We start from the raw sequence: 67,522 nt of genomic DNA, 5'->3' as shown, positions 1-67,522 counted from the left end.
ATAAAAATAAGTAAGAAATAAATAAAAATAAAAAATAATAAAAGTAAGTAAAAAATAATAAAAATAAAAATAAAACATAAATAAAACATAAATTTAAAAAGCCCTCTACAAACAATCTCATTTCATTCCTACAAGATCTATGATGTACATGCTATTACTATCATCCCCGCTTTTCAGATGAGGAAAACTGAGGTTCAGAGAGGTCTAGCAATTTGTCCGGTCTCACACAGCCCATTAAAGGTAGAGCTGGAATTTGAATCCAGGTCCCTGGCCCTGGAGTCTGAACGTCCAGCTGTCATTACCTCCTTTGTTTTTGTCCCTTGCAGGACGGGAAGATTGTGGACGACGTCTGGGTGGTGAGACCCCTGCTTGGCCGGATGATGTACCTCTAGGCCCAGGGGCAGCCCTGGTCAGGAGCCCTGGGCCTTGCTGCCTTGGCTAGTGTGACCGGACGCTGCCCAGGCCCGGGTGGAGAGTCAGGGCGGGCCTTGTCTCCCAGCCCTTCTGAGGCCCCATGTGGGGTGGACAGAGCCCTCGGGGAGCTGGGGCCGCTCTCCCCTCCTGGAGAGGTGGGGGTGCCCTCTGGCTGTAAGGAGAGGGCAGGTGTACAGGAACCGAGTGAGGCGGGCGCTGGGCAGCCCTGCTCTCCTGCATAGCACTGACGGGGCGGGGCGCCCACGGGGCCTCTGGAATAAAGAGGCTCATCGCTGCGACTCTGCACTTCCGCTGGGGGTGCCCCCTGGCCGGTCTCCTCTGCCTCCCGCGCATCACCCGCCCGGAGTCCGCAGGGTGGGCACGGCCGTCATGACACCACTCTCCGGCAGGTGGCGCTGGTGACTCTCTCCTGGGCGGGCCTTCCGGCCCAAGGCGTGCCAACCGGTGTTGCTTTGTGCCTCAGTTTCCCAGCCCAGCACTGGTTTATCCTGGAGGGGAGAAGTGTTAACACTCCTAGTGTTAGTCCTAGTCCGTGTAAGCCTCCAAGCTAGTGGTGCTTACACGGACCTGCCTGTTTTTTTCCCCTTTCCCCTTCCTCTTCTCCGTCCCCTCTGTCTTTCCCCCCCGACCATTATTTACTGGGCGTCTACCCCCAAAGCAGGGAAGGGCCATGAGGGGGGACACTTGCAATTTTCACCAGGACAATCAGGGAGACCTCACTGAGAGGGTGACATTTGATCTGAAGGAGTCAGAGGGAGTAGCCACAGGACCAGAGTGTTCTGGGCAGAGGAACGGCCAGTGCAAAGGCCCTGAGACAGAAATGTGGCTGGCCCTGCCGGGGTGTCGAAGTGGAAGTGGAGGCCGGGGCAGCTGGGGCAGAGTGAGTGAGGGGGAGAGAGGGGCAGAGAGGGGTGACAGGGAAAGATCAGAGGACTTTGTCCTCTATCCTATGTGCAGTGGAGCCACAGGAGGGCTCTGAGCTGGTGACAGACCTCCGACTCCAGGAATCCGAGGCCAGGCTGGGCTCCAGCCCCAGGGCTCAGGGCTTCCCTGAGGTAGCCCGTGGGTCCCCAGCTCTGCAGGCTCACCTCGTCTTAATCGCTCTATGAGATGCACGGGCTCAGCTTTCTAAAACCAGCCCATCCCCGGGGTGACACTTTCTGGGGGGGTGGGTCTGTCTCCCCCACTGGACTGTCCATCCCGGGAGGGCGGTGCCCAGGGCTCTCCCCGGCATAGGCCAGCACAAGGTAGGTGCTTAATAAATATTTATCGTCTTACTGATGGCCACCATATGCCAGGCTCCGGCGGGGCGATGCCAGGGACACGCCGGGGACAGCAGTGAATCCGCCCCCGTCAGGCCCTGTAGGAGTTCACGGGTGAGCAGAGAAACACAGTTACCCAACGCCGGTGACAAACAATGAGTCACCCGCTGGGCAGTCGTTGCCCTGAGCTGGTGCCCGTGTGGGCCTGGCCTGTTCCATCCCAGGCCTGGGGGAGGCTGTGAACGTGCCTGAGCGGTGGGGTCCTCAGAGAGCAAAGGCCCAGCACTGGGTTTGAATCTCAGCTCTGCCCCTTCCTGTGGGGTGTGAGGTCACCAGCCCACTCTGAACCTCTGTTTGATCATCTGTCACAAAAGGAGGATCACACATTATGGGGTTGCCTTGGGATTAAATGAGTCTGAAAGCCTTGGGGTCGTGTTGTCCTTGACTCTTCTTTTTCTCACGGCCTTCATTTTTTAAGTGAGAGCAAGAGAGAGAGAGAGAGAGAGAGAGAGTGCACAAGCAGGGGAAGGGCAGAGAGAAGGAGAGAGTCTCAAGCAGGCTCTGCACCATCCCGATGCGGGGCTCAAACTCACGAACCGTGAGCTCATGACCTGAGCCGAGACCAAGAGTCAGATGTTTAACAGACTGAGCCACCCAGGCGCCTCTGTCATGTCCCGCATTTAATTAGCTAGCGGGGCTCCTGGGTGGCTCAGTCGGTTGAGCCTCCCACTTCGGCTCCGGTCATGATCTCGCGGTTTGTGAGTTCGAGCCCCGCATCCGGCCCAGCGCTGACGGTGTGGAGCCTGCGTGGGATGTTGTCTCTCCTTCTCTCCGCCCCTTTTCTGCTTGTTCTCTCTCTCTCTCTCTCTCTCAAAATAAGTAAATAAATTAAAAACTTAAAAAAAAAACAAACCCACACGGCATCCCACCCCCTACCTCGCATCACCTTTCCCTGCTTTATTTGCCTTCAGATCACGTTTGCTTTGGGACCCGCTATGGAGATACATCTTTCATGATTTATTCTTCATCTCCTCCATCGGAAACTGAGCTCCTGGGGCACGGGGGTTTCTGCCAGCTCTGTTTACCCCTGGAGTGCCAGTACCCGAAACAAAGCAGTTCCTCAATAAACACTGCTTGAGTGAATGAGGGAAGGCAGGGGACGTGCAGACAAAATGCTTAATGCGGCACCTGGCGCTGAAGGAGCAGGTAATAAATAGGAGGAACGATGGTAATTTAGGTGAATCAGATGAAGGCCTGGCCCTCGGGGTTCCCACTGCCGGGTGCGCAGGAGACAGGCACGTCTGGCCGATTGCAACACCCGTCGTGTGTGACGTGCCCAGCAAGTGACAGGTTGCAGGACGGAAGCCCCTACAGCTTCTGGGAGGGCGAAGCGGAGCGAGGCTTTTGGAGGCTCCACAGATGTGTGTCCAGCAAGCTGGGGTGAGTGTTCCCAGGAAGGGCGGCGGTTTTGGCCCTTGTGAGGCTTAAATTCTACTGGGAGAGATAGAGAAGAAACCATGAACAAAAATACTATCATGTGAGCCTTCCGGATGGCGATCAGCACTGCGGAGAAAATACCCTGGAATTAAAGCATTGGGATAGACTCAGTCGGTTGAGCTCCGACTTCAGCTCAGGTCATGATCTCGTGGTTCGTGGGTTCGAGCCCCGCGTCGGGCTCTGTGCTGATGGCTCAGAGCCTGGAGCCTCCTTTGGATTCTGTGTCTCCCTCTCTCTCTCTCTCTCTGCCCCTCCCTTCTCTCTCTGTCTCAAAAATAAACTTTAAACATACATAAATAAATACATACATTTGAAAAATAAAGTGTACAATTAGAGGAGTTTTGGCCCATGTGTATTCCCATGAAACCGCCACTGTAATCAAGACCCGGAACATTTCCACCACCCCAAAGTTTCCCTCCTGTCCCTTTGCCGCGAATCCTTCCTGTTGTCCCCCAGCTTCTGCCCTCTGTCACCAAAGATTCGATTTACCTTTTCCAGAAAGCTAGGAATAGAACTGTAAGAGACTGGCTTCTTTCACTCAGCCTAACACATTCGCAATTCATCCATGAGGCCCTGCTTATCAACAATTCCTTCCTTTTTATGCCGAGTAGCGTCCTGGAATGGATACATGGCAACCCGTTTATCTGTTTGCTAGTTGATGGACGTTTTGGGTTGTTTCCAGTTTCCGGCGATGTGAAAACAAGCGCTGTGGAAAAAAATAAAACAAAAACCCCCGAAACCCCAAAAACAAGCACCATGAACCTTCCTGTACGGGTCATTGCGGGAATATACGGTTTCATTTCTCTGGAGTAAATACCCACGCGTGGGATCGCTGGGTCCTGTGTCTTCTGCACTCTTTTTATGGCGGCAATCTTGTATTCTGTGACACGTTTCGAGCTCCCCTTGTCACCTTGTTTTGTATTATCCATTGGTTCACGTGTTTATTATTTCTCTCTCAAGCATTTATTCTCTGAAAAAGAAGAGAAATGGTTGGAAGCCTAGACCCTGAAGCCAGGCTGCCTGTGTGGCTTTGGAGAAGTTACTTAACTTCTCTGTTCCTGTTTGCCCATTTGGAGAATTGGAATAACAAAAGTGCATAGGCTGGCTGTAGGGATTAAATGAGGTGGTGCATGTAAAGTGCTTAGCACAGGGCCTGCTAGAATAGAAAATCTTCAGTAAATGTCGGTGGTTGTAATTACCCAGCAGGCTTGGCACACGGATGGCGTTCGACGAATGTATTTATTGAATGAATTTGAACAGTCTTGAAGAGCATCAGCTTTGAAGTCAGACTTCCTGGGGGAAATTCCAGCGGAGCTGCTTACAAGTGGTGGGACTTTGTTCCACCCCCCGCTCTCCTCCCCTGCCTCAGTTTCCTCATCTGTGAAATGGGGCTAAAGATCCCACCTCATAGAGAAGTGGTGAGGATTAGATAAGGTCATACAGGGGAAGTGTTTAGAGAGTCTGGGAAAAATTGGAAGCAACACGAATATGCAATAATAGGGAGATTGTGAAGTATGGTATGATACGTTAGTAATTAAAAAAACGACGGTGAGTAGGGGCACGTGGGTGGCTCAGTCCGTTAAGCGGTCGACTCCGGCTCAGGTCGTGATCTCACGGTCCGTGAGTTCGAGCCCCGCGTCGGGCTCTGTGCTGACAGCTCGGAGCCCGGAGCCTGCCTTGGATTCTGTGACTCCCTCTCTCTCTGCCCCTTCCCCCACCCCTCTCACTCTCTCTCAAAAATAAATAAACATTTTTTTAAAAATCTGCTTATTAGTGGGGTGCCTGGGTGGTACAGTTGTCTAAGCATCCGACTCTTGATCTCGGCTCAGGTCATGATCTCGCAGTTTGTGAGTTGGAGCCCCGAATCTGGCTCTGTGTTGATGGTGCAGAGCCTGCTTGGGATTCTGTCTCTCCTTCTCTCTGCCCCTCCCCTGCTTGTGTGCATGCACTCTCTCAAAATAAATAAATAACCTTAAGAAATTTTTTTGAAAATATGCTTATTAGTGGACCGATGCACCGATCTGTGTTATTCAAGCATCACCTATACATTTGCATATATTCCTTTGTCTATGTCTTTTTTTCTCCCTTTAAGAACAATTCCAAGAAGAAGAATTGCATCAAAGGGTTGACAGCATTATTAAGTCTCTTCATGGATATTACCAAAAGCCTGCCCCAAGATCATAGTCCTATAAGTGGGGTATGAGAGTGGCTGTTATCTGGTATTCTCGTCAGCACTAATTATGACATAAAAAATTTTCTGAGAGATCAAAAAAGGGATCTGTTTAAGAGTTTAATATCCATTTCATTCATTTGATTTGCCAATTCCATTTTTTTCGTATTCGTTGTATTTTAAATTTGTGTTCATGTGTTTTGCCTGTTTTTATGTTGTATGTTCATTTTTCTTATGATTTGAAAATGCTCTTTACATATGAAGGACAGAAAGCTTTGTCTGCCATCTATGTATCACCACTCATCTTTTCCCTTGATGTACTGAAATTTACCATTTTTATGAGGCCAAGTCCTCCTCACCTGTTTCGACCTATTGGGCGGTCACCTCCTGGCTACCTCCTCCAGGAAGCCTTCTGGAGGAGGCTGATTTTTTTCTCTCAGAGCCCTGAAGAAAGAGGGTCTAATTGCCCATCCTGAGGAAGCCCTCGGAGGAGATCTACCACTGGGCTTGTTCCGGGGGTCTGATCTCTGACCGAGATCCCCAACTAAGTTCCAAGAGCCTAATGCCCTGCCTTAAAGAGGGCCGCAAAGAGGCAAAGGCTACCCCCGGCCCTCCTCCCATCACTCCGACCTGGATCGCGTGCCGTCATCTTCGCTACTGGACTTGACTTTTAAAAAGCGGAGACTCTGTAAGACATACAGATTTCAAAAGAGCACAAAAACAAGAATGTTTAATGCTGGCGAGGATGCCTAAAAGTGCCGGTTCCCTCTGAACGCTAGTGGGAACGTGAATTGGATCCTTGGAGCACAATTTGGCAGCCTGTGTTCCAGGCCGCCGGGAGGCAGCAGAGGGCAGGTAGCGAGAGCCTTGGCTGGGAATCAAAGGTGGGGAGGAGCCCTGGCTCTGCCCCATTAGCTTGTGTGACTTGAGCAAATAAAGTTACTTCTCTAAGCTTGGATTTCCTCTGCGAAGCGCAGGCACGAATAATCATAGCCCCTGTTGTTAAAATTACACAGCTTAGCTCCAGGCATGGCAACTGTTACTATTATTAAATCTTAAAGTTGTACATTTCCTTTGACCCAGCAGTTCCATTTGTGGGAATTTATTCAAAGGAAATAATTAGAGATGTGCACAAATATTTAACTGCTTGAATGGGGGGGGGTATTATTTATAATAGCAAAATATTTATCACAGCTTCGATGTTCAACAAGAATGAGTGGTTAAACAAATCAGAGTTCATTGACAGGATGGCATCTGAAGCCATTAAAACTAATGCTCTCGAAGAAAATGACATGGGAAGATACTGGTGGTATTTCCCATCTTGTTTTGAACAACATATAAAATTCTTTATAAACGTATGCCTCTGATTCTGTTAAAGACAAAAGGGGTAGGTAAACGTACAGAAAAAAAATGACTCATGCAATCATCCATTCATTGCCTCCACAGGCATTAATTAAATGCCTACTATGTGCTAGACACTGTTCCGGTGTGGGGGGGGGGGAGGGAGGCAGAATGCACTCAGCGTTTAAGAGTATTTCTGTGGGGGTGGATTTAGGAATCATCCAACCACCCCATTCAGTAAATGTTTATTGATCATCTACATACCAACAGTGCAAGGGTACTGGGGCATGCACAGTGAAGAAAACAGACAAAACCCATGCCCTCCTTGAGCTGACATTTCAGTAGAGGGAACTACCAAAAAACAATAACTACAATTAGCTAATCATCTCGTTTGTTAGAAGGTGATTACAGCAGGGAAATTAAAAAAAAAAAAAGCAGACAAAGTGAAGGGTTTAGTAGCTCGAGAGAAGGTTGTTTGCTGCTTTAGTTAAGGTGCGAAGGTGTAAGGTCACTGATAAGGTGATACAGGAGTAAAACACTGAAGGAGTCAAGAGAGGGAGCCCTGGGGTACCTGGGGGAAGGCTACTCTGGACAGAAGGAACAGACAATGCAAAGACTTTGAGGTGGGAGAGCACCTGATATTTTTCTGGAAGGGCAAGGTAGCTGGCGCCCAGTGAGTGAAATCACAGGACAGCTTGTCTGGGTTTAGCCTAAGGATTTTGTTGTTTTCTGGTAGTTTCCTTTTTTTATTTCTTCTGGTTTACAGGAGACACATCATTCACTTTCTTTTTTTTAAATTTTTTTTTCAACGTTTATTTATTTTTGGGACACAGAGAGACAGAGCACGAACGGGCGAGGGGCAGAGAGAAAGGGAGACACAGAATCGGAAACAGGCTCCAGGCTCTGAGCCATCAGCCCAGAGTCCGACGCGGGGCTCGAACTCACAGACCGCGAGATCGTGACCTGGCTGAAGTCGGACGCTTAACCGACTGCGCCACCCAGGCGCCCCCACTTTTTAAAAACTTATTAAAAAGAGTAAGATCAAATAGTATCTTGATTTCAGGTCAAGTTCCTGAACTCAGACAGACTGTCGTTCGAAACTCATTATCTGGGGCGCCTGGGTGGCTCAGTCGGTTAAGCGACCGACTTCAGCTCAGGTCATGATCTCCATGAGTTCGAGCCCCGCGTCAGGCTCTGTGCTGATAGTTCAGAGCCTGGAGCCTGCTTCAGATTCTGTGTCTCCCTCTCTCTCTGACCCTCCCTCGTTCATGCTCTGTCTCTGTCTCAAAAATAAATAAACATTAAAAAAAATTAAAAAAAAAACAACCTCATTGTCTATGTCCTGTAATCCTGAGGCAGCTAGGTCACACCACTTTGAGCCTCAGTTTCTTTATCCGTAAATTGGGTATTAACAATAAAATAGGGATTTAGTGAGCGTTTAGCGGAACGATGCAAGTAAAGCATTTGGTCGGGTGTCTGGCACTTAAGAAGTTCGTCATAACTGTTTCTGGCCACAATTGCGCATTACCGCTTTCCACCCACCAACTCTTTTTAGTGTAAGGTGGGTCTGTTACAAGAGAATAGTCATTTCCCCTTTAAGAACTCGATCCGGCGGGGAGCCAGCTTCCCGGCACCCTTTCCAAATTTTCCAATCCCCGCTTGGCATTTTCATCCCGAAGGCCTCCGATTGGACAATATGCACCAATCAGAGGCTGGAGCGGGTTCTGCCAGCGGCCCAGCTCCGCCCCCGAGTGGGCCCTGCCCCCTGCCCGGTCAGCCCCGTTGCTATGGGGACTGGTGGGCGGTGAGGGGGGGAAAGCCCCGGATGTTCGTTGGGGATTTAACATGGCGGCGGCAGTGGCCGCGGTGGCGGCGGCGCAAGAGGGTTGAGGGCCGTGTGAGGGTTCGGAATTCCGAGTCGAGCAGCTAGGCCGCGAGCGACTGCAGCGCCGATCCGGTAGGATAAACGGTCTGGCCAGGGGATTGGGGTGGGCCGGGCGATGGCGGTGGGAGATCGTTTACACAAGTAGGGGGCGGGGCCGCTGGGGTCAAAGTTCACTCAGGAGGGAAGGGTCGCGTCCGAGGGGTCGGGGGTCAATATTGCTGGGGAGGGTGGGGTAGGGGAGGTCAGAGTTCAAACTAGCGAAGGGGGGCGTGACGAAGGAGAGCGCAAATTTCGAAATTTAGAATGGGGCGCGTTCGAGGGGGCTCGGGGCGAGTGTCAAAAATGGGGGTCAGAACTCATCACTTGAAGGCCGGGTGCGCCTACCAGGGTCACAGATCGCAGCTAAGGGGGTTGGTGGTTCTCAGGTTTAAGGCAGCAACCAGCGGAGCAGATGCATGAGATTTAGGTTGGGGGACCTCTTTTTAAGGGATCAAATGTGGGGCGTGGCCAAAGGAGGGCAAAGGTCAGAATCTGACAGATGATGTACCTGAGGGTCAAAAGTTACAACCCTAGAGGGATGCATTGCTGGGGAGGACGGGAGGAATGTCCCAGAGAGAGGTCAGGGAAGACCTGGTGGAGTAAAAGCCCCCTCCCGCAAATAATGAAAATATTAGCAAACACTTACGAATCACTATGTGCCAGTTCATTTAGATGCTTTACCTATGTTTAATCCTGACTACAGCCTTACAGGGTTGGCACTATTATTAAGAGCCCAAGTGATTAGCCCCGGATCATCTAACGAATAAGTTGTGGGGTTGGGATTCAAACTCTAGAGTTCTGGGCGCAGAATGGTACGATGCTCTCAAACATAATCTTGTCTATCATTTAATGACGGCTAACTTTGTTCTCAGTGCTGTCTCATTCTACCACAATCTTGTGAAGTGGGTACCGGATAGACCCACTTTGCAGACGGGAAAACAGGCTCAGATAGCTTCTGTTGAGTAACAAAGGCTGATTCCAAGCTGGGTCTGACTGATTCCAGAGCTCCTGCCCCCAGTTCTCATACTGTAGATTGTTGAAGGTCTGTTCCTGGAAGCAGGGGGCCGGGCAAAGCTGAGCCACTCCCTGGACTGGAATGGATTGTCTCTGGGCTTCTTGGAAGGGCGTGATCTGGGAAGAGAAGTTCCCTCGGACCTATGGGAGTGGGGTGTTGGTGGGTGGCCCAGAGTTCAATGAGTCTGATGGGCTTCCGCCTGGAGAGGGTGTCCTTGAGCGGGACCCTGTACCAAGTTGAGTATTCTCTGTACTGAGAACCCCAAGCTCTCACCTTGGTCCTCAGTCGCCCCCACCTCATTTCCTCCCCATCCCTCCTCGAGGTCCAACCCCACTGGCCTGTTTGCTGTTCTTCCTCTCTGTAGGCATATGCCACCCTCCAGGGCTTTGACCTTCCTGTTCCCTCTGCCTGGAATCCTCTCCCCACCCTGCCCCCTCACTCCCAGTCACTCCACCCAGTTCTCACAGTCCCTCACACTCTTTATCTCCCTATCTTGTTTTCTCCCCAGCCCTTTGCTCTGTTCTTACTTGGTTTTTCAGGGCACTGTTTATTCCCTGCCTCCTCCCCAGAATGTGGGCCCCCCACGGCGGGAGTTTCTCCCATGTTGTTCCTTCCCTGAACACCCACCTGAAGCCCTGCCCGGCGGTAGAGGATGCTCGGCTGCTGGTGGTCGAACGATGGACGCTGCCGGGCGCCGGGACCATAGCAGTGGAAGAGACACAGAATCCCTGGCCTCCAAGGGCTCTCGGCATCCCTTCGTGGGAGCAGACTGGAAGCAGACCCCCAGCCAGTGACACGTGGCTTCATCCGTACCCCTGGGGTGCCTGGCCTGGGAGGGGCGGCGGAGCAGGGAGGGGATGGGTACCTGCCCTGGGTCTGTGGAGCAGTACTGGGGACTGGTTCGGAGCGCGGGCGCCGGAGCGGGGATTCACACGCAGCTCCAGCGCTCACGGGCTGTGACTGTGGGCAAGTCGCTTAACTTTCTGGGCCTCCGTTTTCTTCGTCCGCAAAATGGAAATAGCGATAGCGGCCACCTCGTGGGATTGCCGTGAGGGTGCAAGGTGTAAAGAGCTTGACCCAGGACCTGGCACACGGTGGGTGCTGTGTTAGCGTTTGTCTTCCTTGGGAGGACCTCACTTTCCATCCGCCTCCTGGCTTTCTCAGCCAGCCGCCCCGCCCCCTTCTGGGCAGGGTCACTGGGTGGGCACTGCCAGGCAGCCCCATGAGGTCAGCCCAGCCTCGTGCCCTCGCGGTTCCAGCTTGCTCAGCATCCCGGGCTTGGCACAGAAAAGGAGGGACGGGGCTTTGGCACTGGGGACCCCAGTTCGGGTCCCTGCCCTGCCACCGGCCGAGGGACCTTAGGCAAGTCATTTCTTACTTGCCAGTCTTATTCCTGACGATACATTTTAGACTAGGGAAGAAAGTGAAGCATTCAGTATAACAGAGCACTCCCCCCTCCAGCTTGGGCCTGTGACGAGCTCAGAGCTTGCAGTGTTGAGGTCAATGCCCCGCCCCCTCCCCAGCCTCCCTGCCGGAGCTGCCCTGCACTGGAATTGGTGTTCAGCGCTCCTCTGCGGGTCTTCCTACTTTTCCTGCCTTTGAGAGCGTTCCCGAATGACAGAGCAACAGCCCTCAACCCTGGCTGCACACTGCAGTCACCTGGAGAGCTTTCAAAAATGCCGTTGCCCAGGCCAGCCGTAGAGATTACGACTTGGATCCGCTTGGGTCTGGGGTGGGGCTGGCATCAGTACGTGGCTCTGGTGGCCAGCCAGGGTTGACCGCCGCTGTTTTCCGGTTTCACGGATCATGTAAGCGGTATCCCGGTAAGCAGCCTGCTTTTCCTGCTCAACGTTAGAGTCCGCCTGTTGCTCCTCGAGGATGTGTGTCGCGCTAGGAATAGCGGTCTCGGCCGTGAGTGTTTCTTTTTGTGATTATGCCACACAGGAGTTACCTGTTCACCTCTTGGTGGACATTTGGGTGGTTTCCCATTGGGACAGTGACGGTGCTAGGTCGAACATTCTAGAACGTGTTTCCTTGGATACCGTGGCCAGAGTCTCTCGCGGGCATGGGACTCGCAGTGGAACTGCTGGACCTTCCAAATTGCTGTCCTAAGCAGTTGTACCAGTCTGCTTTCCAACCAGGCTTGAGGGCTCCCTTCACGCCACGTCCTGCTTTGGGCGAGTTCATGGCCCCTGCTGAAATGGCTTTACTCAGCCATGAGATGGTGGCTTTATGCCCACCCCCCGCCCCCGGGCTGGCTGGGAACAGTTGAGGAGGTGGTTCACGCGATGGGCTTAGCTGGGGCCTGACACCCACCGAGCCCCCACACCCAGGCTTTTGCCCCGTAGGGCATCCGGGGCAGTGACCACAGCTTTGACGCAGCTCTCCTGGGGAGGCATCTCTCAGGGCTGACAGTGGGGAAGGAAACCGTACTGACTTGAACCTCCTCAGGAACGGGGCAGGGAGGAAGCAGGTGAAGTGTGGAAAGCGACAGGCAGAGCCTGTCACACTCTTTGTGTGTCTGACCACGGGTCCCACTGGCCACCAACACGGCCCCGGCCCTGCCTGCATGGATTTTGGCATACCAGGGACACGGGCCCCATCCCCAGACAATGACGGCCCAGAGCGTCAGGGCTGGGATGGGGAAGCACAAGCCGAAGCGTCAAGGTTAGGATCCGGGAAGCACCTGGCCCAGCCTGGGGAGTCAGTGAGGGCTTTCTAGAGAAGGAGACATCTGACCGATGAGAAAGAGTGAGCCAGGCCTAGAAAGGAGGTGGAAAGAATAGAGCGGGTAGTGGGTATGGGAAGTGCAAAGGCCCTGAGATGGTCAGATACCAGCACGGAGGCCAGTGTGACCAAGCAGGCACTGAGCTCAGGGAGGCGGGGAAGATGTGGCAGATACACGAGGGGGCCGACAGGCTGAGGCGAGGAGTGTGTCTAATGAGGATCATTGGAAGGTTTCAAGCAACATTTGGTGTCTTTCTTTAAAAAAAAAAAAAAACAAACTTTTTTTAAAGTTTATTTATCTTGAAAGAGAGAGTGAGAGAGCACAAGGTGGGTAGGGGCAGAGAGAGAGGGAGAGAGAATTCCAAGCAGGCTCTGCACTGTGAGAGAAGAGCCCAACTCAGGGCTCAAACTCATGAACCCTGAGATCGTGACCTGAGCCGAGATCAAGAGTATACTTAACAGACTAAGCCACCCGGGCGCCCCCATCCCGTTTCTCTTTTATAAGGGTTGCTCCTTTTGCCATGTGGGGCCCAGATCATGGGGGGCGGTGGCAGGGAGACCGCAGGGAGGCTGCTGTAATAGTCCCAGCAGATGAGGGCGGAGAGGATGAGGGCGGCAGTGATGGAGGAGGGATCTGTGTGCTGTCGAAATTGTGGGTACTTTCCACATATTAACCCATTGGATCTCCACAGACAGCCTACGAGGTAGGTACTGTTATTGTCCCCACTTTAGAGATGAGAAAACTGAGACCCAGAGAGGTAGGTGACAAGTCTGAGATTATACAGCAGGCAAGCGGCAGAGGTAGGACGGGAACTCCAGGCCTTCAGACTCTGGAGTCACTGCCTGCTGTGGCTGTCCTCAGTGATTTGGAAGTGGTTTTGATGAGACAAGGTCTCTTCCTGTCCACTTGGGCCTGACCCAGGCTCCTCTTTATTAGATGGAAGCTCCTTGGAGGTCTGTTCAACCTGGGCTGTTTCTGGGCCCCGGGTCCCTACCTCTCTCGGGGCCCCCCACAACCCCTTCGCTCTCTTATCCACTGCCTCACCCCTCCTTGTCCTGCTGGCTCACAGTAGACCAGACTTCCTGGCCAGACGCCGGTCGGGGTGTCCCCAGCAGCTGTTTATCCCATCACCCGAGCCAGGCGGCCACAGATGCTGCCAGCAGGAAGCGGTCTCCTTCCAAGTCACGGCCAGGGAAATGGGACCCTTCCCGCCCCAACCACCCTTCCGGGGCTGGGGCTTGTTGTCCGCCGGCCGCCTTGGCCCACAGGAAGGTGTGGGGGGAGCAGAGGGGGGCAGAGGGGAGCTCTGCCAGGTCCCAGGGGAGCTGGCTGTGGCGGATGAGACAGAAGCCACCCCTCACCGCAGCCTGTCTCCTGGGGCCCTCTGGTCCTGCCCTGCCTTTCCCCAGGTGCTGCTGCCGCCCTCAGGGGCGGTGACCACTTCCATGCCGGGGGCCACGCCGTCCACAGCATCCCTGCTCCCCCTAGCTGGGGCCCCTGGGAAAGAGCCGGAGCCTCCCGGCCTCACGTTCCTCACCTGTGAAATGGGCCGTTGGGAGGGTTGTAGATCATGCTGGAAAGCGCTTAGCACGTTGCCCGGCCCACGGTGAGCTTGCGGTAACAGTTTAATAATTCAACAATTTTAACAGTCTCCGTTTCGGTGCGCCCGGTCCCCCTGGGCTGCGGCGTCCTCCTCGCGGGCTCCCAGCGTCCGGGGCGGCCAGGCCAGGCGCTGGCTGTGCTTTTTGAGCATCCTCGCGGTGGCTCTGCCCAAGGGCCCGGAGGGGGAGGGCTTCGTAACCTCATTTCTCTCTGCCAGCGTCGTCTTCGTTTTAAAGAGGCATGTTTTTGCTCCGTGTGCGCGTTGTCCCCTACACTTATAAGAGTTGCAAACCTCCGCACGGCACAGCAGGCTACAGGGTGACAAGGAAACCCCTCTCCGGGCCTGGCTGTCCGTCCCTTTCCCAGAGACAGCCATTGTTCCCGGCGTCTTTTCTTTCTGGCGACGTCTGTTCCTGCACACGATCTGCCCCCTTTTGTTTCTCCCCAGGTGGAGCCGACTTCCCATGTTGGTATTCTGTCGCAACCCTTGCAGTTTCCCCCCTTCCATTCTGTGGAGCGCTCTCTGCGGCCGTGCGATGTCCCCTGATGCGCCTGTGTTCGCGTCAGTGGCCGTTCCCGCCCTTCCAGCCTTTCCCTCTTCTGGACAGGGCTTCACGCGTGTGACTGCGGCTGTGGGTGCGGCTCTGGAGGTGGGCTCGGGGGGGTCTGAGGTGCGCACCCTGGTAGCTCTGCCCGTAGGGCTCTGGCCTGCCCGTTTACACCCCAGCCCCGGGGTCTGGTGGCTCCCAGGTTGAGGAGGTTGAGGTTTTCCTCCGGCCTGGCCGCGTTGTTGGGTGTTACCTGATACTTTGATCTTTGCCCGTCCTTACCTGTAGGGTCCTGATTTTCATGTGAATGAAATGGAGCATTTCTGTGTTTGTTGAAAGCCATCCAGGCTTCCTTTCCCGGGAGCTGTTTGTGGGATTTTTACTTTCCCTGAGAAGGGGAAACTGAGGCACAGGCTGGCAACCCCTGCGCAAATAAGTGGCAGATCCAGGACTCGAACCCCAGGCCCTCCTGGCTCCAGTCTGGAGTTCTTTTTTTTTTTTTTTAAACAGATTCTTTTTTATTTTATTTTATTTTTTTTAATTTTTTTTTCAACGTTTTTTATTTATTTTTGGGACAGAGAGAGACAGAGCATGAACGGGGGAGGGGCAGAGAGAGAGGGAGACACAGAATCGGAAACAGGCTCCAGGCTCTGAGCCATCAGCCCAGAGCCTGACGCGGGGCTCGAACTCCCGGACCGCGAGATCGTGACCTGGCTGAAGTCGGACGCTTAACTGTCTGCGCCACCCAGGCGCCCCCAGTCTGGAGTTCTTAACTTGAGTGACACGGTGGAGGCTGAGGGCATGGACTCTGGCGCCAGCTTTGCCCCTATTAGCTGAGTGGTCACTTAACCGCTCTGTGCCGTGGCGTCCTTATCCATAAAATGGGGACAACGATGGTACCTCGCCGAAGGGTTGTTGTGAGGATATAAATGCGTAATCTTCAGGCAAAGTGCATCGAAGGCGCTCAGAGACTTAGCTGCTAGTGATAATATGCATAGTCTCACCCGATACCAGGACTGTTCACGGGCCTCCCTCTGCGTGCTCCTGCGAACTGACTTATTGGCCCCCGCCAGCACCCTCCAGATCGGGGCTTTCCTGTTACTCCCCTTCCACAGGGGAGGAGATTGAGAGCCTGGGAGACTTGCCTGGGGCCACTGCCGAGTCTGCCTCCTGACCACCTTGGCACACGACCTGTGCCACCCCCGGAACTAAGCCTGAGGGCTTAGAAGGCTCTCTCGCACCCCCCTCCCCCCCTTTGTGTCTTCCCGGGGTTCCAGGCCCTCCCTGCTTCCACCCCCAGGTGCCTGGGGCCTGGCTCTGGAAACTCCCGATAAAGTGGCATTGTGCTGAGGTTTCGGCCCGGCTCACTTCCCCAGTCTGGTTTCAGCCGCTCCCACACAACGGGAAGGGAAGCCGCCTGGCTATCCTGGGCCTCCTCCCGCCCTCCTCCTGCCCCTTCCTCCCCTCCCCTCCCCTCCCTTCCCCTCAGCAGTCAGTGCTGGGAATAGGGAGAAAGTAGGACATGGCCAGAGGGCAGGGCTCTTCTGCACCTGCCCCTCAGGTGAAGACCCCCAGGCCGGTCTGCCTCCTGTCTCCCTAGGGACTCCTCCTCTGCTGCCCCCAGATCTTCCACAGCAGCCTGACCCCAGATGATTTGACTCCGAGATGCCGCGTGTGTGTCTGTATGTTTATGTACGTTTATGATTCTACTACTTTTATACGTGTACCAATCGTGAAGCGTAATATGCCTCCGGAAACGCGCGTAAGCGCACGCCTCGATTTCACATAATTATAGGAGGAACCGACACCCTCACCACAGTGGGGGGGGGGGGGAGACAGGACACCTCACCCTGGAAGCCTCCACCCCCACTCTCTCGATCACGACCCCAGGAGTGATCACCCCCCTGACCTTGGGGGTCCCTGCGTCCCTGCTTTTCTGGAGAGTTCTTACCAGGCATGCATCCCCCACCCTTGCCTGCTTTTGAACTTCACATACATGGAGTCCTCCGGCGCGTCCTCGTTTGTGTCCGCCGTCTTTCGTCCGCAATCTGGGAGGTCCCGCCGCGCGCTCGAGTGTGGCAGGCCCCTCGTCCGCCGTCACTGCTGTGTAGTATTCTGTTGTGGAAATAAACCAGAACGGATCTCTCTGTCTCCTGCTGTGCAGGGTATAAATGTCCTTGAACTCGTCTGCTGGGGCACGTGTGCATGCTTTTTCCAGGGAATCTACCCAGGGTGCCTTGCTTGGGTCAGAGGTAGGGTATGGTACCAATGTGCACTACGCATCCTCACCAACGTTTGGTCAGACTTTCTTTTTTAATTTTTTTAAGTTTATTTGAGAGAGAGAGAGGTGAGGAGGGGCAGGGGGAGAGAGAGAGAGAGAGAGGAGAGAGAGAGAGAGAGAGGGAGGATCCCAGCTAGGCTCTCCATCAACATCGCAAAGCCCCATGCGGGGCTCGAACCCACGACTGAGAGATCATGACTTGAGCCGACACCAAGAGGCGGACAGGACACTTAACCAGCACCCCTGGTCGGTCAAAGTTTTTAATTGAGCTTGGAACATTTTATATTCTGTTCTGCAGAAGTAACATGTGCTTGTTTATCATCGATTGGAGTCCTCTCGTTATTCTGTCCTTCCCATGTTCCTGTCCCTGCCAGCTCTTACGCGTCCTTCCAGTAGGAGTCAAGTGCTTATTCCTGAGTAGGCGCTGTGCTGGGGCCACGGGAACCAGAGGTGACCACAGTAGGTGGCCCTTAGTGTACCCTGTCTTAGTGCACAGACCTTGGTCAAAGGTTGACACACAGACAGGTAAAGGAAGCCAGACTCCCAAGCCCCCGTCGTCCCCCAGTGACCCTGTCTCATCAACGGGCACCCCATCCGTCCTGTAGATCCGGCCAGGAGTCTGGTACCATCCTGACTCCTCTTGTCCTCTTCCTTCGCATCCACCATGGTAGGAAAGCCACTTGTTATACCTTCAGAACAGAACCTTTCACTCTCCCTGTGTCAGCCCCTACTTAATCCACTCTCTTCCCCCACCTCCTCACTCCCCGCACCCCCGCTGCCCCCACAGTCCATCCTTCCATGAGGACACAGGGAGCTGGGGTCACATCGTGTCTCTGCCTGCTGGGGACCCTCCTGTGGCTTCATCTCTTTGGGGCAGGGGCGGGGGGGGGGTGGGGCATGAGATCCTGGCCCAGCTTCCTTGCCAGCTTCCCCTTCTCTCCTGCCATGCTGTTCCTGGAACATTCTAGGCTGGGGCCTGCCTCAGGGCTTTTGGTTCATGCTGCTTCCTCTGCGACCTGCCACCGTCTCTTCCCGCCTTCCCCTGCTTGATTTTCTTTGTAGCACTCATCCTACATTACATTACATTAGGATTTGTGGGTCACTTGGCTTATTGTCCTCCCTGCCCCTCATAACTTGGCTTCATGGGCTGGGGGGTAAGCGTGGGAGACCCTTACCGTGTCCCTTGCTAGAACCTCAGCTTGATGTGTATGTGTCGTGATTGCTCAATGAACGCTGGTGGACTAAATGTGAAGGCAGGAATGAATGAGCTGTGCTAAGCTGTGAATGCTGTTGTCACCTGAGTGCAGTGACCAATGACGGGAGATCTGCCCCAGGTAAAGGAGGGAACACCACTTGAAGGGTGGATAGAGGTTGGCTGGGGATGGGCATTTGAGGCTGGGAGAGCGCAGGGGCCTTCGGGGAATTGAAGGGTAGCAGTGTCAGTTCTGTGGTCAGTCTGGATTTTGAATGCAGACGGCCACGCGGGCCTCTCCACGTCCTGATTCTTCTCTAGAATCGAGGCCACTCTGGGTGTTCTAGGGCATCTATGAAGTTCTGCTCCTAACATACTTAGCTGATGCCTGGCGTATAAATATGATTGTTTTCGTTTCCCTTCCACAAATACTCTGGCCCTTTGTGGCCTCCAGGGACACAGTGGTTGGTGGATAAACAGGTCCCGTTGCTACCCAGTTGGCGTCTGCCTCTTGGACTTTCAGCCTTCTGGGGCATCCCTGCTCAGAGGCAGGGGAGGGCCTGAAATGACCTCGGGTCTGGGGAGTGCTTATTCCCTAGACTGATTAATAGGGAAAACTAATTGAAGGTTTGCACATACCAGGCCCGGCACCCCACGTAGCACTCCTGCGCGTCTGCTCAGTGCATCCCGGGATCCCAGAAGGTGGCCGTGACTATCTGACCCCTTTCATAGAGGGTAAGGGTGGTACCAGTGGGGAGTGCTAGCCTGTCCTGAAAGCTGGTGCTAAGCAGGTCTGGTGGTATCTCCTCAGCCTGCCGATTTGCCTTTCCCTGGTGGCCAGTCAGGTGGAGCAGCCTTTCACCTGTTCCTGGGACATCTGGAAGCTCCTCTCTTGTGAAGAGCCTGTTCAAGTCACTTGCCCATTTTCCATCAGGCTGTCTGCATTTTTATTTGTCAGTTCTTTGAGTTAAATCCTAGGTTCTGGATGAGAGCCTTTGTGTTTCTGAGATGCTATACATATCTTCTCCTGGCCTGCTGCCCGTCTTTTCGCCTTCTTTATTGTATCTTTTGATGAACAGAAGCTCTTAATTTTAATGTGGTCAAATGTATCACTCATTTCCTTTACAGTTTTATAGTCTTGCTTCTCACCTTTAGTCTTTCTTTGTCCTGGGTGTGTGTGTGTGTGTGTGTGTGTGTGTGTGGTGTGAGGCATCCACGTTCATATTCTTCATCTGGATCCCCAATCCTCCAAATACCATTTATTAAAAACAGGCTCACTTTTCTCCACAGTCAGGCTTCTCATAAATCACGTGTCTGTATAACTGGGTCTTTCTCTGAGTGCTCTGTCCTTTTCTCGCTCTTTTGGCCTATTCCTGCATCACTACCATGCTGCCTTAATTTCTGTAGTTGATAAGAAGTTTTGATCATGGGGAGAGCAAACACTCTTACTTGTTCTTCAAGAGTGTCTGGGCCATTCCTGGCTTCTTGAGTTCTATTTAAATATTAGACAAGCATCTTGTCACACACACAGACACAACATTGTGTCTCCTCAGTCCATGAACATGGTATATTTCCCCATTTATTTGTCTTCTCTGACGTCTCTCAGGAACGTGCCCTGCTTTTCCAGCACTTGGACTTTTCCAGTCCTTGCCCACCTCTTGTTGGATTTATTCCGAGGTACTTCATGATGTGGCCGGGGGAGTCCGTGCCTTCCTCTCCCACAAGGTGCCTTGCACCCTAGGTTTGGCCTTTGCCAGGTGAGGCTCACATTAGGGGCAGAAGTCCCCCTCCCCAGACCCTGCTTCCTCCCTGGCATCACTCCTGGGCCGTGGGAGAAGGCGGGCAGGGTGCCCGGAGAGGAGGTTGTAATTTTCCTGAAGGATTTCAAGGGCTAATTAAAGGTTTTCCTTGACTAATCAGCTTACAGTTTAATTATCGGGGAACAGGCTCAGGGATGCGGGAAGCAGCTCTGGAGGAGTCTCCTCACAGCGTGGCAGGAAGGAACCAGGGCCCAGCTCTACCCCTCTGGGGTGGCAGGACCTGGGGATACCCTGGCACCCTCCAGTGGGCCAGCTGGTGTTTCCCATCCCCGTGAAAGAAGAGAGGTGGAGGGCAGCTAGTGTGGCTGAGGCCAGCGCGGGTTCCTTCTCCGCCTGACATCCTTCCATGTCTCCCACTGCCCGGAGGCGAGGACCCAAACCTGGAGCCCCCTCTGGTGGGCCGGGCCCTGCCCCGATCTGCTTGCCTGCTGCGCCGAGCCTTGCCCACCTTTGTTAAGTGCCCTCATCTCAAGTATTCCTCGCCAGACTTGAACTAGAGGTCACCCCCTCTGGGAGGCCTTCTCAGGTCGCCCCTCCCCCTGCCCCACCCACCAGAGCAGGTGATAAGCTCTGCTAGCTCCCTGCTGGCTGTCAGGGCCACTCACTCCACCCCTGCTAAGTGCTGGGCCTGGCGCCTGGTCCAGCATGTGAGCTGCGGAGAACCCAAAAGGAGAAGGGGTTCAGGACGGGCCTTCCGAGAAGCCCGGGAGGGCTGGAGGACTGAGGGCTAGCTGTTGCCTTCCCAGGGGAGGCTTCTGGCTGGGCCAGGCGGAGGTGGGCTCCTGGGAATTTGTGCAGGGGGAGGGGACCCGGAGATGGCCGTGCCAGGCCCGCCTGCATTCCTCTGCAGGCCCCAGATTCCTGGTGGCCCGAGGTGGGGGAGGATGAGCAGGCGGAGGGGCCTCCCAGGCGATGCCCCTGCCCCTCCCCGGCCCTCCTTTCTACTTCCCTCCCCCTCTGTCATCAGTCTGTCTCACTTTACAAATCCCACCTCTCCCCTCCCACCCCCCCAGGCCTCAGGCCTGGAGCTGTGTGTCCTGCCCAGCCCCTGACATCCCGCTTACCCCCGGCTGCACCTTAAATCATCTGGGGGTATCGTTTGTTTGAATCCCAATCTCTGGCTGTGGGGCCCGAGCATTGATTAGTTTTTGTTTTGTTTTGTTTTAAGTTCCCTGGGTGACTAGCTAAGATGAGAGCCACCGGCCTACAGAAATGATAGCAAACGTGTTCCCTTCTGCAACGTTGGGTGCACTTTCCAGTCTCCTGCCATGGCGTGATTGAGCCACGTCACCCCCACAGGCGCACTGTCGGAAGATAGGACTGTTGTTCCCACGTTACAGATGAGGCCGCTGGGCCCAGGGAGGGCTTCCGTGCTGGCGGTACAGCCTCTGCCGCTGTCCCGTCTTCCCATCCCTGGGTCCTCCAGGCTCCTGGAGGTGGCCTTCTCTGTCTCCCTCCCCTCCTCCTCTCTTTCTGCCCATGTCTCTCTGCCTTTCGCCTCTCGCCCCCTTTCCCTGGCCTCGGTTTCTCACTCCCTCCTCCGCGAGTTGAAGCTTGTCCGGCTTCCCGTTTAGCCAGGATCCTGCTGAAGCCACAGAGGGAGATGGTGTCCACCAGCCCAGGACAGGGATGGGAAGGATGCTGGCGTCGCCCTCCCAGCCCCCATCACCTCTCCTGGCACCTGGAGTGGGGGTGGGGGCAAGTGTCCCACCGATATTTGGGGGTACTGGGGCCGGCTTTGCCGCCTCGCGGGAGGACTGTCCCGGCAGGTGGCAGACCCCGACGTGACCGATCCTGTGACCCAAGATCCCTCCGCGGGCCCAAAAGTCTGGTGGTGCCCTCTGTGGCCGGTTACCATTTCAAGCTTCTGCGGGACAGCCCAGGGTTCGGTTTCAGCAAAAGCTTATGCTCAGATGTGGAGGTTGCATCGCGGGGGCCTTTACATTTGAGGAGGACGAGGAAGTGGGTCCAGTGCTCGCCAGGGCTCACTGGCCTCCTCTCCCACGCGCACTCAGGGCAAGGGCTCCCCACTGGGCCTCTCCGGTTCTGGCGGAGCTTCCCCTGGGGCCCCGGCCGGGCCCCGGAGCCCCGGATGCCGCAGCGGCGTCGGTTCCCACATCTGGAGCAGGAGATGGGTTCCTGCTGCCTCCTCTAAGTAGCTGGGAGGAGTGAGCGGGTCAGTGGCCTGTGTGACGCTCAGCACAGCGCTGCCATCCGTATGTCGTCATGGTCGCTTTGGCCGCGATCGCTGTTACAGTTATTAGAGGCAGGACACGTGTTTGGATTTAGTGATAAAAGATTCACTGGGCGAGCAAGCCGTAATTCTTTGCTGTTATCAGTAGGTCGTATTTCCTTTTGCAAAACGTGTAAAACCTTTGTGTAGAAGTGTTCATTCATGCTCAGAGGGGTGGTCTCATGCCTTCCTCAGGTCCCCGTCGCTGTCCCTGTCACCGGCATCCACAGTTACCAATGATGTCACCGGGCTTTTTCATCTCGTAACGCAGTCCCCACCTCCCTGATTGTTTCAAAGCAATTCTCAAACGTCGTATACTTTAGCCGTAAGTTTTCCCAGTTTTCCTCCTGAAGGAGATTAAAGAGTCTAAAAGAACAAACCCACAATACTGTTGTCACAGGAAAAAAAGAGCTGGTAGTTCGTGAACGTCCTCACATTTCTCCAATTGTCTTATCATCCTTTTTTCAATTTGTTCGTTTGATTTGGAATCCAGACAAGGTCTGTGCTTTGCATTTGGTCGACAGGCCCCTTAAGGCGTCTGTCGTCTGTGGGACCTCTCGTGTCAGCGCTTTTGTGTGCTTGCTGTTTGCATTGTGTATCTATCAAAGACCCTAGTGCTTTGTCCCCTCGAGTTTTCCACAGTCTGGACCCAGCCGATGAATCCTTGTGTCTCTTAACGTGTTCCTCTGTCCCTTGTGCCTCCTGTAAATTGGGACTTAGGTCTAGAGGCTTGATTATATTCAGGTTCTGTTTCTTTCCCAGGTGGTACTACATGTATGAACATCAGGTCAACATTAGTGCCTGGGGCACTTTTAAAATAAACCTAGGGGGCGCCTGGCTGGCTCAGTTGGTTAGGCATCCAACTTCGGCTCAGGTCATGATCTCACGGTTCTTGGGTTCGAGCCCCGCGTCAGGCTCTGTGCTGACAGCTCAGAGCCTGGAGCCTGCTTTGGATTCTGTGTCTCCCTTTCTTTCTTCCCCTACCCCACTCACACTCTGTCTCTCTCGAAATGAATACATGTTAAAAAAAAAAAAAAAAAAAACTTAAAAAAATTAAATAAGATAAAATAAAATAAGTTTCATTAAATTTTAAAAATTGAGTGGATCGAAAGAAAAATTCTTCCGCTGCTCCCAGTCAGACTGGTATCCGGATACAGCAGAGTGGGGCGGGGCGGGGGGTACCTGAGCACAGAGGCTCGGGAGCTGCCGGGGCCTGGGCAAAGGGCTGTGTGTCAGCCACCAGCCTCCACGAACTGTCTGTCGTCAGGAGCGCGTGGCTTCGGGTTCCTGCTTTGCCAGGACCCCTAGGCCCCCAGCTGAGAGCCATCCCCGTCCCCCAGCCCCATCCTTGAGTCACCCCCTAGCTGGCCACTAGCTGGCCTGGTGGTCATTTAGGCACAGAGCTGCTCTCCCGGCCGCTTCGTCGGGAACACGATGGGGACCGCACCTCCCTAGGAGGGCTGTGGTCAGGACTCAGCCAGGCGGAGACCGTGCAGAAAAGGGTGTGATGGGAGCTACTTTTCTTCCGCGGTCCGCGCGGGCTTCCTTGACCTCAACTGTACCACTGCCCCCTCCGCTCCCGGCCACGCTGGCCTCCTCGCACATCCTGGCGTGTATCCGGCGGGCTTCGGTCCGGCGGCCTTTGTGGTGGCCATCCCCTCTACCCTGGGTTGCCTCGTGGCTTCCTCCCTGCCCTCTGGTCCAGCTCCAGTGCCACCCGCCTCGGAGACCTCCCTGATTCTGCTCCCTGTCGTCGCCCCCTTGTTACGTCCTATTTTGTTTACTTGTGTATTGTCTTATCTCCCCCACTGGAACTTCAGCTCTGGGAAGGAGGGACTGTCTTCTTTACTGCTGTGTCCCCAGTGCCTAAAACCGTGTCTGGCGCTCACTGTGTGCGTAATAATTACCGGGCGCATGAAACGAGAGGATGAACACGGTTACGCGAGCAGGCTTTGGCCTGCGTCAGACCTACCACGGACTCCTGGCTCTGATACACGCTGTGTGACCTTGGGCTGGCACCTCCCCTCTCTGAGCCTCACTTTCCTCCTCTGCAGTGTGGGGTGTTAACAGCTGCCCACCGCCTCGTTTTGGGCCAGCAGGGCGCCCGAACGGAATGCTTCGCAGCTGGCCTCGCTGCCGTCTTGTGTCTCCAGCATAGGGCACCGATGAGCCAGTAAAGTGTCCTCCAGGGGGACACTTCACTAAATCGTAACTCTGTCCTTCTACTCTGTATGACTGGCTGTTGGTGCCCCAGGGTAGGGCAGGGCAGGGACACATTCCCTTGGCCAGAAGGGCTCACTCACCGAAGAGTGATGCACATGGGACACGGGAGTGTCCAGGGTACGGGGACCCCGGCCGTGGCAGCATCCAAGGGCTCCAGGGCTGGCTGCTTGCAGGCCTGGGCCTTCCTTGAAGGAAACAGGCCAAGAACTGCAAGGGGCCAAGGAGGACTGTTGTTGTTATGATAGCAGTTTACAGCTTGGGGGTGTGTGTGTGTGTGTGTGTGTGTGTGTGTGTGTGTGTGTGTTGAGAGATAGAGCTCAAGAGAGGGAGATTGTCTGAAGGTACAGGTGCACATAGAGGAAGCTTCCAGCTGTCAGAATTGCCGTCCCTGGTGTTTGCCACACGGGAGTGTAAAATAGGACACGTGTAGAGAAAAAGTACATCACTCCCTGTTCAGTTTAATGAATGATTCTAAGGTGTACCCCCATCTAACGACCACCCAGATCTGGAAGGTAGGTGTCACCAGCTTTGTCAAAGAAATCCAACCGTCTTTTTTTCCTTTTACTTTTTAAAAAAATTTTTTTAATGTTTATTTATTTTTGAGAGAGAGAGACAGAGACAGTGTGAGTGGGGTGGGGCAGAGAGAGAGGGAAACACGGAATCGGAAGCAGGCTCCAGGCTCTGAGCTGTCAGCACAGAGCCCCACGCGGGGCTTGAACTCACGGACTGTGAGATCATGACCTGAGCCGAAGTCGGACACTTCACCAACAGAGCCACCAGGTGCCCCTTTTCCTACTTTTAATTATTGCTTCTATTTTTGTGAATTTTGAGAGCTATCAGATGCCCCAAGAGGACAGGGAATCACCTGACGGCCCCCCTTAGGCCCTCTTGCCCAGCTGAGAGGAGAGACACCCTGGCCCTGGGGAAAGCCCTGTGTGCCCATCTGCAGGTATTCAGGCCTCACCGTGGTCCCTTGGTGCCTCCCTACACAGTCTCCCATATTGCTCCGCAGCTTTTAAAGCCGAGTGTAATGACACCAGACCGCCAGCTCTCGGCTGTAATTTGCTCTCAATATTTTGCTCTTGAGGTTTCTCTAGGTGGACAAATGAAGTCCTGTGCCAATAGGAATGTTCCCCAGTGTGGGTCGGAGCTGCCTCACCCGCCCCCACAGTTGCCAGATGAAAGCAGCCCAGCCCTGGGGGAGCCTCGGGAGGGCATGGGGGGGGGGGTGGGGAGCGGTGGTTTGAAACCTCAAGTGACATCGGCATTTTCTGTCCATGGAGGGCACTGCTGGCTTCCCAGGTCACCACATGGGACTCAATCACAGGCCCTTGACATGTAAGGGGTCTTCACTGAGCACCTGTAAGGGATAAAGGAACTCTGGTATCATCCGGGGTCTGTTTGTCCCACTACAGAGGAACGGATTGCAGGCGGAGGGCCAGACGGTCTCTTCTCTTGCCTGCCCCCCTGTGCCCCTCTGCTTCCCCTGGTAGCCAGGCTCATCCAGCCTTTCCGGAGAGGCCCTCGGGGGTGGAGATGACTCTCAAAGGCTCTGGATGCATTCCCCGGCTCTGCCGCCTATTGGCTGGGTGACCTTTGGCATGCGGCGACTTCCCCCTGTTGGCCTCAGTTTCCCCATTTATAAAATGGGACTGTATAAAGATTATTTCATCCACGGAAAGCACTCAAAAGAGACTGGCACGGAGAATCCTTGTACTGAGTGTGAGCTGTGTTATTGTCCTCACTGCCACTCACTCATTGATTTTGTAGATATTCCCTGAGTACCGCTGTGCCTCCAGCTCTGTTCTGGCTGACGCCGGGGAAAGGCTGGTGGCCGGTCAGCCCATGGTCTTCCCTCATGGAACTTGTGCTCTAGTGGTGGAGACAGACAGCACCAGTCGGTGACAGCCAGAATGACCGTGGAGCACAGATCACTGCCTTGGCTGTGGAGGAGGAAGCCCAGAGAACTAGGCTTAGGAAATCAGGGAAGGCTTCTTGGAAGAGGAGACTTCTGAGCTGAAGGCTAAAAGAGGCACAAGAGTTAGTATGCGGAATGGTGTTCCAAGGAGAGTGAATAGCATGTTCAAAGGCTAAAAGGTGGGCAAGGGTCTCTGGCATTTTAAATAAATTATATATATATATATATATATATATATATATATATATATATATATATAAAATATATTTCAAATGTTTATTTTTGAGGAAGAGGTAGAGAGCAAGCAGGGGAGGGGCAGAGAGAGAGGGAGAGAGAATCCCAAGCAGCCTCTGTAATGACTGAGCCACCCAGGTTCAGTATTTTTGACTGTATTAATATTTTTGACTAAGCTTTTATTTCGAGATAACCGTGGATTCACTGGCAGATGCAAGAGATAACACAGAGAAGGCCCCTGTTTCCCCAGAGGTAACATCTTGCAAAAACTATAGTTAGTACAAGACCACAACCAGGATAATGACATTGATACAGTCAAGAGACAGAACATTCCATCACAAGGTTCCTTCCTGATGCCTTTTTATAGCCACATGCCCTCCCTGGCATGTCCCTACCACCTGACAATCACTCATCTGTCCGTTCCCCATTATTATAATCCTGCATTTCAAAAATGTGATGTACTGTGAAACAATTTTCACAGCCCTGATGTAAAGAACTGTAACAATAAGGAGAATTTAAAATATAAAATAAAGCGAAAAAGCTTACAGTTTCAAAAAGAGAAGAATGTTATGTAAGTGGAATCCTACTGTATGTAACCTTTTGGTTGGCTTTTTTTTTTTAGCTCAGCCTAATTCTTTGGAGAGTTCCCCAGGTTGTTGCGTGTATCGATAGTTGTTTCCTGGAGCGCCTGGGTGGTTCGGTCGGTTAAGTGTCTGACTTGGGCTCAGGAAATGAACCCACGGTTTGTGAGTTGGAGCCCCACGTTGGGCTCTTCGCTGACAGTGCGGAGCCTGCTTGGGATTCTCTTTCTTTCTCTCTGCCCTTCCCCCACTCGTGGACACTTGTTCTCTCTCTTTCTCTCTCTCAAAATAAATAAACATTAAAAAATAGAATAGGTATTTTTAAAAAAATAGTTGGTTCCCTTTTCTTGCTGACGAGTATCCCATGGTATGGACGTACCACAGGTTATCCTTTCACCCATGGAAGGACCTCTGGGTTGTTTTCATTTTGGCGGCTATTACAAATAAAGCTGCCATAAACAGTTGCATACAGGTTTTCGTGTGAACGTAAATTTTTGTTTCTCTGGGGTAAATACCCAGAAGTGCGCTTGCTGGGCAGTATGGCCAGTTGCACGTCTAAAGAAATTGCCAAAAAAAAAAAGAAAAGCGGGAAATCACCAAACCGTTTTCCAAAGCGGCTGTACCATTTTACGTTTCCCCCCCAGCAGTGTGCAAATGATCGTTTCTCTGCATCTGCACCCGCATTTGGTGTTGCCGCTGTTTTTGATTTTCACCGCTCTGTTAGGCATGTTAACGGTAACTCATTGTGGTTTTAATTTGTGTCTGTCGCCACACATCCTTTCATGTGCTGACTGCTGTCTCTACACCGTCTTTGGTGAAATGTCTCTTCGTGTCTTCTGCCCATTTTCTCCCAGGGTTGCTTGGTTTTTTTACTGTTGAATTTGGGGAGTTCTTCTAGAGACTAGTCCTTGGTCAGATAGGTGGCTTGTAAATCCTGTCTCCCAATCAGTAGATTTTCCCCCCCTCTTCTTGTGGACTTCTGCAGAGCAAAAGTTTATAATTTTGATGAGGTCTACTTCATTAATTTTTCCTCTTATGGGTCTTTTCATATCCAGTCTAACATTTCTGCCTAGCCTTAGATCCTGAAGGTTGGTTTGGTCGGTTGGTTTCTGAAAGTTTTGTGGTTTTATATTTGAGTTTGTGATCCATTATAAGTTAACGTGGGTGCAAAGGGCGGGGTTGAAGATCAGGGTTCATGATTCCAGCACCGTTTACGGGAAATGCTCTTTTCTCCATTGAGTTGCTTGTGCTTTTTGGGGGGGCCAGAAGTAAGTCACCACAGCGAGACACTACTTCGCACCTACCAGGATAAATGTTACCAGTAGAGGGGAAATAACCAGTATTGGCGAGGATGTGGAGAAGCTGGGAGCCCTCACGCATCACCGATGGGAATGTAACACGGTGCAGCCGCTGTGGAAAACAGTCTGGTAGTTTTTCAAACGGTTAAACACAGAACCATCATATAACCTGGCCGTTCTACTCCTTAGGTATATACCCAGAAGAGTTGAAAGCAGAGTCTCGAATAGATATTTGTACGTCAGTGTGCGTAGTTGGATTGTTCACGATAGCTAGAAGGTAGAGGGAACCCAAGTGGCTATCAACGGATGAATGGATACACAAAATATGACGTGTATATATACAACACAGTGAGTTAATTTTCAGCCACAAAAATGAGTGACATTTTGAAAAATGCTCCCACGTAGGTGGACCTCGAAAACATTATGCTTAGCGTAAGAAGCCAGACATAGGAGAAGTGTTGTAAGATCCCACTTAAAGGAGACACCCAGAATAGGCAAGTTCCCGGAGAGAGTAGAACAGAGCCTCCCAGGACCTGGGAGGCAGGAGGGAATGGGGGCTGCTGTCTCATGGCCGTAGGGTTTTTGCTGGGGATGACGAAAACATTTTGGGTGTAGACGGTGGTGATGGTTTCACAACACTGCGGAGATCCTTAATGCCGTTGAATTCTACACTTCACAAATGGTTGAAATGATAAATATTGTGTATATTTTACCACAAAGAAGGAAAAGCCAGTGTTTATTTATTTTAAGCATATTTATTGATTTTGAGAGAGAGAGAGAACATGCGTGTGCCCGCAGGAAGGGGCGGAGAGAGAATCCCAAGCAGGCTCCTCACTGTCAGCACAGAGCCCGAATGGGGTTCGCCCTCACCAACCGTGAGATCGTGACTTGAGCTGACATCGGGAGTCGGACGCTTAAGCAACGGAGCCACTCAGGCGCCCTGCAAAATGAGTTTTTTAAACACCAGTGTGTATATTTGTGCGGGTCTGTTTGCGGGTCCTCGCTCCGGCTCGCTGACCCGTGTGTGTTTATCTGCACTGATTACTGCGGCTTTGTGAGTGGGCCTTCACATCAGGGGGAGTGAGGCCTCCACTTTCCTCTGTTCCAGAATTCTTGGGCCTGGGGCCTGTCGCTTTTGGAGTTCCTCTCAGGCCCCCTTGTGTGGAAGGTGGCACTGTGGTTTACCCAACTTCCGAGACCCCCTTGACGCCTGCCTCGTCCTCAGCCCCTGTATCTGACTCCTCAAGTATCGCCCTGGCCTGTCCCCCTCTCTCTGCGTCCCGCTGTCCCGGCTGCCTTCATCAATTGCCTGGACCGATGCTGTGTCTTGTCACTTGTCCCCCACACCCACTCAAGCCACCTCGATCTCGTCCTCCGCAGACAGGACAGCCAGAATTCTCTCTGGCAAGGACAGGCCCCTCGCCAGCACCCACCCGGCTCCCCCTGGCTCGCCTGTGGGCTGGCTGCTGCCCCTCTCTGGCCTTGCTCCGCCGCATTCTCGCATTCTCGTCCCTCCAACCAGCCTGGCTCAGCTGGAATTTCACATTTCATTTGTGTGATCCTTGATCAGGGGCCCCAGCGGGCAGGGACCAGGCTGCACCCCGCCCCAGCCCTGGTGACACAGGGCAGACATGGATTGGATTTCTCTTGACAGAAACCCTGAACGTGGGCAGGAATTTGCACCCGCGATTGGGGGGAAAGGGAAGGTGAGGATATGAGCCCAGAGAGGCTGGGAGAGCCTGGGGAACCCTGGAGAGGGGGTGGCTTTAGCCGTGCGTGCCCGCTAGCGTTTCGGCAGGAAAGGGACATAGATTGGATTTACAGAGGTCTCCCTGGGCCCGTGGAAAATAGGCAAAGGCTTGGTGGAGACACTCGGCGGGAAAGGAGTCTGATGGCTTTCAAACTACGATGGGGTGTGCATCCTAAGTAGAAAATGCAAATGAAAAGTAGGCCGAGAGGGGCCAGACCTCCCCTATCTGACAGGCAAGGAGCGAAGAGAGCCAGACAGCACCCTGGGCTGGGAGGCCGAGGGGCTGTGGGGGGTGGGGAGCGCTCACGTGGGCGGCTTGGCGGTGATGGTCCTTGTCCAGCGAGCCCGCTTGTCAGCACGTGGCCCACAGACATGCTGGCACACCCATGAAGTGGCATCTGCACACGGGCGTCGTTTTGCCACACCATTTGTAAGAGCAGAAGGCTGGAAACCACCTACCTGGCCCCGTGGGGACTGGCTCGGGCATCCCGGTCCTTCCACGCAACAGCTCAAGTGCATGCAGTGTTTTGCAACGATCGAGGCCTGGAAAATCACCTAAGACACGTAAAGACTATGTATGTAATGTGTGTATATTATACATACATAAACACATACACAGATACATATATACACGTATGTACTTGTGTCTAACATCGTGATTTTATTTATTTAAAAAAAATTTTTTTAATGTTTATTTTGAGAGAGAGAGAGAGAGAGAGAGAGAGAGACAGCACAAGTGGGGGAGGGGCAGAGAGAGGGAGACAGAATCAGAAACAGGCTCCAGGCTCTGAGCTGTCAGCACAGCCGACATGGGGCTCGACTTGGGAACAGCAGATCCTGACCTGAGCCAAAGTCAGACCTTTAACTGACTGAGCCGCCCAGGCGCCCCCGTAACGTAATTTGAAATCGTTAGCCTGCATGCCGAGGAGGGTATCAGGCACGAATGTGTAGCGTAACCAGTTACTGTGAAGGGGAAACCCACCTGGCGCCCCCGCCCCAGGAGAAGAAGCAGCTGGCGCCAGCCCCCCAGGACCCCCTCTCAGGCCCTCCCTGCCCCAGAGGCTGCCCCTCCCCTGACTTTGGAGACAGTCACCGCCTGGTGCTTCACCTTGGGTTTCGCCGCCTCTGTCGTCATCCTTAAACAGCGTATTTCATTGTGTCTAGTTTTGAGCTCTTTCTAAACGAAGTCATGGGACGCATTGTTTTGCGGTTTGCTCCTTCGCTTTCGACTGTCCATTCACAGGTAGCTGCGGCTCATTTCTTCTCACTGCTGCGTACCACCCCGTGGAGCCAGCACATCCCAGGTCGTCATCCGTCTCTGGGGGACGAGCGTGTGCGTCGCTCCCAGTCTCTCTAGCTGATTCCGACTGTGCTGCGGGAACTTACCCGTGCGCGTCCCTGAGGCCAGCAGTCCGCTGGCCGGGAGAGCTCAGTACGTGCCTGGGAGAGCGCTTTCTAGGTGTCGACGGAATGTGCCCGGGAGAGCACGTGCTAGGTCCCCAGGGTGTGTCTTCACCTCCGCTGGGTGCTGCTGAGCTCCTCCCCTGTGCCCGGAGTGCGGAGGACCCAAGGCACGTTTTTGAGAAAAGCAAGGTCGGAAGAGTACGCGTGGTGTGCGGCCATTTCTGTTTTGTTTTTGTTTTCTCAAACGGTGTGCGAGCACGTGTGCGCACACGCGGGCACACGCGCGCGCTTGTGTAGGCTCTCAGGAAAAGAAAAGAAACTGCGTAGAGGTTGCCTCTGGGGCTGAGCTGGGGCCGCCCGGGAGGGCGCAGTCCTGTCACTGTTTACCCTTTGGTGCCACTGGCTTTTGAACCCTGGGCCTGTGTCCTGTAGAGCCAGAGAGAAGGAAAGGGAAGAAAGGGGATGGATGAAGCCCAGATGTGACGGAGTGTGATGAATTTTGCACGGGTTTATTGGTTTAGTCTGTACTTGGGGGTTATGTACACAGAGCCGTATAACAATCTGTTCCGCTGTGAGATGATCCTGGAGCCACCTCTCCTTGCCCCTGAAGCCTGTTCCCAGGAAGACCCCTTGTTTCCAGTGTGGCTTCTGGGGAAAGCGTGCTCCCTCCCTCTCCCCCCATCCCTCCCCTTGGGACCTAGTTTCCCTTGGCTGGCCAGAACTGCCCAATCCAGCCAGCCAGCCAGCCAGCCAGCCGGAGCCCAAACCTGCCCGTCCGGTCTGGGAAGGTCTGGGGGCCCACCCACTTGGCTCCTCTCTGGGCGGCTGCCTGACAGGTGCCCCACCCCATATACGAGGGCGTGGCCTGGGATCTAGGACTTCTGGGGTCTCCTAGACCTGCCCTGCTGTGGCCCCCCCATGCCGGACCCAGCCTGGGCCTGACTGGGAGTCCCTGGCTTGGTGGGTGGGTGGTAGACGGGAGGAGGGAAGGTGGGGTTTCCAGGACCTTGGAGCCGGTGCGGTCCTCCTGGTCCCAGTGATAAAGTCCTCGGCGAGTTGGCCGCCGGGAGTCGTCTCTGTAGAGGTGCCAGAGCAGGAGAGTGGGAAGGACACAGGCTTCTCTGTCCACCTGCCCGCCTGGGCCACTTGCTCGCTGTTCTCACGGGCTTACCATCGACTGGGCACCCGTCCTAGGCCACCTGTGAGAACCTGAGAACCTGGTCTCCGCTGCTCACGGGACCCCGCCCCCGTGGGGAAGCAGTCCCACTCGACGTCAGTCCCTGGAGCAGGGAGTTTTGTCTAGTTTGTTCCCTGCTGAATTGCCAGGGCCTCCAACAGGCCGGCCTGGCAGGTGCCGGGAGCTCCGGAAATGTGTGAACGAATGAGGGGGACCGACATGGCAGAGACAGCGTGGCCTGGAGGAGTCAGCACCAGGATGGAGTCTGGAGGAGGCTTGACACCAGCCCGGTGTCAAGGAGGGCTTCCTGGAGAAGAAGGTGTCTGAGGCAGGGCCGGAAATGTGGATAGGGACACAGCAGGCAGCCCCACCGTCTTGCCCCCCGAGTCCCCTGTCAGGGAGAAGACAGACAGACACACAAAACACATTTTACACAGTGCGCTCTGACCTGGGCCAGCGAAGGCTTTGTAGAGGAAGTAAGATCTGGAAGGGGAGGGAAGAGGGAGGCAGAGGTGGGGCGGGGTGTGCACACACCTTCTAGGTTTCCCCTCTCTAAACATCTCTCTTCTGTGTGGAATGGGGGTTCAGGGCAAGCCAGCCTCATGCTCAGGACAGCTGGTGAAGGGCACCGAGGCCTGTCCGGGAAGCCTGGTGCCCGATCTCCCTGCTGGGTGCCTGGGGCAAGTGTTTCAACCTCTCTGGGCCTCAGTTTCCTCCATTGTAAAAGGACCCTGGTAAAGTACCTCTCCCTTTTAGGGCAGTGGTGAGTGTGTTGTAGGTGCCGAGAGCAGGCCCAGCCCAGAGTCAGTTCTTGGAGAGTCGGGCCCCTCACTTTCAGAAGGTTAGTTGCATCGTCGAAGATGGGAGCCAGTGGGGTGTGACGAGGCCCCAGCCCTCCCCGCCTTTCTCCCTCCACACGTCCACCATTCAGGCCCACCAGTCCCACTTTTGAGCCTAGAGATGGCCATGTCAGGGGTCCGCCGTGACCTTCCCTGCATCTAATGAGAGAGTGGGGTACAGCAGGAGAGGCCCCCTTCGCGGACCCTCTCGGAGCTCTTGCTGGAATCACGAGGTGGCTGGTGGGGGCAGAGACAGCAAGCTCTGGATCTCCAGCCGCCCCTCCGCTTCGGAGGGGCCCCCCACCCTGACCAGCGCCCCCCTCCCCCAGCCGGGGCTGTCATCTCAAACCTGGCTGCCTGGCCAGCCACTCTCCGGGACTCAGCCCCATGCTGTGTGGGGAAGCCCCACTGTGTGGGAAGCCCCACTGCTTCCCTGGCCCCTGGCACCAAGCCTGGCACGGGGGTGTGGGGTGCCAGTGGGGAACTACCCCGTTGAAGCAAAGGGCTGGGGCTTGGGTCCCCTGTTGCTGTGTCCCTGCCCAGGTCCTCCCTCCGCCGGGGCAGTTGTGGCCACGTGGCCCGGCTTTCCAGGCTCGGCCCCTCCTTCCCTCTGTTCCTCCCTCCTCCCTCCTCCCTCCCCCCTCCATGGACCGGAGCCACTGCCAAGCTCGGCTCCTGCCAGGGCGGGCCTCGGCACCACCCGCTGCCAGAGAGGCTGGGGTGCAGAGCCAGCCAGCTCTCTTTGGTGGGCGCCTGCGTCGTGGGCCGGGGAACCCCTTGATCCCCGTTCGCTGCTCTGCCGGCCGGAAGCCTGTCTGCTGGCCTGCCCCAGTGAGGGTGGCCCGGGACAAGGGATGGTGGAGGTGAGCCGACTCTGGCCTCGGGCAGCAGGGGAGGAAAGGGGAGGACCACATGGGGCGTGGGAGGGCAGTCCTACCGCCTGGCGACCAGAGCCACCTGGGCCAGGGTAACACGTGCTCAAGGACTCACACCGATCTTGGGGCCAGGGGCGAGGTGGCCGTGTTTCCACGTGCTCAGAGGCAGGTGTCTGTCTCCTGGGGCTTCCTGCGTGCCTCGGCGCAGGCCCCTGAGCACCTCTGTGGGGGCACATTCCCAGGGCCTGCTTTTGTGGGGGTGGTCCTGAGGAGCTGTGCCCCGCTGGGTCACCCCGGATGACCCTGGGGTTGGCCATGGGTGTGCCTGGGTCTGGTGTGGGGTCTCGTTACCTTCTGTGTGTGGAGCTAGGGTTGTGTGGGTCTCGGGGTCTAACTCTGTCTCGGGGAGTGTTCCTGAGTATGTGTCTGGGTCCTTTCTAGGTAAATCCGACAGTTGCGGACCATCTGGGATTGTGTATATGCGCGCGGGTGCCTGTGTTTTAAGGTGGGCGGCTGGTCTGTATGGTGTATCTCGTTGGCATGTGTTGTGGGTCTCTTTCGGGAGTCTGTGCGTCTCGGCGGGGAGTGGGGGGTGGTCTCTGTACTCTGTGTGGAGAGGCAGCTGCGGGGCTGCCGATTATCCTGGCCCTTCCATTCTGGTTCCTCCGGGCCAGGCCCTTCTTCACGGCCGCTTCTCCCACTCGGAGCTTGGCCACGAGCTGCTGGGGCCTATATTCCGGAGGCGGAAGCTAAGGCTCAGGGTGGGATGTCCTTTCCTGCTCCGAGGCTCCTGTACGGCTGCTGTCACCAAGATGCGGTGGGGCAGCTTCATGTACTTCAGTGTCTAGGGCTCCTGTATGTGTGTGTGTGTGTGTGTGTGTGTGTGTGTGTGTGTGTGTGTAGCGGGGAGTTGTTTGGCGGGGGGGGTGGGGGGGGGCTCCAAACGCTCTTTCCTGCCTGTGACCCCCTCCCTCCTTCCTGCCCTCCCTCAGGGGAAGAATGAATGAAGTCGAATCGGATTTTCCTGGTCCCTGGGGGCTCATCCACACTTTCAGGCTTGTTGTGGCCTCTGTCCCCACCCTGGGCACCTCTGGGGGTGCCCTTTGTGTCTGTGTCCTGTTGTGCCTGGTGGGGGGTGCGGGGCACTGGGCCTGGGGCTGCCGGAGGAGCCGCCTGGCCTCCTTGGGGCTCTGGGCACCTGCCCGGCCCGGTTGGGCACAGGAAATACTGTGTCTTCATTCAGCCCCGCTCTGAGCTGTGCGCCACCCTGTGTTGGGCAGGGCTGGGGACCCAGAGGGGCTGAGATGGCCCCAGGCCCTGCCCTCTCGGAGGGCTCCTGGTGCAGCGGGAGCGGCAGACCCGTCGTCGGACAGTGCAGCCCGTTCTGCGCCCCATCCGGGCCCTGGAGAAAGCAAGGCAACAGAGACAGGCTGGCACCCCTGTGCTGGCCAGGAGACGGCTGTGCCCGGCCTCCTCTTTCATTTATTTGTTCCTAGCAGCAGGTTCACCCGTAGCGAGGACCCGCTTGGTGGCAGGTCCTGTTCTAAATGCTTTTCACGCGTCGCCTTATTCTGTCATCCAAACAGTCCCAGGAGACAGGGACTGTCGTCATCCCTGGTTTGCGGATGAGACCCAGAGAGGTTGAATCACTTGCACAGGGGTGCACAGCTTGGGAGTGGTGGAGCCAGTGGCAGAGCTTGGGTGGCCCACTCCTGACCACCCACCGCCTCCCGAGTCCTTGCCTGGCACTGTCTGCACAAAGGCCGGGTTGGGAGGGGGCAGGGCTGCTCCTCGCTCCCCAGACTTCCCCAGGCCAGGGGGATCCCTGGATCTGTGTCATCTTATGGGATTTCACCCGTTATGGAGACCAATGGGTTTCCTGCGGCATCTGTCACTGTATGACCTGCCTCTTGCCTGTCGCCAAAATAGGCTGTCACTTCTTCACGTTTGGAGCCTCGGCAGCACAGCGTGGCTGGGGTGGGCCTCCCTGGGGTGGGCAGGGCCCGGGGATAGGAGCGCAGTGGGCGCCCCTTGTGGTGTTTGGAACACGCACCAGCTTCTTCACAAATAGCCGGATTTGGTCTCCAAAGCCCAGACCAACTCCTGCTGGAGCCTCAATCGGACTTGCAGGTGGTGTGAGGCAGGGATCGGGGACCGATGTCCACTCTCCACCTCCACCAGCCTCGCCTGCCCCCCCTCAGGGTCTGGACGCATCACTTGGGCAATGGCATCCCTCCTTTGCTCCACAAATACTTGATGAGTGCCTACTGCTCTGGATGCCAAGCCTACAGCAAGAATGAGACAGAGACCCCTGCTCTCAGGGAGAGGGAGCCTCTACTGGGGGGAGAGGAGGAGGAGGGGACCAACAGTCCGCAATGTACACGAGGTCAGGTGCTAATAAATGCCACAGAGGAGGATAAAGCAGGGGTGCAAACTTTGTCAGGGGTCAAGAAAGACCTTTCTAATGAGGTTTTATTTGCACGGAGACCCAAATGTCAGGAGAGGGTGAGCCATGCAGCTCCGGGCAGAGGGAAGCATAGGTGCAAAGGCCCTGAGGCTGGAACAAGCTTGAGGTGTCTGAGACAAAAATGCAGGAGGCGAGCGCAGTTGTAGTGAAGAGAGTGGGAGGGATGAGGTCCTGAGGTTGAAACAGCCCAACTGGTCTGGGGCTTGGTAAGTCCCAGTGGGGAGTTTTATCCAAGGGGGAGGCCTGGGGAGAGCCATTGATTTACCGTTGCTTCTGGTTCCCTCCTAACCAAGGCAGCCTTTCTGATCTTGGTTCTGGTTATCGGCATAGAGTTGGCTCTGCTGCCGTTCTTGTCCCATAAACCTCTGGGGTCCTTTGTCTGGAGCAAAGGCCTTGGCTGGAGCCTGGGCCACAGGGAAGCAGGAGGCAGAGGGGGTGGTGACCTTCTCTGTGGGTCAGAGTGGGCACTTTTGTGACCTGGTGCTGGGCAGCCCTGGGCCGTGACTTCCCCTCTCTGGACCTCAGCGTTTTGGTTTGGGAAGGAGAGAGGAAGAGGAACCGTGCGGAGGGCTCACTGTGGCCTGTCTGCACACCTGGTGCCACACGCCTGGTGCGGGCCTGGGCCAGAGTCGGCACCAAAGCACGCGCCCGTCCCCTCCATCCTCTTGGCCACCAAGAAGGAACAGCCCGCGCTAGGTGCTGGGACCGAGCCGTAATCAACTGAAACGTGGGTCCCGCCTGTGCCGAGCCACTGACTTAGTGGGAGACAATAGGCACACTCATGAGTGTGTAACCTGTTGGGTGATGTGAAGGGCCGGGAGAGGGTAGGCGGAATGTGCCAGGCACCGGGGGTGCGGTGATGGGCAAGACTGGACCAAGCCTCCACCCCCGTGGCGCGCTTGCTGCAGCCAGTGCGGAAAGTGGTGTCGGTCCTCAGCAAGTCCCGTCATCGCGACCATTACCACACGCCTGGAGCCTGCCCGCTTCTCCCTCCTGAGCCCCCACGTGGGCCTGCCCACCCCTGTCTTCCGCTGGACCGTCACGTCCTGCACCTCCCCGGGCTCCCCGCTCCCAGTCTGTGCCCCACACTTGGCCATGGGGAGCCCGCGGACGCGAGTCAGGCCACGTCCCTTCCCTGCTCAGAGCCCTTGTGTGGCTCTGCCTCACTCCAGGGAAAGGACAGAGTGATCCCCGTGGCCCCCAAGTCCCTACACGATCTGCCCCCACCGCCTGCCCCGCCACTCGGCCTCCTCTGCTCTGACCACACCTGGGGACATTTGTCCTGACTCTTCCCTCTGTGCTGCCCTGCCCAGTGCTCTTCCTCCGGGTATCCCAATGATTCCCTCTCCGCTCCCCTGTCAGGTCGCTGCTCAAGTGTCCCCTTCCCAGCCACGCCCCCCATCACTTCATTGAAAATTCCAACCTCTCCTGACCCTCAACACTGTCCTGACCCTTCCTTTGTGTATGTCCTCAGCGCTTACCATCTCACTTACTAGATGTGTTTCTGATTCAGCTCATTTATCGACAGTCTCCTTTCCCGTAGACCGTGAGCTCTGCACGGGCAGGGAGGCTTCTGGCCGTCCTGACCACCGCTAGGAGCCCCGGCCCTAGCCTGGCAGAGATCAGCACTCAGTAGCTATCGACGGTGGGTGGATGCAGGAGCGTGATGGGGTCCTTTGTGGGTAGAGTAGGTATTGTCAGGCCCAGAGCTCATGGCAGGGTCTGGGGTCAAGGTCCCTGAGGATTCCTTGGAGGAGCTCAGCTCGGGGTGGGAGACTGGGAGAGAGATTTGGACGAGGGAGGGCAGGGCGCCGTACAGGTGGGCACCCAAGAGCTGAGCACAGGTATGGAGGTGGGAAGGGTGGAGGATTAAGGGAGGCAGTGAGGCTTCTGCTGGAGGCCGGGAAAGGAGGCCGGACTCTCCTTCCGTTGTCAGAACACAGCCAGGGGAGATGGGGTAAACTGAGGTGAGGAGGGACTTCCCAAAGCTAGTGGGTGAAGGTCTTGACAGAAGGGTGAGTGGGAGCCACGGGTGAAAGCCCTGAGTGCAGGCCGGGGCCAGTGAGCCCTCCTCCGTGGTCCTCTTCCTGATCGAGGGGTTCGTTTGGGTGGATGTGAAAGCGAGACTGTGATCCTGTCACATCCCCTGTTCTTTCCCTGGGCCCCTGGGGTCCAGCTAGGTCAGCTCCCAGAACTGCAGCTTTATTCCGAGCCTGGGGGGAGGGAAGGGGACAGGAGGCAAGGAGTTTCACGCATGCGCGCGCGCACACACACACTCCCCAGACACAGCTTCGTCCCACAAGTGGATCTTGCTCTCCCCCTGGGGCCGATTTCCTTGGTGGGGAGAGTTTGGGTGGGTGGGAGGGTGGGTATCATTTTCTCCTGAAAGCTCAGAATATAGAACCAGTGAATGCAGGGGTGACTAGAAAATGAAGCTTTTGCTGGGACAGGTTGGAAACCGCCTGTCCCACATGCTGAATAATTCAAAAGACTTTCTTTAATTGCAATGACCGTACGAGAGTAGAATGCAAAATGGGCCTGCGTTCTTGGGATCAGACCCTAGACTTCAGAGGCATCTGCACGCTGTCCTCCTCTATTCCCTCTGTCTGACGTTGCTGCTTCACCCGCCGCCCCTGGGTCCCGGGCACATCTCCACCAGAGTGCCCCAGGGACCGCCCGGGCAGAGTCAGAGGTGTCCAAGCAGGGCTGTAGCGTAGTGGGTACAGATGAATCGGTTCATTCACCACAGGTTCCTTGAGCGCCTAGTGTGGGCTGGGGCCGTGTTGTAGACGGGGTACACTGGGGAGCAAGACAGAAGACAGGTGCAAAGAAAAAGGCATAGAGGGAGCCGGGACGGGAGCAGGGATGTTTGAGCACAGACTCGGGTAGCGGGGAGGAGGGAGGGAGCCATGTGCAGATCAGGGAGAATGAAGTTCCAGCAGGTGAGGTGACAGCCAGTGCAAAGGCCCTGAGGTGGGGACACGTCTAGGGTTTGAAGAACAGCAAGGAGGCCCATGTGGCTGGGGCAGAGTGAACGAGGGGGCAGAGGTGACAGGCCGATCGTACAGGCCATGGGGCCACACGGAGGAGGCTTGGGGGCCAGCAGAAGGCTTAAGGAGGTCGACCCTGTAGTGGATCCCGTCTTCTAGGCCCAGCTCTGCCTGGTAACCCGAGCAAGAGATTTCACCCTTGTGATCCTCAGTTTCCACATCTGCGAAGTGGGAATGAGAATAGCTGCCCCACCGAGGTCATAGGGGGTCCGTGAGCTCCGTGTCCGCATCTGCACGGGGTCACGGGGGCCCTCGTGGTGGTGGTAGGGATGGAAGCCCCAGAGCTGAGCCTCAGTGTGGCACATTTGGTGGCAGGGACTGGTTTGTGGACATCTTTTCTGCTTCAGATTGTCCTGCCGAAGGCTGCGGTAAAGGCAGATAAGGATGGGAGGCAGGGGCAGGAACCCCACTCTACCCTTGGGGGCCTGGGACGGGTCAGACAGGGGGTAGGGGGCCCTCAGCCCCAGGAAGGGTCAGGGCAGGACCTGAAGGGCAGGGTGTGGGCGTGGACTGGAGGCTTGAGTGGGAGGGAGAAAGGCACCCTGGTGATGCCGATGATGACGGAAACAAGGGCGTCCCTGTGGCCCTCCGGGCAGGCCAGGCAGGGAAGAGCCTGGACTTTGGTGCCCGCCTGCCCGAGTTCAAATCCCGGATGCCCTGGACAAGGGACTTCCTCTCTCCGGGCCTCAGGCTCCCCATGTGTGAATTGGGGCCAGTCGGTTGTGAGGGCGGAATGGGACTGGGGGCAGGGGGCGCCCAGCAGAGCCTGGCACGCACGGACCTCCGAGGGGGCAGCCGCCTTTATTTCCGAGAACTGGCCGGGCACGGGCTTCGGGTTAACAGGCCTGGAGCCTCGTGTCCCCCACTCTGCTGCCAAGCTGTGTGACCTGGGCAAGTGGACCGTGCCCTCCCCGTGCCTCGTTTTACCTTGTCTGTAACGCGTAGTGGCTGCTTCCTCGTGGGTCACGTGTGCAGATTACATGAGGGACTCTGGGCAGGGTGCTTAGAGGAGGGGCCGGCACACAGTGGGTGCTCAGGTCAGTGCTGCCCACAGCTGCTTTCGGGCCAGGCGGTCAGGGCCTCGTGTTCTCACTCGTGACTCCTGTAGGAACTCCAGGAAGCAGGCACTGGCATTATTGTCTTTAACAGAGGGGGAAACCGAGGCACAGAGTGGCCGAGCGGCCGGCCCCCCAGCCACACAGTGAGCCCCCGAGGTGGGTTGGTTGGCAGGGGCAGGAGATAAGGCGGCACAGGGCACAGCAGCCAGGCTGCTCAGGGGCCTGGGGACTCGGTGGGGGCGGGGAGCCGGGCAAGGGAGCCGCCGGAGCTGGGAGCTGTCCCAGGGTGGAGCCGGGACCTGATCATTATAAACACGGCCAGTTCCTCTGTTTGTCCCGCCCTCCATGAGGTGCCCAGAGGGAAGGGGTGGCCCCCTGGCAAATATCCGGAGGTGTGTCCTTCCATCCCCTTCCCCTGCAGGGGTCACGCGAGCGGAGGGCAGGATAAACAGGCGGGCTGCAAAGTGCAAGGGTGGCTTGGGGCTTCTGGGGGAGGGTTCTGAGTTGGCTGTCCCACTTTGCAGGCGCGCCCCCGTCTCAGTGCTGAGCTCCTCCCACCTCAGGGTCCGCCCCTCCCTCTCCCGGATTTAGTGAGGGGTCACGTGGCTAATCTTATGCCCCTGGAGTGACTTGGTGCCTCGGGCTGTGGGCTGCTGGGTGGAGGATGGGTAGGGCTGCGTGAGAGAGGCCAAGGTGAGGGTGAGGCTGGGCCTGGGGCCGGGTGGGGGCACCTCTGGGAACACAGTGAGGAGGTGGAGGCGAGGCTCCGGGGTGACAGCAGGGAGGATGGGGGAAGGTCCGGCCATGGGGACAAGGCGAGGACGGGTACTAGGAAGGGGGGGACAGCCGAGGGCAGACAGGCTGGAGAGCCCAGACAGGGATGGAAGTCTCCCGGGAAGGATGGGCAGGGGTCAGTGGGCTGGAACAGGGGAGAGACATCGAAGGGGCTCCCGGCTTGGTTGGGGTCAGAGAAGGGAAAGAGGCAGAGGCAAAGGGGCACCCGCCCTGGCCAGGGCTTTCACACCCCACTTCCTGGCAGCCAGGGGCCCCAGAGCAAGCTGGGAAGTTGGACCTGCTCGGGGAGCCCTGGCCAGATCTGGCTGTGGCCACCTGCTGCCCAGGAGGCCCCGACCAGTTGAGACAGGTTGTCTGCTGGGTCCCCACCCCCTCCCACTGGGCTCCTGCCACCAGACCGGTTCTCCCAGATGGCTACCCACTGATGGTCCTACCTCTGGGCTAGGGGTGGCAGCCTGTTCTAACCTCACAGAGCTGCTCCCACAGGAGAGGAACAGGGAGGGAGGAGAACCGGGCGCTGAAGGGCCGCATCCCAGGCACGCTTGAGAGTGTCCTCATTAGGTCACAAGACTTACTAAGCTTGGGGCCGACCCTGTGTCAGGCACTGTGCCAGGCTCTGGCGGGCCAGCATGAACCAGATGGAGATCCCCGCCCAGTGCGTTTCCCTTCATCCTCTGGGCCTTCGTTCACACAGCCTGTCTTCTGGGAAGCCTCCCCTGACCCCCACCTACCATCCTTCACGCCAGTCTGGTACTCCCTGACCCCAGCCCTCACCGCTCTGGGCTGTCAGAGGGCCAGCTTAGTCTCCACTGTGTCCCAGCATCAACCAGTACGTGACTGGGCACAGAGGAGTGGGTTATTGGTGAATGAATGAATGAATGAATGAATGAATGAATGAATGAATGTTTTCTTCCCATTTTACAGATGAGTAACTCGAGGCCCCAAGAGGAGACGTCACCTGCCCGAGGGCACTTCTAGCACAGCCAGCATCAAACCAGGTCTGTGGGACTCTGGGGCCCATGTGTGGGACAGGGGAGCAGGACCCGGGGCCCTTCCTCCCTCAGACACTGCAAGGAATGCTCCTACTCATGAGAGTCACACACGTGGACAGGGCCCTTGCTCCACGCCCGGCTCCGCTCCTGTTAACTCAGTTAATCCTCACAGCAGCCCTATGCGGGTTGATCCGAGGCACAGAGAGGTCAAGTCACTTGCCCAAGGTCACGCATAGTAAGTGGCAGAGAGAGATTTGTGCTCTGGCCATTTGACTCCCCTTGCCCTCATCGTCCTGGTCTCCCTGTGGGACACTGCGATCTGCGCCTCTCCCCTACAGCCCCTTTGGTTGTAAAACTGGCTTTCGTTGAGCATTTATGCCTTGCCTGGTACTGTGCTAAGTATTCTCCTGGAGACCACGGCCCCTAAAGGCGGGCGTGGTTTTGTCTGCTCGTGTCTGCTGCACAGAACTTTCCCCATTGTGTGAACTCACTTCTGTGAGTCTCGGTCTCTTCATCTAGAAAGTGGGAGTGTTGCGGTGAGACTCCTAGGGGTCGTGCATAGGACAGGGACCGTGATTGGATAGGTAGCCAAAAGTGTGTGGGGTTAGCCCAGATTCCGGGCTGGGAAAGCAGAGGTGGCTGAGGCCAGGCCTTTAGGAATCGGTACTGAGCACACTCTGTGTGCCTGGCATGGTTCTGGGAATGGGGTGGGACACAGAGACACTGGGCAGGTGAGACCGGGCCTGTGGTGCTGATATTCCAGTGCTGACGGGTATAGACACTGAGCTAGTAAACACAAGAACAGTGGAATTTCCAGACGTCAAATGTGTTATGAAGTGATATCATGGAAGGCTAGTGGGGTGGTCTTTTACTTGAAGATTCACCAACTCTGAGACTTGAAGGAGGGGAAGGAGGGAGCCATGTGTGGATACTGGGGAATAGTGTCCAGGGGGAGGGAACAGCCAGTGCAAAGGCGCTGAGGTTTGAAAATCAGTGTGAGCCTAAACAAAGGGGAGGTGACAAGGGCAGGTTGTGTGGGGTGGGCCACTGGGAGGACTCGGCTGAGGGCTCTGAGCAGGGGCGGGTGTCCACAGGGTCCCTCGGGCTGCATGTGGGAGACGGGAGACCAGGGAGGAGACGAGGACGGACAGGACCAGGGCAGGGCCGGAGGAGCAGAGAGGACTGGGCGGGTTCTGGTGAGTGGCCCCCTCCCGCAGGCCTGCTGATAGGAGCCCGCGTCTGCACCCTCGTGGTGCCGAGAGCCTCAGCGCCATGTTTGGGAAGAAGAAGAAGCGGGTAGAGATCTCCGCGCCATCCAACTTCGAGCACCGCGTGCACACGGGCTTTGACCAGCATGAGCAGAAGTTCACGGGGCTGCCCCGCCAGTGGCAGAGCCTGATCGAGGAGTCGGCCCGCCGGCCCAAGCCCCTCGTGGACCCCGCCTGCATCACCTCCATCCAGCCCGGGGCTCCCAAGGTAGGCCAGCGCCCACCTCCACCCCTCCTGCCCCACACCGGCCCCCCACGGCGCCCCCGGCCCTTAACCCCATGCTTGATCGACACGCCCCAACCGTCCGCCCCAATCCTCGTCCCCCCATGCCGACCTTTCACTCCTCCACCCGCTGATCCCTCCCCTTGCCTCTCAACACTAACCGCTACCTTGACCCCTGCAGCAGCCGCCCACACCAGCCTCCGATTCCTGCTCCTCTCCCTCGGCTCCATGCCCCTGTCCCCAGTACCAGAAACTTGTCCTGGGGCGAGGGACAGATCCCCCCCCCCCCTCCCCCATGGTCAGGGCTAGGCTCAGAGGAGCTGCTGACCCAGCCCCACAGTCCCGGCCAGCTTCTGGAGGACACCTGAGCTGAGCCCTGAGGGATGCAGAGGAGTCATTGTGCCGAATGGAGAGGAGGCTCTGCTTTTAGTGGAGGAAATGGTCCAAGTGAAGCCTTGGGGGTCTTTCAGTTTGGGGCTTTGGTTTCCTGCCACCTTGGGCAAAAGGGTGGAGTTGAGATTTGAACGGAGGTCTTTTTCCAAGGCCTGCGCTCTTAAGCCCTTTCCTGTCTGCGTGGTCCAGGCGCCCAGGCGTGGCCCGCGGTGAGGCTGGCCCGGTGGTGGCAGGGCGTGAGCCTGCCCGGCCCGGGAAGCTGGCTTCAGAGCGTGGACTTCACCCCAAGGGCAGTGGAAACCAGGAAGGGCCGGGGGCCAGGGGCACGCAGCCAGGGTCGTTCTAGGGGCGGAGATGGGTGTGCCCGTCCGCGGGCCCAGCGCCTGGGGACAGGCCTGCAGCTGACTCATCCTCTCCTGGTGCCCGGCCCCTGCCTGGCGGGAGGGCGCCCTTAGTGATCCGCGTGGCGTGGCGGGTGGGGACACAAGGGCGGACGCTCACCAGGATGACCGGAATCTCCATCCGGTGGCCCACCGAGGTGTGAGCGCATCCCACGCAGGCCTTTTGGATATTTTGAAGTCTTTGCCACGGCTTAAAGCAGCCGAGGCTTCACCTCCGGATCTTTCTTTCTGGCTCTCCTGGGCCCCACGCAGCCCCCCTCAGTTCTACCCCTGGCTGGTCCCGTGGCCCCTGGAGCACTGGCTGTGGCCTCCCCGGGGGAGCCCCTACAGTCTAGCCCCTGCTTAGCCTGTCGGCCGTGAGCCCTGCCAGGAGGATGAGGTGCCTGGTCGTAATTCATGCAAAGGTGCCACGTGGGCTGGTGTTCGCTGCCCTCGGCTGGGAATCTCTCCAGTCCTCCCGGGCCCTCCCCCAACCCCCAGGGACTTAGCCTCTTATCCCAGTACCAGAGTCTGAGCGGATATCTTCCTTCTTCACTGGGCTCCTGGGCAGGGCCGGGCTTCTGCGCTGGTAGCCAGGCCCAGGAGAGGCAGGGGCAGGGGCGCTGCGGCCTGTAGGTGGCTTTTGTGTCATCGGTGTTTTCTGCACAGCAGAGGCAGCTCCGGCCTGAGGCTGCCTGGCCGCCCTGGGCCCGCGTCCCCGCATAGCAGTGACTGATAGCAGAGGGATGGGGGTGCTTCTCTGCTCCCCGCGGCCTCCTCCCAGCCCCCCTCACTCACTCACCGGTTCAGCCAGTGTTTACCGAGCACTGTCTGCATACCTCCCAGACACTGTTCCGGGCGCTGAGATGTGCAAGAGCACAAAAACAGGAAAAGACAGGAGCTGCCTTCATGAACGTTGCACTGGGAGTGCAGGCGATGGTCAGCTTGTGAGTGCTTCGTGTCTGCTGCTTTTGAGTACTCCGGAGAAAAAAGAAGGCAGGGAACGGGGAACAGGGAGAGTCAGGGGTGGGCATTTTCGACTGCGGGTGGTCAGCAAAAGCTTCCCTCTGAGACGCCGAGCAAGCCTGAAAGAGGGAAGGGAAGGAGCTGTGGGCATACTTGGGGGGAAAGATGTTCTAGGAAGAGCGGACAGTCAGTGCAAAGGTCCTGAGGTGGGAGCGTGCCTGGTATGTTTGAGGAGGCCTATGTGTCTGGAGCTGAGTGGGGGCTGGGGGAGTCCTGGAGGCATTGACTCAGTACTCGAGGGAAGAGGTGGCCATGGCCCAGATCGGGGTGGACTTGGCAGGTGAGGCTTGGGTGGATTCAGGACACACTCTGGGTCCACCGGGCCCTCATGGGAATTTGCATCTGCGCCCGCTGCTCCTGGGGCTCTCTTGCCCTGCGCTTTGGGCCCGGTCCTTCCCGACTCTCCGTGTCCTCCACCCTCGGCTTCCAGGGAACCCAAGAGTGTGGTTTTGGGGCCGACGGCCCTCGCGGGCTGCAGGGGAGGAGGAGGTCCGAGCCGTGCCCTGGCCCTAGCTAGCATCCTGTAATTTCCGGCTCTCTGGGGCTGATTATGGGGTGGCGTGGGCTCTGCACTCCTTCCCCTCCGGCTCGCTCCCAGCCTGGAGAGCAGAAGACAGGGAGTGCTTCTCAGGGGGCCCAGCCAGCCCAGGGGCCACAGCCTGCCCTGTGGGGGGTTAATCCTCCAGCTCTCCTCCGGCGGTAGACAGACAGACAGACGGACAGACAACTCAGTGGTGTGGGAGGGGCTGCAGCCTCCCCCCCCCCTCCCCCGCCGGTGCCTCCCCCAACTGCCCGGCCCCATCATCACCCCATGGCATTTCTTCATTCCGTCTCTGTCTTGTCTTTGTGTGTGTTGTGTCGTGCTGTCCTTGTGTGTCGGATCCACGTCCTGTGTCCTCCTCTTCCTTGCCCGGCCCCCATCCCGCCATTGCCCCGGACCCCAGACCATCGTGCGGGGCAGCAAAGGCGCCAAGGATGGGGCCCTCACGCTGCTGCTCGACGAGTTTGAGAACATGTCGGTGACACGCTCCAACTCCCTCCGGAGAGACAGCCCGCCGCCACCCGCCCGAGCCCGCCAGGAAAACGGGACGCCCGCAGAGCCGGCCAGCACGGCCAGAGGGGCCCCAGAGAAAGCGGGCGGCCAAGGCCGGGGCGCCGGTCGCAGCGAGGCGGGTGGCGGCAGTGGCGACAGGCGGCGGGCGGGGCCAGAGAAGAGGCCCAAGTCTTCCAGGGAGGGCTCGGGGGGACCCCAGGAGTCCTCCCGGGATAAACGCCCCCTCTCTGGGCCTGACGTCGGCACCCCCCAACCTGCCGGTCTGGCCAGTGGGGCAAAAGTGGCAGCTGGTCGGCCCTTTAACACGTACCCGAGGGCCGATACGGACCACCCGTCCCGGGGTGCCCAGGTAACCAATCCCCCTGCCCCAGGACCTCCCGCCGTCCCTTTTTCCAAAGCTTCCCCTGTTCCCCACCCACCAACCCCAACCTGTGCCCAGCCCGCTGTCCATCTCCATCCTGACCGCCGTGTGTCTGTCCCGCAGCCAGGGCCCCTGTCCTGCTCAGGGAGCAGAGCTGGCCCCTGTCCCCTCCACTGACAGCTGCCTCTCTTTTCTGTTGCAGGGGGAGCCTCACAACCTGGCCCCCAATGGGCCGTCGGCAGGGGGCCGGGCTGTCCCCCAGTCCTCCTCCTCCCGGCCTCCCACCCGAGCCCGTGGACCCCCCAGCCCAGGAGTGCTGGGCCCCCATGCCTCCGAGCCTCAGCTGGCCCCCCCGGCCCGCCCCGTCACCACCCCCGCCGTCCCCCCCGCCCCTGGGCCCCCCGGGCCCCGCTCGCCACAGCGGGAACCCCAGCGAGTATCCCACGAGCAGTTCCGGGCCGCCCTGCAGCTGGTGGTGGACCCCGGCGACCCTCGCTCCTACCTGGACAACTTCATCAAGATCGGCGAGGGCTCCACGGGCATCGTGTGCATCGCCACCGTGCGCAGCTCGGGCAGGCTGGTGGCCGTCAAGAAGATGGATCTGCGCAAGCAGCAGAGGCGCGAGCTGCTCTTCAATGAGGTGGGCCTCGGGCCCCCTCCTGTCCCCTCCTGTCCCCGCCGTCACCCTCCTCTTGGAGTCCTCCACCAGTGGGTTTCGAGGCCCGTTCTGGGCCAGCCCCTGTAAGGGTGGGGATGGGAGAAGGCCGTTCAGGGCTGGGGTTCCCTGGGGCTGGGTTCTGGGCCTACCTCCTCTCCTTACTCCTCACACCTCCCCGGGCTGTCACCTCTGCGCCCCCGTACCCCGCGCTGCATCTCTGTCCCGTTACTGGCCTTCTCTGAGCCCCAGGCCCCTCACACCCTCCCAGACTGGCCCCAGAGTCCCAGCCCTGCCCCTTCCGGGGCCCCTGTCTCAGAGAGGCCCCACCCTCCCTGACCCCAGCCCAGAGCTCTGGCCCCTCCCTGTCTCCCAGCCCATCAGCCCCTGCGTAGCCCCAGCCTCTCCCGCTCGGCCCTGCCCGGCCTTCCCCTCTTGGGCGCCCCCTGGGCATTCCCCACACAGCCGCTAAAGGGCTCTTTTTGACATGTGACATGTGAGACTATCCCATGCCCGCGCCCCACCCCTCAGTGTCCTCAGGATGAAGGCCTGGCCTCTTGGCCGAGCATTTGAGGTCCAGCCCCCATCTAGGCCCTTGGTTCTGTCCAGCCTCTGGCTTTGGCTCTTGTGGCGTCTGCCAGGGAGCTTGTTACAAAGGCAGACTCCCGGCTCCTTCCCCAGAGGAAGCAGGCCCCGGACTCTGACGCAGGAGTCCCAGGACGGCAGGCCTGGAGGTGGTCTAAACTGTGGCTTTTGCCTCCCCGTCTCAGTACTCCTCAGCTGTCCCCATAACCCTTCCCCCGGCCCCCCCAACATTACAGGGCTCCAGCTGCACCGGGAGCTATTCAGCGGGACCCCTGCAAGCGGCGTGTTCCCACCCCCAAGCCCCGGCTTTGCCTCGTTAGGCCCTCTGCCCCTGAAGTCCATCCCCCCCAGCCTTTTATTCTGACCTTGGCTGATAACCTGCTTGTGCTGAGGTCTCATCCCTGTGCGTAGATGTTCTCTTCCCGATTCCCTCTCCCAACACCAGCCTGGTCATCAGGGCCACTCAGAGACCAGCTCAGGACTGGTCGGAGAGCAGGGTCCGAAACTGGGGTGTCGGGGGGCGCCCCCCCACCACGCAGGCATCAGGCCTCAAGCTGCCGTTGGGGTCTGTTGGCTTTGGCACTGGGGCAGGCGGTCCAGGATGACCCTGGTGAGCAGGAGTGACAGGTGGGACTGGGCCTGCAGCATGGCGGGGCCCAAGCCCGGGGCGGGAGAGGAGGCGGGAGGGTGGCCCTCCCCACCCCGCTGACCCAGCCCGGTGCCCAGGTGGTGATCATGCGGGACTACCAGCACGAGAACGTGGTGGAGATGTACAACAGCTACCTGGTCGGGGATGAGCTCTGGGTGGTGATGGAGTTCCTGGAGGGCGGCGCCCTCACCGACATCGTCACTCACACCAGGTACCGCCAGGCAGCTGGACCCCGGCGGGCACCCAGCCTGCTGCCTCCCCAGGCTCTCCAGCGGGAGCTGCGTCCCCTCAGACCTGTCCCACGACAGGATGAAGTCCCCTCGGACCCCTTGGGGCGGGGCCGCGTCTCGGGGCCGGGAGGGCCGCGTCCCCCTCGGACCCCTGGCCGGGGCCCTGTCTGCCCCAGTCGCTGACCCCCATCCCGCGCAGGATGAATGAGGAGCAGATCGCCGCCGTGTGCCTGGCCGTGCTGCAGGCCTTGTCTGTGCTCCACGCGCAGGGCGTCATCCACCGCGACATCAAGAGTGACTCCATCCTGCTGACCCACGACGGCAGGGTGAGGAGCAGGGTGGCTCGGTCTTCCCCCGCCTCTCCCCAGTTCCCCCCACCTCTCCCCAGCTCTCCTCTGCTCTGAGGGTATCTCTGATCCCGGGTTCGGTGGCTCAAGGAGCAGTAAGTTTGCGCCTCTTGCAACAGTCCGGAGTCGGGTCCGGGACGGTGGGGGGCTCTGCTCACGCATCCACCGGGGACCTGGGCTGGCGGAGTCTGCCTTCAGCGCAGGATGCTGGAACTGTGGTCTCGCATTGGGCCCAGAGAGGGGAGAGGGCGTCTGAGTGGCCGGCCACTGCTCTCGGCCATACGCTTCCTCCTCCACCAAGAAACTGTTCCTAGCCGAGCACCCAGAGGTGGGCCATCGACCGCCATCCCGCCTCCCATCTTCTGGACCTACGCTCCAAATTTGAGGTCCACGGATGAGCCTCCCAGGGCCCAGAACCTGCATTTATATTTTTAAGAGTAGATGTGATTTTCAGCGGGAGGGGGTCCTTGACTTTCACCATAATCTTGTTGGTGATTCGCCTGTCCTCCCCCAGGAAGGTTAAGCCATTCCAGTAGAGGTAGGGGTGGGAGCAGGCCCTGTTTCACTGGGAGTCTCAGTTGAAATCCACCAACCCCTAAAGCCGTCTGCAGACGTGTTTGGGGGACATCTGGGAGCCTGAAATTGTGTGCACGCCGTGTGCGTATATTTCCTGGGGGTGAGAAGATCCACACATACCCTCAAGAATCTGAAGGGGGCTCGTGGCTCCAAAACAGGTGAAAATCCGTGGTTCTGGGAACGCGGTTGTTGCCGCGTGGGCCACACCCCTCCTGCCCTCGTGGGCAGGGCTGTGCCCCTCTCACCTAAAGATGTGCTCCCTCCAGGGACACCGGGGCCCAGGGCATGGGCCTCTGGAGCCAGCCGTGATCTCCGCCCCCACGAAGCATCTGTTACCTGTAAGGCTTGGGCCACTTCCTGCAGGAGTCCCAGGGCAGACCCTGTCAGGGAGGCAGAAGGTGTGATCCTGGGGAGGTGACACACCTGAGGGCCCCCTGCTGGCAGATGGTGGAGCCACTCAGTGGTCTGGCTCTAACCTCCAGGCTGCAGGTGGACACCGCTCACTCCCACCTCCAGCACCTCTGACCCCCGCTGCCTGTGCCCTGTTGCAGGTGAAGCTGTCGGACTTTGGGTTCTGTGCCCAGGTGAGCAAGGAGGTACCGCGGAGGAAGTCACTGGTCGGCACGCCCTACTGGATGGCCCCAGAGCTCATCTCTCGCCTCCCCTATGGGCCAGAGGTAACCCGGAGGTGGCCCAGTTGTCCGGCTGTCGGCCCTGGCTTACAGCGTGACAGTCCGAAACAGCTGGAGTGCTGGGGGCGGGGTGGGGCTCAGTCTGGGAAGTGGGTCACCAGGGATGGGCTTGTGGGAGAGGACAGTAGGCACGCGTGTGCTCTGCGCATTCGTCCCTGATTGGGTGCTAGTTCGGAGCCACGCCCAGGGCTGTGAGTGACAAAACCAGCTCAAACGGTTAGCTGGGTCTGGGTCCCAAGAACTGTGAAGTTGGGCATGGTGACCGGCTTCAGGCCCAGCCATCCATGCGCTCTGTCCGTCCCCAGCCCCGACTGCTTCGGCGTAGTCCTCAGTCAGGCGGGCACCGCCCTTGTTGGAGCAGAGCTGGCCCAGCCCCTCAGTACATGGCCACGTCCCCACCCCACGAGCAGCACCGTTTTCCTGGATATTAATCTTAGAATTGACTCTGATTGGCTCCGCCTGGGTCACGTGCCTATTCCTGAACCAATTACTATGTCCCACCTGTGCCGATTAGGCCCCCTGGTCCGGGACCCCAGGATGCTCTGCAGAGGGAGGGAGGGAGGGAGGGTTGCTCCCCTGAGGAGACCTGGGCGTGGTTAGCAGAAAGTGAGGGGTGCTGCGTGCGCAGAACCCTTCGAGGGCTCCCTGCGGGAAGAGTGTGTGGGTCTGGCAAGGTGGGTGCCAGAGCGGGTGTTCAGGGCCCAAGGACCCCAGTCACAAAGAGGCAAAGGCAGAAGCGGGGCCCCTCCCCACCTCCGCGGCTCCCCCCAGCACCAGCCAGTCCCTGCACAGCTCAGCCCTACCGTCCTTCCCCACTACAGGTGGACATCTGGTCTCTGGGGGTGATGGTGATCGAGATGGTGGATGGGGAGCCCCCCTACTTCAACGAGCCACCCCTCAAAGCCATGAAGATGATTCGGGACAACCTGCCGCCTCGACTGAAAAACCTGCACAAGGTGGGCCCCGCCCGGCAGGCAGGTGGTGTGGGGGAGAGGACGCTCTGTGCTGAGCTCCCCACCCCCTACCCCCGCGGGTCCCCTGAGCCCTCACCGACCGTCCCTCAGTGGTTGTGCTTAGCCTGGCCTGGCTGAACACACACAGCATAGCCAGGTGCAGGAGAGGAGCCTTCCTGGTAAGGGAGAGGTACCCCCAGGGCCCAGCTGCGGTCACCTCCTTACAGACCTTGAAAATGCAAAAGAAACGAGCCCCTGGCTGGATTTGTTGCTCCCCCCGGGGCCCGACCCTAGTACACATGGGACCTCCTGGCCCCCTCCCTGGGCAGTGGGTATTGTCATCCCATTTGACAGAGGAGCACGGAGGCCCAATGGCAAGTGAGCGGTGGAGCTGGCACTCAGATCCCCTGACTGTCTCCCTCTCTTCTCGACAGGTGTCCCCGTCCCTGAAGGGCTTCCTGGACCGCCTGCTGGTGCGCGACCCGGCACAGCGGGCCACGGCGGCTGAACTGCTGAAGCACCCGTTCCTGGCCAAAGCGGGCCCGCCCGCCAGCATCGTGCCCCTCATGCGTCAGAACCGCACCAGATGAGGCCCAGTGCCCTGTCCCTGAACCAAAGAGCCCCTGGGGTCACCCCTGCCCTGCCGCAGGCCAGTAGGGGGCCGGCCCCCACTCCTCAGCCTGGGAGACACTCCATGTGGCACCGCCCTTCTTGCTGGGGGTGGGGGGGTGTGCAGGACCCTACTACTGAACTCCAGTTTTGATTCTGTGACTTTTGAAAAAACACAGGGACTCGTGGGAGCACGTGAGGATCCCAGGACCCCCACCCTCGGGGACAGGCCCTCCCTGTGTCTTCCTGTCTCCAGGAAGGAGGGGCAGCCCCCCATCACTGGAAGTCATCTGCAGTGGGGGCTGCTGTGGGTGGAGAGAACACTACGAAAGGTGTGTGTCTGTCTGCGCGCGTGTGCTCACGGGTGTGCATGTGTGTGCGCGTGTGCATGTGCGGAAGGTCCATCCGCTCTGTCCTCCAGCCTGCGAGTGGGTATCGCTGAGACCTTACCTAGCATACAGCGCAGCCCCCTGTCCCCGCCTGAGCCATTGTGGGGGCGGTCGTGAATGTCTGAAGAGTGGCCTTTTCCCCAAGTCCTGCACCCCCTTTCTGTGGCTGGATGGGGAGACGGGGGTCAGGGCTTCCTGCCCGTCCCCAGCCTCTGCAGAAGACGACTACTGCGCCTGGACAGCCTCCTCTTTTCTAGAAGTCTATTTATATTGTCATTTTATAACACTCTAGCCCCTGTCCCGACTTGGGGACGGATGGCCCCTGTCCTGCGGGGCAGCGTCAGGGACAGAACCACCACTTGAAGAATCAGGTTCCTGTCCCCTTGGAGCCGCCCCACCCTCCCCTCCCTTGAGTTAGTTTTACAATTAAAATGTTTTCTTGTTTTGTGTGTGTGTGTGTGTGTGTGTGTGTGTGTGTGTGTGGAGCCCCACCCCCACCCCCATCCAGGCCGGCTTGGTGTGGAATTGGGAGGGGTTGGGGCGGAGAGAGGGCAGCCTCTGCGGGAGTTCGGGTCAAAGAAACCAGTAGCACCCCCCTGACCAGGGGCCCGGATTCGCTCCCCTGCCGGCCTGCCAACGGCCAGGTTCCCAGAGCCCATGTGCCACGACCACCAGTTGGCCAAATCTGAGATTTGCTGGAAACTTGTTTCAGAGGTTGTCCTGAGCATGTCCAATGGATGGAAATGATCCTTGATGAGTTGACGTTCGAGTAAATTGGCCACTCAGAAAATCGGTCAGCGGGCAGGTGGGCTTTTGAGGAATCGGCGGAGGCAGATGGATCACGAGTGGCCAGCTGGAAGATACTCCATTGGCCAAAGGCTTCCCTCCATGTCAGGGTCCCGGTGGGGGCTGAGCCTGGGTCTCCACAAGGGGCGAAAGCAATTGGCTGACGTCACGATAACCGCGCTGCCTCTGAGTCCTGGTCACTGACCGCCCCGGGCTGGTCATGGGCTTGCCTGCGCGCATCTTCCCCGGAACCCGGGAAGTGGCGGGGGCGGCGGCAGCAGGAGGAGCCAGTCGCATCACCATTGGCACCCGGGACCTCAGCCTGGTTTGTGGGCATGAAGTATGTAGAGATTCTGGCTCGGGCCACACCTCCTGTTCCCCACGGTCACATGACACCCCCTCCTCCGCCCCCAGCATCCCTCTCCTCAGGCCCTGAGCTCCCCAAGGATGGGGCACCGTGTCTGTGATCCGGGCCGGCCGGGAACATGCACTAAGGCTAGATGGGGAATCGGGTCGAAACCTACCAAGGGCGACAGCTGTTGCCAAATGTGTGAATGTGTTGGAGCCTGGGTGGAGCTGTTACGTCCCTGGGAAGAGCCAAAATTGGTATAAGGAGGAATGGAAAACAGGAAAAGTCCAAAGTAACACACACCCCCGTCCCCCGCCAAACACACAGTAACGAAAAAGCTTGGAGCTTAAATGCTTTTACAAATGAGTTCTACCAGACTTGGATCCAGTAATTCCTACCTGGTACAGTTTGTTCCAGGAAACAAAAAAGATAGAAACCCCCACTCATTTTAGGAGGCTGGTAAGCCTGTGATTCTAAAACCAGCGAAGGACGGTGAAGAACAGAGCCGCCGTGCTCACAGCCTGAGTGCCTTGTTTCCCTGGGGCCCCCGGGGGCCTCTCCAGGACAGGCCACTGCAGGTGAAGGACAGGAAGTCCCTTGTAGGGCCATTACATGGTGGAGGCGACCCACCTGTGATTGTCCCCTTCAGTCACCGTCACTGCAGTTTAAAGAATGGTTTTGGGTGGCCTTGAGGATGACTCTGCAGGCCCTGTGCCCCCGTCCTGCTGTCCTGCCTCCGCAGAAGGGGCTCCTGTGACATCAAAGGCCTCTAGTTGTCTCAAACAAGAGATTTAATACAGGGGTTTAGTTACAAAAGTATTGGGAAGTCTGTGGGAGCCGACAGGGCCAGTAACCCGGCCATGCGTGGGGCTAGAGGAACAGAAGGGCTCAGTGGCACCACAAGTCCCCTCGTGCCTCTGCTGCTGGGGGAATAGAGGTTCTTCCAGCTTCCCGCCCCGCAGCACCGGTCCCTCCTGCAGGCAGAACCCTACTGACCCCAGCTCGCAAGGGGGTCCGTGCAAGTTAGTTCTTCAGGCTTCCAGCCTCGGCAGGACGGGAGCACTCAAGGGCAAGTGTGGCACAGTCGCAGCCGGCCTCTGAGTCGACCTGGTGCCACACAAGCAGCGAGGGTTACCTCAGCTCCAGCAGGGGGTGCTGTGCTCTAAACTGCAAAGGCCTGGGAGGGGCAAGTCAGGATGTATCAGCCTGTAGGTCAAAGGCATGTTTAACAAAAACCCAAGATGAGTGAGTGAAACAAGTCAGACCAATGGTTCTCCAAAGTGTGGTTCCCAGACCAGCGGCATCCCTGGGAACTTGCTGGGAATGCAAATTCCCAGCACCCCCCACCCCCGGCTGAATCAGTGGTCCAGAGGACTGGAAGAGGTAGGCACTCCCCTTTAAGGACATGACCAGAGGTTGCACCATTGCCTCATTGGCCAGACTTTAGTCACATGGTTTCCTCCAGTGGCAAGGGAGGCTGGGAAATGTAGTCTTTATTCTGGGCAGCTGTGTGTCTGGCTAAAAAGTCTGTTAGTGTAGAATTGTGATTCTCCACCTCTGCTGTTCACTAGACTCACTGGGCTTCTCCGGAGAACCCAGAGGCCGACCCACGTGTATTCAGGAGCTTAATATACAATAAGGATGGCCCCACAAAGCAAAGGGAAAAATAGTTTAATAATAGTGTTGGGGAAATTGGTTCATTTTCTGGAGGTAAGAGAAAACTGAATCCATACCTAACACCACAACAAAACCCTAGATCTGTGCTGTCCGGGGCGGTAGCCACTAACCCCATATGGCTATTTAATTTTTTTAATTAAGCAAAATGAAGCGTTCAGTGCTGTGGCTGCAGTAGCTACATTTGACATCCTCAATTGCCACTTTTAACCAGTGCTACTAATTTGATGGTATAGATATGAAAGCTTTCCATTATCTGAGTTCTATTGGACAAGGTTTCTCTGATGGATTCAGCATCCTCTGAAAAACTATAAAGGTGACGGAGGAAAATACTTGATGACCAGGAGCAGAGAAGAACTTAAAACTCCATTGGAACAAGTTGTAAAGTAAAAGAAAAAAAAATTAATTTGACTATGTTAAAATTTAAAGCTTTTGTTCAAGGAAGGACATCATGGGCAAATGTAACAGGTTTCAGAATGGGAAGAAATATTTGCAAAGTCTAACATGGAGATTTGTGTGTGTGAGAGAGAGAGAGAGAAGAGCGTGTGAGCAAGCAGGGCAGAGGGAGAGAGCGAGAATCCCAAGCAGGCTCCATGCTGAGTGTGGAGCCCAACTTGCGTCTCCACCCAAAACCCTGGGATCATGACCTGAGCTGAAATCAAGAGACACTCAACTGACTGAGCCACCCAGGTGCCCCGAGAAGATTTTTTTTTAATGAGAAAAAGAGTGACCCAAATAGGAAAATGGGCAAATGGTATAAACAGGCAACTCATAGAAGAAAAGAAAAAAAAAAAAAACAACAAACACAAAAGACCAATCAGGGTGTGTACAAGCACAAACTCACTGGTAATTAGAGGGAGACAACTTTCAACAACAAGTTGTCACAAGTCTGCTAAAAATTAGAGTGTGGTTTAGTCTGATGAAGTAAGTATTGCACATATGTATCTCCCAATAATTCTGCCTCTGGGTGACTTCCCAAAGAAATCATGGGACCGGGAGGGAGCGAGCACGAGGATGTTCACTGCAGCAGTGTTTATGGGGCAGGAGCAGGAGGCAGCCTGGGTGTCCCTCCTAGGGCAGTGAGTGATAAACATGGGCTGCACACCAGCTCGTGCCGTGCTCAGGACCCAGGGACCAAGTGCGCCCATGGGTAGGGGGAGCCAACCCAGCAACAGAAAAAAGTGAAATCAAGATCTATAGTACCAGGCTACGTGTGTCGATTACAAATTATGGGCATAAAACAATAATATTCATTTTTCAGGGTTACAAACAAGAAAGACTCATTTACATAATGAAATGGCTCCCAGTGGGGAGGAAGGGGGAGGGAGAGGGAACAAAGAGGAAGAATAAATGAACAAGAGAGGGGTTTGGGAGGAATAAAGACCTTCAAGGTCATGCTGATGGTCTGTCCTATGAACAAAGGGCAACCCTCTTTGGTATGGCTTGGGACCTAGTCACGGGTATTTAAATGAAAATTATCCAGGTGATTACACACACACACACACACACACACACACACACACACAGAGTGGGGGAGGGGGGACAGAGGATCTGAAGCAGGCTCCACACTGACAGCACAGAGCTTGAGGCAGGGCTCGAACCCATGAACTGTGAGATCATGACCTGAGCCAAAGTTGGACGCTCAATCGACTAAGCCACCCAGGCACCCCTGTGCAGGTGATTCTAACGTGCAGCCAGGATTGAGAACAGGAACATGGTGTGGGGGCCGCGCAGCACTTTGTCCGCCACAGTGTCACTGTTGGGCTCAAACCTCGTGCCTGCTTCCTGCCAACACCCCACAGCTTATGAAGAGGGGCGCAGGGAAGCATCTCATGCCTTCCCCCATTTCACAGATGTGGAATCATGTCCACAGAGGGTAAGGCCCTGCCCCGGGTCCCGTGGCCTAGGAGGGCCAGGCCTAAAGTCTCAGGTGCCTCGTTGGTTTCTGTGCCAGGCCCTGGGTGGCCCAGACGGTGGAGCAGCAGCATTGAGCATGACAGACATGGTCCAAGAGGCTCAGCCTCCGAGCCCCGGGGAGGCTTTTCCTCGAGAAATCCCCATTTTCACGCGAGAGCTCTTCGGTCTTCAAGGTAGGCAACCGATCTGGCACGTTGAACAGTATCGTGTGGCCCAAGCAAAATCAAGGTCATAGCTAACATTCGTCAAAATAGTCCGTGTCCAGGGCTTTGCTGAGCTCCGAGTTTACCTCGTTTAACCCTACAGGGTGTTGAAAGGCGCCCCTTGCGGCCTCCCGGAGATCCGTCCACGTGGAGCCTCCAAATCCCTTCTGTGGCAAAAGGGCCCTTGCGGGTGTGATTAAGGGTTTCAAGATGAGATCACCCTGGTTCCTCGGGCTGGGCCCTGCATCCAGTGACAACGTCCTGTCCTTAGAAGGGAAAGCGGAGGGAGGTTTGCGATGCCCAGAGAAGGCACGTGAAGACGAGGCGGACACGGGAGGGCTGCAGTGGGAACAGCACCAGCGGCTCCCAGGCGCCGCCAAGAAGATTCTCCCCTGAGAGCCTCAGAGGGGGCAAGACCCTGCTGACGCCTTGATTTTGGACTTGGGCCTCCAGGGCTGTGATACAGCACCTTTCGGCTGGTTTAAGCCACCAAGTCTGCGGCGATTCCCTTACGGCACTCTGGAAGCTAATACAAGCCTCCCAGGAAGTCACCAACCTGAGGTCACACAGCCAGAAGGTGCGAGGTGGGATTCGAACCTAAGCACGTGGTCTGGGATTCTCTGCACATCACTGCCCTGTCACAGCTTCCTGGGCCGGGCAGGGCTCCCTTCACTACTGCGCCCGAGGGGCCACAGGACCCAGTTGGAGATTGTCACCGTCTGTCTCCCGGGGGGCTGGGGGTGGCCAGTCAGCTGGACTAGGGCCAGGCCCCAAAAAGGCTCAGGGGAGAGATGGTTGCTCAAGAAGCCTTAGGGCTGAGAGGTGTTGGGGCTGGGAGTGACTCTGGACAGCAAACAGGGTCCAGGTCTGTGGTCTGGGGAGGTGGGGACAGCTCACGGCCTGTCCCTAGAACGTCAGACGCATCACAGAAGTTTGGGGCCCCCGGGTTCAGCAAAGTTAGAATCTCTCCCTTTCTTCCTCACTCCCTCTCCTCCCTGTACCTTTGTCTCTGTCTCTGTCTCTGCTCTGTCTCTGTCTCTGTCTCTCTACCATATTCTATCGCTGACTCTTAGTATTTAAGCAGGTAACCCAAACCCATGGAACAAAATGTAAAAGATTCCAAAGGGGATAAATTGCAAAATCAACCCCCCTCCCTCCCCCGCCCCCCCTCCCCGGAGGCGACCCCTGGTACAAGTTTCTCTACAAGTTTCCCGCAATCTCCTTCCAGAAACGTATGGCATGTACCAGCAAATCCCTCCGTGCATATGCAGATATGTGTCCTACTTTGCACAAATGTTAGCATAAATGTACACATCCTTCTGTGCTTTGCTTTTTCCTCCCTAACACTCTATGGTGGCGGTGGTTCCTTGTTAGTACGGACACAGCAACCGCACTCCTTGTCGATGGCTATAGTATCCCATGGAGCATATGAACCGTGAGTTACTCAAACAGTCCCTGTTGATGGACTTTTCAGGAAGCTTGCGGTAGTTTGCCGTCCTAAACAATGCCTCGGTACAGATCTCGTACGAATACTTTGTATTTGGCACAAGGGCAAATGTATCTGAAATACACACGCCTTGCCTCTTCCCGCACCTGCCGCTGGACTCCCACCTGCCCTCTGCCCCAGGTAATGCCTTCCGGGTGTCTCTAACCTTCTAGATCCTTCCCTGCCCCTGGCCAAGCTCATCCCAGTCTGTCTTTATCTACACCTCTGTCTCTGTGTCTCTTTGCTTCCCTCCCCACCACTCTCCCCTCCTCCTCTTCCTCTCTCCCTCTGCCCCTCCCATTTCCCTCCTACCCAACTCATCCCTGCCTCTCTGTCGCCCCCTGCAGGACGCAGCTGGCTCCCCGCATCCTCCACCAGACTGTCTCCCATCCCCTGCCCCCTCCCGACCTGGCTGGGCTTCCCCACCCCCTGCATCCCTGGTGGGACACCTACCGTCTGTTTCTCAAAGGCCCCTGGTACCTGCCCTCCAAGAACCCCACCATTCTCTCTCAACCAGTAGGATTGGGCCCTGGGGGTGATACTGGTTTTGCCGTGAGAGCTAGACTCTAGCTCTGGTGGGAGCTAGACTCATGCACGTTGGATGCGGTTCCTTGACTGGATGGAGCCTCGTCCTCCTGCCTTCTTGTCCTCCCTGCTCAGCAAACAGAGCAACCAGTCTGTCGGCCCTGAGCTAAAAACAAAACAAAACAAGAAAACAAACCCGCCCAAGGCCCTGCCCTGGTGAGGCAGACATTCTCATGGGGTGACACGGTTCATGACCAAGTGAACATATCCACATACTCATAGGTATTTATAAATCATACAGAATTCAAGAAAGAAAGAACGGGGTGTGACGACAGAGAATAGCAGGGGGTGGGAAACTGACCTTGGCTGGGGAGGGCCCAGGTTGCTGTTTATGCACCGGTAGGGAACAATTGCCAGGATATACTGTTGGGTAGAATAAAGGCAGAAAGGTGTGTGTTATGAAGAGGTGACGTTTGAAGGGAAGATGGAGTGGAAGGCCTGGTAGGCAAAAGGGGCAGCCTGTGCAAAGGCCCTGAGGTAGAAAGGAAGTTGGAAGGTCAAGGACCAGCAAAAATATGGAATACCACGAGCGAGGGGAGAGTGTGGGCTATCTCGGATAGCACTGTGGGGAGGAGTTAGCCCAATATTATAGATGAGGAACTAAGGCTTGGAGAAGGAAAGTCCTTCGCCCAAGGACACACAGGATAAGGGTGGCGACTGTTGAGCTCAGGCAACCTTATGCTCAACCACCAGCCAGTGGTTCCTAGTGTGGGATCCCAGGCCAGCATCACCTGTTGGCCCACCCCAGAACTACCGAATCAGAAACTCGGGGTGGGAGCAGGGTTTGGAGCCCGGCAGTCTGCGATTAATAAGCCTTCTAGAAGATTCTGACACATAGTCAAATTTGAGAACCACTGAGCCAGGCTCTCTTGCCTCCCCAGACCTCTGAGGAGGTCCTCTGAGGGATCCCTGTCTGTCGTGGGTTGCATGGCGACAAATGGCAGTCCCCCAAAAGATATGTCCCCAACCTAGTCCCCAGAATCCATGAATGCTACCTTACTTGGAAAAAGGGTTTTTATAGATATAATTAGGTTAGAGAGCTTGAGGTGGAAAGGTCATCCTGGATTAGTCAGGTGGGCCCTAGATTTAATGACAAATGTCACTGACCTATGCGAGTGAGGCAGAGGGGCCTGGGTGGCTCAGCCTGTTGAGCATCTGACTCTTGATCTCAGCTCATGTCATGATCTTGTGGTTCGTGGGATCGAGCCCCACATTGGACTCTGCCTTGACAGCAAAAAGCCTGCTTGGGATTCTCTCTCTCCCTCTCTCTGCCCCTCCCCCCTCAAAATAAATTAACTTTAGGGGGAGGAAAGAGCGAAGCAGAGGGAAATCTGAGAGTGAAGAGGAAGCAGCATGACCACAGAGGCAGAGGTTAGAGCGAGGTGGCCACAAGCCAAGGAACACGGCAGCCACCAAAAGGCACGAGAGGCAAGGAAGGATTCTCCCCTAAAGCCCCTGGAGGGAGCGAGACCCTGCCGACCCCTGATTCCGGATTTAGAATAAGCTTCTGTTGTTTCAGGCCACCACGTGTGTGCTCATTGGCTGTGCAGCCCTAGGAAAGTCGTACACCATGTGTAATGGGGCAGACGGACCGACAGACCCCAGCGGGACTTCCCACCTGGGACGAGATGGAGCCCTGTCACCGTGCCCAGCACAGCCTTCATCTGTCCTCCTCCTGAGGGCTCTGAATCCCAGGAATGGCAGTTGGAGCTGCCGGAATGCAGAGAGGGGGCAGGGGCGGTGTCCGGGTCCTCGGGACCAGCTCCATGACTTAGAGACTGGGCTGCTGACCAGCAGCCCCTCTGAGGCCTTTGGGGCTACGGGAGGGGTTTTAAGGAGAGCAGAGCCATGGTCAGATGGCTGGTAAGAAGGGTCCCACCGGGGGTCAGGTACTAGCATGAGGACCTTGGACCCCAACCTCAGCCACCCTCCCTGGGGGTGCAGACTCTGGGGCCAGCCCGCTGGGGTTCAAATCTCAGTTCTGCCACGTCCTGGCTGTGTGACCTTGGGCAGGTCACTTTACCTCTCTGTGCCCCAGTTTCCTCCCAGTGAAGTGGGCTTAATAATAACAATACCTACCGCAGTGAGTGCGTTACGTGAACACACACGAGCGCATCGGGCAGTGTCTGGTCCAGAGTAAGTGCTCCATAATTGCAATCATTATTGTTGTTATACCTCATTATTTTCTTCCGCCGTCGACACGGCGGTGCCTCCCAGATCTGGGTCTCGGCCCTGATCTGTCCCTCAACTGTGGCCTCGTACATCCAGTCACCGCCCGGCACCGTCCCTTTGGATGTCCTGCACTTTCCTGTCTCTCCTCCCCAAGCCCGCATCTGTCCCGCCTTCCATACTCCCCTCTCTGATAATGGTGCCACCATCTGTCCACGGCCCAGGGCCAATCAAGAGGGGATACTGAACCTGTCCTCTGCCTCTCATTCCATGACCCCGCCCTGGTCCTGTCCACCCTCATCTGCCTCCTCGCTGTTCCCCTGACCACTCTCAGCCAGAGATCATTTCCCAGCTGAGACCTTCCCCAGGGTCTCATTTAGAATGTATTCCACCTACCTACCTACCGCTCCCTACCTAAGCTGCCCCCCAATGCCCTACATTCCTCTGTTCCAGCTGCCTGGGCCTCCCTGTTGTTCCCCAAACACACTAAGCTTGGTCCCACCCCAGGGCCTTTGCGCCTGCTTTTCCTGCTGCCTGGATACGCTCAGCTCTTTCCCTTTCTTCAGGTCTCCACTCGAATGTCACCTCCTTCGAGAAGCCCTCCCTAACTACCTTAGTTAAAGCAGGCTTCCTGCTCCTCTCCTCCGTCCTCACAGTCTGTTCTTTTTCGTCAAAGCACTTGATGCTGTTTGTTAATTAACCAGCTACCCCTGGACTTGTTGAAGTCCATACCTCCCCCGACGAGGCCTGAGGCTCCATGAGGACAGGAATCTGTCTGTTCTTCCACATTATCTCCCCAATGCACAGGGCTGGGGGATATAAGTAAATAGTGGTACTTGATAAGTATTATTACTTATTATTATGTAATCCTTAAGTATTTGTTAAAAGAATAAGAGGTAGAAAGGCAATGGGAAGCCAGGGATCCTTGTTTGCTTTGTATATATTTTTTTCTTCACACGAATAGTAGCATATAAGGTTCCTTGTCGGTCACCTCGCTTTTTTCACGTAATAAGCTTGTCGATAATTTCTTATTAGTATGTAGAGAGAGTTGCCATATTCGTTTTGTTTTGCTTCTTACTGAGGTATAATTTACAATACAACACACCCATTTTATTTTATTCTGTTAATGTTTATTTATTTCTTTTGAGACCCAGAGAGTGCGCGCGGGGGAGGGGAAGGGGGAGGGGCAGAGAGAGATCGGGAGAGAGAGAATCCCAAGCAGGCTCCGGCTGGAATCCACGAACGGTGAGATCATGACCTGAGCCGAAGTCAAGAGTCGGACGCCTGACTGACTGAGCCACCCAGGCGCCCCCCCCCCCAACACACCCATTTTAAACACACCGCTGGGCGAGTTTTGACAAACGTATTCACACACATATATAACCACCACCACTAAGACAGAACTGCCTCACCCTCCCAGAAAGCACCCCCCCTCCCCGCTTCATGCCTCTTTAAAGGGGACCCTCCCGGGCCCAGGGAGCCACCAGCCTCCCTTCTTGGATTCTAGGTGACTGCCGCCTCTTCCGGCATTTTCCCTAAGCGGAACCGCAGAGCACGTGCACTTTTTTGCTTGGCATTTGCCACTCTGCGTGACAGTGTGTGGTTTCGTGCGCGCGCTTGTATGTTTCGATGCTTTATCCCTTTTCCTTACTGAGAGGAGAGAGCACAAGCACCTTGTGCTGTTCTCAGCTTGGATCTGTTATGAAAAAGCGTGGCGTGTGGCCCTTTGTGTGGACCTGTGCTTTCGTGTCCCGTGGCTGAGTCCTCGGCGTGGTGGGACGGCTGCGTTGTAGGGTGGGAGGATATTTGTTGTTTTTGTTTCCTTCATGTTTTTTTTTTTTTTTTTTAAGTGATCTCTACACCCAACGTGGGGCTTGAGCTCAAGAGCCCAAGATCAAGAATCGAATGTTCTTTCAACTGAGCCAGTCAGGCTCCCCGGATATCTGGTTTCATAAGAAATTGTTGGGGCGCCTGGGTGGCTCAGTCGGTTGAGTGTCCAACCCTTTTTTTTTTTTTAATTTTTTAAATGTTTATTTATTTTTGAGAGAGATAGAGCGTGAGCAGGGGAGGGACAGAGAGAGAGGGAGACACAGACTCCGAAGCGGGCTCCAGGCTCTGAGCTGTCAGCACAGAGCCAGATGCGGGGCTTGAACTCAAGAGCCATGAGATCATGACCTGAGCGGAAGTCGGATGCTTAACCGACGGAGCCACCCAGGCGCCCCACGTGTCTGACTCTTGATCTCGACTCAGGTCATGACCTCACAGTTCATGAGCTCCAGCCCCGCGTTGAGCTCTAGGCCGACAGTGTGGGACCTGCTTGGGATTCTCTCTCTGTCTCTCTCTTTCTCTCTGCCCCTCCCCTCCTCTCTCTCCCTCTCTCTCAAAATAAATACACTTACAAAAATTGTTGGGGCGCCTGGGTGGCGCAGTCGGTTAAGCGTCCGACTTCAGCCAGGTCACGATCTCGCGGTTCCTGAGTTCGAGCCCCGCGTCAGGCTCTGGGCTGATGGCGCGGAGCCTGGAGCCTGTTTCTGATTCTGTGTCTCCCTCTCTCTCTGCCCCTCCCCCGTTCATGCTCTGTCTCTCTCTGTCCCAAAAATAAATAAAAACGTTGAAAAAAAAATTAAAAAAAAAATTGTCGAAGTGATTTCCAAAGTGGTCCCACCATTGCTCATGGTCTTGAATGTTTCGTGACCCATGAGAGGTGCCCTTGAGGAGGGGCGCTATGTCGGTCACCCAGGCCTCAGCCTGTTTGGAAGATGGGTCCCCACACTAAGACCTTTATTCCTTGAAGGTGGAGGCAGGGGGACATTTGAGGCCTAATGTTGAAAGCCGCTTGGCTTTGCAGGGCCCCGGGTTGTGGCCTGGATTCCTCAGATTTAAGTAAGAATGTTTCTCATAGGAGTGTCAGGGGGAGAGGTACTTCTGAAATTTTGGATTCTGGGGCCCAGAGGGATTGAGTCAGGCGCCTGGGAGTGGCACCTGGGAAGACACATTCTGCATAAGTTCCCTGTGTGAATCTGACATGCTGCAAAGTTTGGGACACGGAGGCTGGGGGGTGAGTGAGGGGGAAAGTCATTCAAGGTGGAAAGAACTTTGGGAACAAAATCCCTGATGGGAGAGCACAGGTTATGGGTGCAGGGACCAGAAATCCGGGCCTCGAATGTCAGTCCAAGAGTGCCTGAGGGCACTGGGGAGCCATGATGGTTTTATTTTTTATTTTTATTTTTTTTTCAACGTTTATTTATTTTTGGGACAGAGAGAGACAGAGCATGAACGGGGGAGGGGCAGAGAGAGAGAGGGAGACACAGAATCGGAAACAGGCTCCAGGCTCTGAGCCATCAGCCCAGAGCCCGACGCGGGGCTCGAACTCCCGGACCGCGAGATCGTGACCTGGCTGAAGTCGGACGCTTAACCGACTGTGCCACCCAGGCGCCCGCCATGGTGGTTTTAAGTGGGGGAGTGTCTGCTTGGGTTTGGGCTCTTGTAGGACCCCTCTGACTGTATCCGTGTGTGTGTGTGTGTGTGTGTGTGTGTGTGTGTGATATAGAAGGGGGTGAGGACCCAGGAAGGAGACGATGTGAAGTGTGGTGTGGAAACCATGACAGGCCAGGGGGGCAGGCGGGGCAGGGGTGTAGACCCCACTCTACACACTCCTTGCCACTCTTCCTTTTAGGTCTCTGGCCCCAGGCCACTCCCTGCCTTGGATTCTGACCCAGGAACAACTGTGACTCCCCTCGAAAGACACTCCCGCTCTTCTCTGCCCTTCCTCTTCCTCCTCCCCCACCCCTGCTCCTGTGCTCCCTCTCCAGCGAGGACAGGAGGGCAGGCGGCCAGATATGGGTGTGTGTTGTGTGCTCGTGGTGGCCGGGGGAGTGTCTCTGACCGTGCATGTGCCAGGAGTTCTGCGAGTTTTTGGGAAACCCCTGAGGCCTTCCTGGTGCATCTGGGTGGCAGCCCTTGAGGGCAACAGTTGGTCTGCTCCCTCCCATGGGTCCTGCTTGCCACCCCTACCCCCCCCCCCCCCGCCCCGACCTCGCCCAAGACCCTGGCTAATTCTCACCTTTCCCAGGACAGGTCATCTCACCTCTTGCCTCAGTTTCCCAATCTGTGAATGAAGGAACCATGGCTAGATCCCCCCTACCCGGGCTTGTTGTGAGGTTCCATGAGTTAAAGACAGACACCCAGTAAATGTGACCATTATCTCTCGCGTGCTTCTGTGCGGGCCAGTATTCCTCCCTGGGGGTGGGGGGATTTGATTCCGTGTCCCCGTCCGTGTGCCTCCGCGGAAACTCTGGTGTATCCACCTGTCGACCCGCCAGCTGTGCAACCGCGGATGAGTTACTAGACCTCTCTGCGTCTCCGGTTCCTCATCTGCAAAATGGGTGCAATGATGGACTCCATTTCCTAGGGAGGATGTGGTGATCGAGTTAATTACTCCACCTAAAGAACGCGGAACAATGCCTGGCACGCAGGCAGCCCGCAATTACACCAGCAGCTTCATTCGGGTGTGAGCTCAACTCTGAGTGTCTGGAACATGTGTCTGTCCGCGTCTTGCAAGAATCCGGGGCAGGAAGTGCCCGTGGAAGCATACGGAGTTATTTAGGGCAGCATGGGACCAGGCCTGTGAGGGTGGCCTCTCTTTCCTCATCTGTGAAATGGGAATAACAACACACCCCACACGGGGTCGGTGCGCCGGCAACACAGGCACTGGGTGCGCAGGGCCGGGCCGCAGCGCCACCCCTGTGTGCTGCCGCCTTTCCTGGGTCTCCAAAGTGCAGATAATAGGGGCGTCCACCTCCCCTGTTGCTGGAGGACGAAATGAACCCATAAGCACTTAGAACAGCACCTAGTACACAGGAAGCACCCACTGTGAAAACTGTCGCCGGTAATCCGTGCGGAACTCTGTGCCTGTGCTTGCCTGGGCCGGTGTGGGACGGGGCCCCGGAGGTTGTGGCCGCGGGCATCCGGCCCTACAGGTTCCTCCGGCACCCCACTTCCTCCGCACCCCGACCTCTTGCCCCCACCATCGCCCTACCCCTCACTCCAAAATCCCCAGGACTTCTGAGGAAAGAGGGGTTGGCAGTCGTAACCCCTGCCCCTGTCCCCGGAAGGGGTACAGGCCCCCCCAAACCCAGGTGGGGTTGCTGCTCCCCTCTCTGTTGCTGTCTCAGGGCTTCCCTGGGGTCCCCCATCTCGTGCCTTCACATCTGTCCCTCTGCATCTCTCTCTTTCTAAAAAAAAAAAAAAAAAA

General features: G+C 56.6%; 2 protein-coding genes and 1 long non-coding RNA gene across 13 annotated transcripts in view; 2 read left to right on the top strand and 1 right to left on the bottom strand.

Annotated features, from left to right (window-relative positions):
- ACP7 (acid phosphatase 7, tartrate resistant (putative)) overlaps positions 1 to 714 on the top strand; it is a 13,724-nt gene extending 13,010 nt beyond the window's left edge. The window contains exon 13 of the mRNA XM_040445919.1: positions 327 to 714. Within this exon, the coding sequence (XP_040301853.1) occupies positions 327 to 392 (66 nt within the window). The 3' untranslated portion in view covers positions 393 to 714. The remainder of the gene's footprint in view (positions 1 to 326) is intronic.
- Positions 715 to 8,506: 7,792 nt separating this feature from the next.
- On the top strand, positions 8,507 to 53,548 carry PAK4 (p21 (RAC1) activated kinase 4). Of its 9 annotated transcripts, none has more exons than XM_040445911.1 (11): positions 8,512 to 8,662; positions 22,244 to 22,373; positions 42,642 to 42,715; positions 43,927 to 44,185; positions 46,944 to 47,402; positions 47,617 to 48,054; positions 49,381 to 49,514; positions 49,733 to 49,859; positions 51,008 to 51,133; positions 51,970 to 52,104; positions 52,536 to 53,548. In XM_040445911.1, the coding sequence occupies exons 4-11, from the start codon at positions 43,982 to 43,984 to the stop codon at positions 52,689 to 52,691; spliced, it is 1,779 nt and encodes a 592-aa protein (XP_040301845.1). In that variant the 5' UTR covers positions 8,512 to 8,662; positions 22,244 to 22,373; positions 42,642 to 42,715; positions 43,927 to 43,981; the 3' UTR covers positions 52,692 to 53,548. The 9 variants fall into 9 exon arrangements, 8 of the variants coding, with proteins under 8 accessions (XP_040301849.1, XP_040301845.1, XP_040301843.1 ...); XM_040445913.1 differs by lacking the exons at positions 8,512 to 8,662; positions 22,244 to 22,373 and adding exons at positions 34,153 to 34,335; positions 34,789 to 34,852; XM_040445909.1 differs by lacking the exon at positions 22,244 to 22,373.
- On the bottom strand, positions 39,287 to 45,292 carry LOC121011479 (uncharacterized). 3 transcript variants are annotated; one of them, XR_005781631.1, is made up of 3 exons: positions 45,095 to 45,292; positions 40,792 to 40,975; positions 39,287 to 40,227 (listed from the first exon to the last, which is right to left on the bottom strand). It is a non-coding gene; the product is annotated as an uncharacterized LOC121011479 (long non-coding RNA). The 3 variants fall into 3 exon arrangements; XR_005781632.1 differs by lacking the exon at positions 45,095 to 45,292 and adding an exon at positions 42,152 to 42,540; XR_005781630.1 differs by lacking the exon at positions 45,095 to 45,292 and having other exon boundaries at positions 40,792 to 41,434.
- Positions 53,549 to 67,522: the final 13,974 nt, after the last annotated feature.

Source organism: Herpailurus yagouaroundi, unplaced genomic scaffold (genome assembly GCF_014898765.1).
Source record: "Herpailurus yagouaroundi ecotype Mexico unplaced genomic scaffold, PumYag 194, whole genome shotgun sequence".
NCBI classification, from domain to species: Eukaryota; Metazoa; Chordata; class Mammalia; order Carnivora; family Felidae; genus Herpailurus; species Herpailurus yagouaroundi.
The sequence above is the reverse complement of the archived record's forward strand: the minus strand, read 5'-3'. Positions and strand labels throughout refer to the sequence as shown.

Coding starts and splice junctions, on each gene's coding strand:
- PAK4 (XM_040445909.1), top strand. CDS start 43,982: ATGTTTGGGAAGAAGAAGAAGCGGGTAGAGATCTCCGCGCCATCCAAC. Junction 49,515..49,732: donor GACATCGTCACTCACACCAG/GTACCGCCAGGC, acceptor CATCCCGCGCAG/GATGAATGAGGAGCAGATCG. Junction 52,105..52,535: donor GACTGAAAAACCTGCACAAG/GTGGGCCCCGCC, acceptor TCTTCTCGACAG/GTGTCCCCGTCCCTGAAGGG.